We start from the raw sequence: 72,089 nt of genomic DNA on the forward strand, positions 1-72,089 counted from the left end.
TTCAAGGTTAGAGTCTGAAAGAAAGCACATAGTTAGTCACAGTAGAAGCTCAGTCAATCGCCATGTCTAGGAGAGAGAAAGGGTTAAACACAAAGACAGGGCCAGGCTATGTGGATCATCGGTAGAGAGTGAGCATTAAGTTGTTGCCAGCAGAAGCTTGGACAATGCCCCTCTCCAGAAAGGTGTCACAGGTAGACACAGAGTCAGGCCAGGTGTAGCTTCTAGGAAGAGAAAAGAGAGAGAACATAAAGTTAAAAGCTGAAATAACAGCAAATAATGCTAAATTGGAGTGTAGTGTGAGAATGTAGCGAAGAGGGTGAAAGTGGTCATTATGTCCTCCAGCAGCCTAAGTCTATAGCAGCATAACTACAGAGATAGCTCAGGATAACCTAAGCCATTCTAACTATACACTTTATCAAAAAGGAATGTTTTAAGCCTAGCCTTAAAAGTAGACAGGGTTTCTGCCTCACGGACTAAAACTGGCAACTTATGGAACAATCAGATCTCTGATGTATGATGGAGCTAGATCATTAAGGGCTTTATATGTGAGGAGGAGAATTTTAAATTCTATTCTGGATTTAACAGGGAGCAAATGAAGAGAAGCTGAAGTAGGAGAAATATGATCTCTCTTTAATTTTCATCAGAACTCTTGCTGTAGCATTTTGAATCAGCTGAAGGCTTTTAACTGCATTTTGTGGACATCCTGATATAAGTAAAGCTGAGTATCATCAGCATAACAGTGAAAATTCATCCTATGCTGTCTGATAATTTTACCTATTGGAAGCATATATATATATATATAGTAAAGAGAATTGGCCCAAGTACTGAACCATGTGGTACTCCACAATTAACCCTGGAGTTTGAAGATGATTTATCATTTACGTGAACAAACTAGAATCTGTCAGACAAATAAGATTTAAACCAGCCCAGGTGTGACAGGGATGCAGGGAGACAGAGGGAGCAGGTGAAGCATACAGAGACAAATGAGGAAATGGAGGAGCAAGATGAAGAAACAAACTGAAAAACACACCCAGGGAACCAGAACACGGGGAGAACAGCAGATCTAAAAATTACAATAAAACCACACAGTCAATCAGAACAGAACCTAGGAAATATAACACCAGAAGCAGGAACTCAAAGACATCAAAAACATCTCATTTAAACATAAACAAATACAGAACCGAAAACACACTGACAGAACAAACGAATCTGTCAGACAAATAAGATTTAAACCAGCCTAGCGCTGTTTCCCCAGATCCCTACAGCATATTCCAGCCTTTCTAAGAGAATATTATGATTGACTGTATAAAATGCAGCACTGATATCTAACAGAACCAGTAAAGACACAAGTCCATTATCTGAGGCCATAAGAATATCATTAGTGACTTTCTGCAGAGCTGTTTCAGTGCCATGATGAGCTCAGAAGCCTGACTGAAACTTTTCAAACAGGTCATTGCTGTGTAAATGCTCACACATTTGATTACCAACTATTTTCTCAAGAATCTTAGATAAGAATGGAAGATTGGATATAGGTCTGTAATTTTTCAAGTCATCTCGATCAAGCGAAGGTTTCTTAAGTAAAGGTTTAATTACAGCTATCTTAAAAGCTTGTGGTACATATCCATTTACTAAGGATAGATTAATCATATCTAAAATGGGGCTGGTAATCAGAGGGAACACTTCCTTAAATAATTTAGTTGGGATTGGGTCTAACATACAAGTTGAAGGTTTATATGAAGCTAATATTTCTGATAACTCAGGAAACTCCACAGGATCAAAACAGTCCAAACACAGATTAAGTTCTGCAGTTATTTCCAATGTTGTCTCACTTGCTGAGGATGAAGTAATCATCTTCGGGAGTATGTCGAAGATTTTATTTTTAATAGAATCAATTTTATTTAAGAAGAATCCCATAAAGTCATGACTGCTGAGAGCTAAGGGAATGGATGGCTCAACAGAGATATGACTCTGTGTAAGTTTAGCAACTGTACTAAAGAGAAACCTTGGATTATTCTTGTTCTCTTCTATTAATGATGAGAAATAAGCTGTTCTGGCTTGGCGAAGTGTCTTTTTATACAACAGTGTTGACTCTCTTGCAGCGGGTCTCTCATTATTCACCCTTGGAGATACAGAGTCTTCCCCATCATCTCCAGCTTGTGTAGACATCTTCTCAGGTGTCTAACTTACTCCGATACATAAGACACAGGAGACGCATTTTCTGTTGTTGAAACGGTAGCCACACTGTCCCGTTCTGGTTCGAACACGCACTGACACTCGAACGCTGGGGAGGCTCCGCCTTTATTACCTTTTACAATAGTGTGTAACCTTCCATTCTACAAAGTAGTGCCAACTCAAAAGATTACAACAGTGGCATACATTGTACTCAACACCCCCACTCACTTCAGCCATGACACTAGTTTCCAAACATATATGAACAAAACTTTTGAATCTTGGCCCTTGTGGCAGATTTTGTGAACACATCTGCGACCATGTTGTCTGTAGGACAGTACACCAAAACAATTTTACCCTGTAAAACGTTTGACCTTATGAAGTGATACTTAATGTCCACATGCTTGATCCTCTGACGATTCACAGGATTCTTTGCAAGGCGTATAGTCCCTTGGTTGTCCTCAAACACTTTAGCTGTTTGTTCAAAACTGTGGTCCATGTCCTGTAGTAGTTGAGATAGATAGATAGAGCGCTTCTTGAATAGTAGCTGCCAATGCTAAATACTCAGTTTCACATGTTGACAATGAGACCGTTTGCTGTTTTCTTGTTTTCCGTGAAATAATAGCACCGCTCTGACTTAGGCTGAAGCAGTAGCCAGTTGTTTTTCTGTCAATAACATCATTGGCCCAGTCTGCGTGGGAGTATCCTATGAGCTCTAATTTGGTGTCACACTTCTCATAACACAACTCATAGGCTTTGGTTCCTTGTAAATACCTGTACACATGCTTTAAAGCTGTCATATGTTTCTCCCTTGGATCTGACATGTGCTGTGACAGTTTACTCACAATCCAGCTGATATCGGGCCTAGTACAAGTCATTATATAGATGAGGCTGCCCAACATTTCTCTGTACTTTCTTTGATCAGTTTGTTCCCCTTCAGGCATTAGGTCACATTTGATTTCACTAGGGGTGGATGTGGATTTACACTCAGCCATACCAAACCTTTCCAGTATTCTCTTTATGTACCTGGACTGGTTCATTTTGATAGAACCTTCTTTTTGTGTGAAATCAATCCCAATAAAATGGGTGAGATTCCCAAGGTCTTTCATTTTAAACTTACTTTTCAGTTTCTCCTTGACCTCTCTTAGACACATTTCATTGCTTGCAGCCAAAACTATATCATCGACCCATACTAATAAAATAACCTTTTATTTATCAGACAACTTTGTATAGATACAATCATCAACCTGGCTCTGTACAAACTCATTCATAATCAGAAATTCATGCAACATCATATTCCAATTCCGCCCGGATTGTTTGAGCCCATAAATAGATTTATTCAACTTGCACACGAGTTGCACACCGTTCTTTGGTTTAACCTGGAAACCTTCGGGTTGGTCCAAGTATATTTCACAGTCAATGGGCGCATGTAAGTATGCAGCCTTAACGTCCATCTAGTTTAGTGTAAGGTCATGCTGTGCTGCTAGTTGCATCAGCATACGTAATGATGTTAAGTTTGCAGTCGGAGAGAATGTCTCTGAATAGTCAAGTCCCTCTACCTGACTGTATCCCTTTGCTACATACCTGGCTTTATATGTCTCGTTCCCTTTATTATCTTCTTTGAGAGCATATACCCACCTTCCCCCCACTGTCTGCCTACCTTCTGGTAATGGTACAAGTGAGAAGGTGTTGTTTTCTTTAAATGAAACCATTTCATCTCTCATCGCCTTTTTCCACCTATCAGATACTGGCGATGCCATAGCCTTGTTAAAGGTCTGTGGCAGTCCAGCTGTAGCTCTGTAGCAGTAATCAATGGTTAACTCACTACTCTGCACTACACATTCATAGTCCTCCAAGTATTTGGGTTTCGTTCTGACTCTACCAGTGGCACGAGTAGTCATTAGTTGGATTTGTGTCACTCTTCAGCTCTGAGTCTCTCTCTGTGTATGTCAGTTCTGTTTCTTTGGTTAGTGGCTGACTAGTTTGACTTGGTGTAGTTATCCACTCTATGTAGTGGTCTTCTGTTCGGTCCCCGTCAGTCTGAGTATGCTTCTCAGTCAAACCCCTTGTAATGAAGTGGGCCAATCTGTGTTTCTGAATAAACCATGTAAGCAGGTGAATGACGATCAAAACCAACAAAAATTCCCCTTTTGCATTTAGGATCAAGCTTCTTCTTGTTTTGCTCATACACCATACATTCAGAACCAAACTTATTCATTTTGGACAGATCTGGCTTCTTTCCAGTGAAAAGGAAATAGGGGGTTTCCCCTGTTCTCTTACAGTAACACCTATTTCTTATAACTGCAGCTGTCCTGGCTGCGTAAGGCCACAGATTCTTGGGTAAACCTGATTCAATCAGCATACATCGGACCATTTCAAAGAGTGTGCGCCAGTTCCTCTCCGCTGTCCCATTTTGATGGGGAGAGTATGGAGCCGACCTCTCATGCTTTATAGCATTGTCCCTCAACATTGACTGGTACTCCTCTGACACAAATTCTGTTCCATTGTCTGATCTCAGACGTTTTACTTTACCGTAAAGTGCGGTGTCTGCCAAGAACTGCTTAGTTGCCTCAACTGCTTTGATTTTGTTCCTAAGGAAGTACACAAAAATGGCACCTGAAAAATCATCTGTGAAAGTGATAGCATATTTATGCCCTTCAAGTGACTCTGGTGCAATAGGTCCACCCAGGTCTGTGTGTACTAGCTCTAATGGCTCCTTGGCCCTCACATCGCTCTGCCTGTTTCTTCTTTGAGAAAATTTACACTCTAGACAAATTTCACATTGGTTGGGTTTGCACATTTCATCTTTGATTTTCATCCCATTTACAACTGTTTCAAGTTTTACAATATCATCATAGTTGCAATGACCCATTATCTCATGCCATGTTTTTAGATCAAAAGATACATTGCAGGAATCCTCACTGCTTACATCTTTCTCTGTGACAATGTCCAAATAGTACAGTATGTCCTTTACCTTCATCTTACATGTTGTGCCATCAGGAAGAACCATTTTGTTGTTATTCTTCTCGAAGTTGAACCTTGCACCTTTCGAAACTGCTGCATCCACAGACAGGATGTTCTGTGGGTATTCTGGAATCAGGAGAGCATCCGTGAGCTTGACACTCACCACTTTCCAGTTGCAGTTGATCAGCTCTATTTGTGCGTCTCCTTTTCTCAGGACGCTGCCAGTAATCCGTGTCCCATATGCCAGTTGCATCACATGGTTCTTGGGCTGGAATGTCTCGTCAAATCTGATGAAGGCATCCTCGTTGGTCATGATGTGGGCAGAGGCACCGCTGTCCACCAGTAGACCTTGCTGCTGTGTGCCGTGGGGTTCCCATTCACTCACCCGGAGCACAAACACTTCTTCCTCATTTATGGGTCTATGCCTCTCTTTAACACGAAAACTTCTTTGTCCAGTGTCTGTAATGGTGGCCACCCTGCTTCCATTTTGTGTGCTAGTCACTCTCCGCTGAGTTTTCTTGTCTTTGTTTCTGCAGTCTTTTGCTTTATGTCCCATTTTCTCACAAATAAAGTATTCTCCATTGAAATACTTCTACTTTTCTTTAAACTTAGGCCTGGATACTCTGTAATTAGCGGTCATTATTTTTCGTCTGTTCGGGTCTTATTGCGGTAGCGCAAGGTGCATTCAAAACTTCTCAGCCTTGCCTTGAACTCACTGAAGGTCAACGTTTCCTTCGTCTGAGTAACATGTACAGAAAATGGGTTGTATTCTTCCGTGAGTCCTTTTAGTACCATCGCTGTCAGAAGTGCATCACTGAGGGTCTCTTTAGCTCTGTTTAACGCGGCCACTATCTTTTCAACACGGGCTAGATAGTCTGCTAATGCCTCCCCATCAGCCATTTGCACATTTGTTAGCTCTGTGTACAGTCCGACAATACGCGGCTTTTCTTCTGACTCGAAATGGCGCCTCAATATTTCTAGGCTTTTCTTGCCGTCATCAGGTGCTTCATAGAGGATTAGCATTAGCGTCTTGTCGTCCAAACAACCACACAATTCTGCGTAAGCCATATCATTTTTCCTACCGATTTCCTCAGCTTCTGGTGCATTAGCCTCCGCTGCTAACTCACGTCCCAGGATGACGTCTTTGAGGCCAATGGTTTTCAAGTACGCTAAAAACCTTGCTTCCCAGATGTGATAGTGTGCTTCGTCTCCAACAAACCTCGGCGGCAGTCCCCCTTCCATGTATCGTTGTACTTGGAACTTGTCTGGGCCCATAACCCGTTGACTCTCTTGCAGCGGGTCTCTCATTATTCACCCTTGGAGATACAGAGTCTTCCCCATCATCTCCAGCTTGTGTAGACATCTTCTCAGGTGTCTAACTTACCTTCTTTTTCAAGGGGGCTGCATTGTCTAATGCACCACACAATGATGAAGTAACAATATGAACAAGAGAATCAATTTGTGAAGGGGAAGAAACAAAATGATTGCCCTTCACTGTGTTTTTCTGTGATAATGAGGAAACTTGGTTAAATTAAACTCAAAGGTTATTAAAAAATGGTCAGACAGGACAGGGTTATGAGAAAATATTGTTATGTCTTTACACTCAATGCCATATGTCAGCACAAGGTCCAGAGAATGAAGACAAAGGTGGGTAGGTTTGTTAATGTTTTGAGCAAAGCCAATTGAGTCTAAGATAGCAATAAAGGCTATATTTAGGCTATCACTTTCAGCATCAACATGAATGTTAAAATCCCCCGCTATAATAACCTTATCTGTATTTAACACTAAATCAGATAAAAGGTTTGAAAACCAATCTACAAATTGAGAGTAAGGGCCTGGTGGATGGTACAAAACAACAAACAGAAGTGGTTTTAGTGCTTTGCAATTTGGATGAGGGAAACTAAGGATTAAATATTCAAGAGTTGTAGCTATTGATTGGTCTGGAACTAATCAATAAATCGATGGTTGCTACTCCTCTTCCTCGCCCAGTATTCCGAGGAATGTGAAAATTTATATAATTAGTAGGAGTTGACTCATTTATAGTAACATAATCCTCTTGCTGCAGCCAGGTTTCTGTGAGGCAAAATAAATCAATCTGATTGTGACAAATCAAATCACTAACTAGGAATGTCTTTGAAGAGCGAGATCTTATGTTCAGTAAGCCACATTTAATTGTTTCATTTTTCTTTTCAGTCTGGGTTGTGTTTATTTTTTATAAGATTTTCATGATTTCCTCCTTTTACATTATTTTTTAATCTATTAAATTTTGGCCGTGGGCGAGACACTGTCTTAATAGGGTAATGGGTGGGTAGCAGTACAGAAGCTGCAGAGAGGAGTGTTAAACTACGACCCTGCTTCCTGGTCTGAATCCTGGGTTGTCAGAGTTTTGGAGAACTAATAAATTCGGCCAGATTCCTAGAAAGAAGAGCTACTCCATCCAAAGTGGGATGGATGCCGTCTCTCCGGATCAGACCAGGTTTTCCCCAAAATGTTCACCAATTATCAATGTAGCCCACATCGTTTTCTGGACACCACCTAGACAGCCAGCGGTTGAATGACAGCATGTGGCTAAACATGTCGTCACTGGTCAGATCGGGGAGGGGACCAGAGAAAATTACGGAGTCCGACATTGTTTTGGCAAACTTACACACCGAAGCAACACTAACTTTGGTGACCTCCAATTGACGTAACCAGGTGTCATTACCGGCAGTGTGAATAACAATCTTACTGTATTTACCCTTATCCTTAGCCAGCAGTTTCAGGTAGGATTTGATGTCGTCCGTTCTGGCCCCTGGCAGACATTTGACTATGGTCGCTGTTGTCTCTAGTGCCACGTTTCTGACTATGGAGCTGCCAATTACCAGAGTTGGCTTCTCAGCGGGTGTGTCGCTGAGCGGGGAAAATCTGTTAGAAACGCAGGTGGTGACCTGTGGGCTGGGATCTGTACCGTCACCCAGCCGACCTGAGATCCCGGCTGTGCGGGCTCTGCTGAAGGACTGCAATGGGGAGCTACCCTCGGTGGCTCCGCGCTGGCTAAGGGGCTTCGGCTATCTGCTGGTTTTTTAACAGTGCGGTGCCGGGCCTCCAATTCCAACACCCTCGTCTCCAAAGCTACAAAAATGCTACATTTGTTACACGTACCATTATCACTAAAGGAGGCAGAGGAGTAACTGAACATCTGACAGAGAGCAGGGGAGAGGAGGAGACTCAGAAAGAGAAACAGCAGAATGAGTAGTCATGGTGGAGCTAAAGCTAACGCTAAGCTAGCGACCTCTTACCACTACTAGAAAAACCATGTAAGACATGGAGAGTCCCCAAACGTTAAATGCAGCAACAGAAAGTATGTGTTTTAACCTGCTTATGTATTAGAACAAGTAAGAGATTTCACAGTAGAGAGAAATCAGATCAAACGAGAGAGCCTTCACACAAACAATCCACCGAGTGCAACAGTGAAAAAAGGAAGTTACGAATACGCCTTACCACGCCTTCACAACAGATATATGTGAAACTCTGCAATGAATATCCCTTTTCCAACATATCCCTTTGAATTTTTAGAACCATCTGTATAAATATTTAAATAAAAGTAATTATATTGTCTGATATACATGCTAGTTTTAACCTCAACTTCACCAAATTTCCATTCTTTTCATTTCAAGAACTTTCATGTTTACTTTTGTTTTTGGAGATTACCACAGCCATAATTGGATTCTTATTAGAGAATTTCTTTTCATCTAACTCATACATTTTTGCCCATTACTTTCCTGTCCAACCAAAGCCGTTTCTTTTATATTTGCAGTACTCCCAACAGTTTTTTAATATGCTTGTTGCTGGGTTTTCTTGTCCACGACTTTTAAGTCTTATCTAGTAAGAAATTGATTGTCATTATGGTTGTTGCCAATTTGACCCACATGCAAAAAACACTCAGAAAGAAGTAGACATTTAAAGCGTTTATTTTGCCACAGGATCAGAGGGGGTGTGAACCGGGACAGGAACTTCTTTGCTGCATGGAGAGGCAAACAGGTAAGTGGTAGATCGTTTCAGTAAGAAAGATTTCTTATGCTTGGTTATCTTACAGTTTGCAGTAGTGGATGGTCCGTCGGGAGGAATAATGTTCCGTGTCTGGTAAGCCTTTAGTGAGCCTGAGTTACGTAGATTCTGCTGATCTTCCTTTCTGGAATCAGAACTTAGATCTGGTGCTTCTTTTTTAGGACGGAGTCCGGAGGTGCCACTCGTGGGAGGGTGGACAGGGTTCGCTCGGTGGAAGCTGGAGGTAAGGAGTTCAGTTGCTGCCAGCTGGAACTTGACTTGGGATCCAAACTTGAAGTCTTGGCGTGGAAGGCGTGGAAGGCGTGGTCGGGTAAGTTCTCCAAAGGAGCTTGAGCTTGGTCTAGAAACTGAACCTGGAAGTAAGTGAGGACAAAAATCGTTAGAATTTTAGTTCGTCATAAACATGAAGAAAACCAATAATTGGCCGATGGAATGTTACCACAAAGGCAAAACACTCAGGCGTCGAAGTGCTGGCAGCATGCCCCTTTTAAGCCTCCCAGCTGATGATGGTGATGAGAAACACCTGTCACCTCAACCTGCAGAGCTTAAGCGGCACCTAGGGGTGAAGCACCGTAAATAGCAGGCAAAAACAAAGTCTACAACTCCCAGACCCCGACAGTGATATTTTCAGAATCAGCTTTATTGCCAAGTTTGTACATACAAACAAGGAATTTGACTCCGGTACACTTTGCTCTTTGGTTTTGTTTTTGCATTACAGAATATACATATTTACAATGTACAATATACACATATATAATAAAAAGGTGCATTTGCAACATCTGTATGCTGTTGTTTTGTACTCTATTGAATGTTCAACAGATAAACAGCCTGGGGAAGAAACTGTCTCTGTGGCGGCTGGTTTTAGCGATCAGTGCTCTGTAGCAGCGGCCTGAAGGTAAAGCTCTGAACAGTTTATGTGCAGGGTGTGTGGGGTCTGCACAGATTTTAGCAGCTCTTTTCCTGACCCTAGACCTGTATAAGTCCTGGATGGAGGGAAGGTCAGCCCTGATTATTCTCTCTGCATTCCTGATTATTCGTTGCAGCCTGCACCTGTCCTGTTTTGTGGATGAGCCAAACCACACTGAGATGGATGAAGACAGGACAGATTGAATGATGGCAGTGTAGAAGATGACCAGCAGCTCCTGTGGAAGGTTGAACTTCTTGAGTTGCCTCAGGAAGTACAGTCTCTGCTGGGCCTTCTTTCGAACAGTGTCTATGTGTGAAGACCATCTCAGGACCTCAGAGATGGTGGTTCCTAAGAACCTGAAGTGGTCCACGGCCGATACAGTGTTGTTGAGGATGGTGAGGGGGGTGTATGGGGGTGGTGTTCTCCGAACGTCCACCACCATTTCCACAGTCTTGAGTGGGTTGAGTTCAAGGTAGTTCTGACTGCACCAGTGTACCAGCCGATTGATTTTGCTGCTGCTCCATATACCGTACATCCATAGTCTAATGCTGTCATAAGTGTTATGGTTTGCGAGATATAGGACCTCAGAATGCAGACGAGCAGGCAGCGTGATGGTAAGTGCAAAGGTTTAATAACAAAAAAACTCACTTACAGCAGGAGGCAGGAACAAAACAACAAACGGGTAGGCAAGACAGGCATGGCATGAGCAAAAAACAAGACATGATCTGTGAACAAGACATGATCACAGAAAAATGTTTCCGCGATGACTAACTGAACAGGTGTGTATATATGGAGTGAAAACCAGGTGGAGCAAGGAGACAGATTAACTCGGAGCAGGTGAACCGAATAAACTTAATTAACAGAACAAAACGTGGCTGGAGCAAAACAGAGACTCTTGAACACAAACTAGAAAAATAGGAAGCAAAAGCATAACCAGATCCGAAAACCAAACTTGACAAAACATGAACAAGATGACAAAACAAAAGCATGACCAGGAAAATGAACAGAAACATGATTCAAAACTTGAACTACAGGTCCTTCTCAAAATATTAGCATATTGTGATAAAGTTAATTATTTTCCATAATGTAATGATGAAAATTTAACATTCATATATTTTAGATTCATTGCACACTAACTGAAATATTTCAGGTCTTTTATTGTCTTAATACGGATGATTTTGGCATACAGCTCATGAAAACCCAAAATTCATATCTCACAAAATTAGCATATAATTAAAAGGGTCTCTAAACGAGCTATGAACCTAATCATCTGAATCAACGAGTTAACTCTAAACACCTGCAAAAGATTCCTGAGGCCTTTAAAACTCCCAGCCTGGTTCATCACTCAAGACCCCAATCATGGGTAAGACTGCCGACCTGACTGCTGTCCAGAAGGCCACTATTGACACCCTCAAGCAAGAGGGTAAGACACAGAAAGAAATTTCGGAACGAATAGGCTGTTCCCAGAGTGCTGTATCAAGGCACCTCAGTGGGAAGTCTGTGGGAAGGAAAAAGTGTGGCAGAAAACGCTGCACAACGAGAAGAGGTGACCAGACCCTGAGGAAGATTGTGGAGAAGGGCCGATTCTAGACCTTGGGGGACCTGCGCAAGCAGTGGACTGAGTCTGGAGTAGAAACATCCAGAGCCACCGTGCACAGGCGTGTGCAGGAAATGGGCTACAGGTGCCGCATTCCCCAGGCCAAGCCACTTTTGAACCAGAAACAGCGGCAGAAGCGCCTGACCTGGGCTACAGAGAAGCAGCACTGGACTGTTGCTCAGTGGTCCAAAGTACTTTTTTCGGATGAAAACAAATTCTGCATGTCATTCGGAAATCAAGGTCTGGAGGAAGACTGGGGAGAAGGAAATGCCAAAATGCCAGAAGTCCAGTGTCAAGTACCCACAGTCAGTGATGGTCTGGGGTGCCGTGCCAGCTGCTGGTGTTGGTCCACTGTGTTTTATCAAGGGCAGGGTCAATGCAGCTAGCTATCAGGAGATTTTGGAGCACTTCATGCTTCCATCTGCTGAAAAGCTTTATGGAGATGAAGATTTCATTTTTCAGCACGACCTGGCACCTGCTCACAGTGCCAAAACCACTGGTAAATGGTTTACTGACCATGGTATCACTGTGCTCAATTGGCCTGCCAACTCTCCTGACCTGAACCCCATAGAGAATCTGTGGGATATTGTGAAGAGAACGTTGAGAGACTCAAGACCCAACACCTGGATGAGCTAAAGGCCGCTATCGAAGCATCCTGGGCCTCCATAAGACCTCTGCAGTGCCACAGGCTGATTGCCTCCATGCCACGCCGCATTGAAGCAGTCATTTCTGCAAAAGGATTCCCGACCAAGTATTGAGTGCATAACTGTACATGATTATTTGAAGGTTGACGTTTTTTGTATTAAAAACACTTTTCTTTTATTGGTCGGATGAAATATGCTAATTTTGTGAGATAGGAATTTTGGGTTTTCATGAGCTGTATGCCAAAATCATCCGTATTAAGACAATAAAAGACCTGAAATATTTCAGTTAGTGTGCAATATATATCATTCAATATAACATTCATATATCTAAAATATATGAATGTTAAATTTTCATCATGACATTATGGAAATTAATTAACTTTATCAAAATATGCTAATATTTTGAGAAGGACCTGTATGAATAAGACCAACAAAACCCAGAAACCAAAAACCAAACAACCCCAAATCATAACAATAAGAGCCCTGTAAATATTCAATAGCGACTGCTTATCAGCCCGCTAATCACTCACAGCCATGGCTTTCATGAGGTTTATTACTATCTTGCATTTTGTTTCTAACTTCATATGCGTTTTCCATGTGTACGAACTCTCTAGCCATAATCCTAGATATGGCTCATCATATAATGTTATTTTTTCCTATATTAATCTTTCTTTTATTTGTGAAAATCATGTAGCAGGATTTACTCACTGATAATTTGAAGTCCCATTCATATGACCATTTTTCTATTTTATTAAGTGGTCTCTTTATGATTCCTACTACATGCGAGACATGACCCCATCATCTGCATGTAGTGCTGATTTAATGCATTCATCTAGATTTGTACTTCCTGTCATCCCGAAACCTCGCGTTATTTAGCGCAATCCAAACCTGAAGGTGGAGGCTTGGTGCTTCGCTGACATAAAATGTTTCTTTTATTCTGGAAGTAATGTTTGTTAAATGTACAAAACATATTTGCCTAACTTTAGAATAGCGGCAAGTATAATTATGTATGTATTGTAAATATGAATCTGAGAATATTATTTAATATTTAATATTAATATTTTAATATTTTAATATTTTATCAAATAATATTCCGGTCTGTTAAGGATTATCCTGTGAATACCAGCCCCATTAAGGCGATGGTATTAGGACAGAATAGAAAGGTGTGAGACGAGCTCTGGCATTATTGAACAGCATAAACTCTGCACACATATGGAATGAATTCACACAATTTCTTAAAATACAAGAATTTATTAACAAAAATAAGTCAACTCAAAGTCAAACATATTTCAATCAACAAACTCTTTACTATGCTAAAACAATCCAACTAAACTACCAAGCAGAATTAAAGAATAATGAAGACTAATGGGCTATGTACAATATAAACAAGTTGATTAAAGATGATTAGAAATTATGACCAAAAGAGTGATGCAACATTACCATGCAATGTTTATGCTTGAGAACCAAGGATTATCTTGAAGAATCTGGAAGTGAAGTTAAGTTAGTTTTGGAACTAACTTAGAAAATAATCAGCAACATTTAGACAACCCTTCACAATGCAAGATCAGATTAAATATTATTTGAATAAAATAATGTTTTAAATAATGATCTGCTGAATAAAACCAACCTCCTGGATGACTAATTCTCAACGGTGTCTAATTAACTGCCTTTATTTATTAAAATAACATTTGAAGAAATATTATTGAGTATTTTGGAAAACAGCCAAATCTTTCTGGAGAAATGGGGCTTAATGGTGTTTACTTAGTTATCAACTCTAGCAAATGATGTTCAGGGACTATTATTCACTAGCTTGAAAACTAACAACCTTTCTGTTGACTAGCCTTAATGCTAGCACACGTGTTCTTACCGGCTGGCCGTTGGGCTAACAAAGAAGCTAGCTAAAGTGCTAAGCTAGAAGATAGCTTAGCACCAGAATCAACACATACCTTTAAAATACCAGGGTTAAAATGCATAAGTGCGGACGGCGCGTTATGAGCAATGTTCTGGTTAAAACCACCCTTTAAATAAAGTTTATCTTAGCTTTAAAACATACAAAGAACCGGCGCGTGCCGTAGCTAGCCTACTAGCGCTAAAGATCGCCAGGTTCCACAAAACAAACTTCATAGAATGAAAACGTTCAGATTATTTCTTCCTAACTGTTAATCTGCCCAAACCCAACCTCTGACCATGGTGAGTAAACGTTGTCCAGGGGCGATGAAGTTCGAATAAACGTCCACAGTCAACAAGCGGTTGGTTTTCAGCTAACCTCTGCGTTCGCTCTGCAATAGCGTTAGCTCCGGAGGGCTGGGCGGCTGTGAATGATAGGGTTAGCTTCCCGCTAACTTCCTCAGTTCCTTCCGATCAGAAGGTGCGTTCGTTCTGTGAACAAAGGTTAGCTTCCTGCTAACCTCCAGCTGTGGATGAAGAACGAACGTTGTCCGCTGCGGTCTCTGCCGTCTTCGGGGCTTCTCTCGAACAGTTTTGCTTCTGTGGGGCCTCAAAGAGAAAATGTAAGCAACTCTTACACCTTAGTTTCCCCGTTCATGAATGAAAATACCGGATACACAGACAGTATTTCATTCTACTTAACTTTGCATATGATCGGTGATCGTATGGCTTCCTTGGATCCAGTTGAATTTATGTCTTTTTGCCAGCAAAAGACATTCGCGCGCTGGGACTCTCCTGAACCGTCCTCCTCGGAGGCCGTGTGGAAAGAAAGATTTGTGGAAAGGTGGGGGCTTTTATTTGGGTAATGGTGCCACAGGAAGTCCGCAGTTACCCCCTTTCCTGGCTGTGCTGGAAGACGTTTAATGCACTTTATTTTGAAAAGTTCCAGGAAAGTATGTACCGGAGTTTTAGTGTTGAAACCCATGGCTGTGGTCCCAACATATGAATTTAACAACTCACCCATCTTTGGACAGGATTGCAATAGTCAGAAATGTCAAGTTTAATGAAAGGTTCAGAGTGAGATTATGTCTGCTGGTGTTGAAGGAACTGTAAATTATTCTGGCAGCGGCCCCTCTAACTCACTCTGTTCTCCCAACTGTTTTATTAAGAACAAATGTCCAATTTTACATCCCCCTTGCCACAAATAAGCACAAATAGAAATAATGATAAACTGGTTAATCTAATAAAGGACAGATTAAGCCAAATGCATAAATTAAAATTATGTATTTGACCCAAAATGCAGAAGCTTTTGAAATGAATGTAGCTTCATTGCGACAAAAATGTTTACTTTATAGAAATGTACTTATGTTTATTTTGCTGTCATCTAAAGTTCCCCTGAAATGTAAAAGATCGCTGCTTCTGATAGCTGTTATATGAATGTGTGACCTAAATGTAACTTAATTGAGACGGTTACCAACAGAAATCCAGTGTTTTAATGGTGAAAATGTTTTTTTTTCTACAACACAAAGGGAGGAAAGGCAGCTATGAGATTTTTAAGTTTGCTTTGAGGTTCAAACCCTTTCCTTCTCAGTGTCAGGATGGTTACATGTTGATAACCTCCAAATCCATTGAATGCTGTTTGTGGTGTTTCATGAGCAGCAAAGTCTCCAGCGTTGCGGTGGAACCCCACAGTGCCATCTTTTGCCTTCTCTGTGGATCCAGGTTTTATGTCCACATCAGCAACTTCTTGTTTTTGCTACAAGGGAGGTTGACATGAGTTGTGTCTTCTTGTCCATTGAGTCTCATAAAAGGGCACATCAGCTATAATCAAACCCTAGCAGTAAACTTAAAAGAGGGTATTTCTCTGGTAACACAATTTCCCTTACACCCTTGTCAAATGCCAGCAGAGTTTTTGTTCCAAATGTTATAGTTGAAACATTGAGGGAAAAATGGAGCGGGAGATCGACAGACAGATTGGTGCTGCATCAGCAGTGATGCAGGAGTTGTACCGGTCTGTCGTGGTGAAGAGAGAGCTGAGTCAAAAAGCGAAGCTCTTGATTTACCCGTCGATCTACGTTTCTACCCTCATCTATAGTCATGAGCTTTGGGTCATGACCGAAAGAACGAGATCACGGATAAAAGCGGTCGAAATGAGTTTTCTCTGCAGGGTGTCTGGGCTCTCCCTTAGAGATAGGGTGAGAAGCTCGGTCATCCGGGAGGGACTCAGAGTAGAGCCGCTGCTTCTCCACGTCGAGAGGAGCCAGTTGAGGTGGCTCGGGCATCTGGTTAGGATGCCGCCTGGACGGCTCCCTGGTGAGTTGTTCCGGGCACGTCCCACTGGGAGGAGGCCCAGAGGAAGACCCAGGACATGCTGGAGGGACTATGTTTCTCTGCTGGCCTGAGAACGCCTTGAAATACCCCTGGATGAGCTGGCCCAAGTGGCTGGGATAGGGAAGTCTGGGTCTCTCTGCTTAGGCTGCTGCCCCCGCGACCCGACCCCGGATAGCGGAAGACAATAGATGGATGGATGGGATGATTTTGGTTTTATTTTTTTTTTTCCCTTTTTGTAGTTTACCTCCTTGGACCAAACAGCTGGACTGAGACCCTCATTTTGAGGTGGTCTCGGTTCGCTTACAAACAGACTCTGGTGCAGTTTCCTTCTGGTGTAAAGAAGAACCGGCCTCAAACTGACCCAACTACAGGAAACATACGCCGTTTTGGACTTAATGAGCCACCATAGCAAATTTTGTGAATACTGAATGTTCTGAAGACATACCTGATCCACCGACTTTTGCTTAGAAACGCTTCTGCTGGCATGCTGTGGGTCAGGGCACGCAGAGCACATTGTCTCGTTCGGCTTGCAGCACACATTCGCCGATGCCATTTCAGTTTTTCTTTTTATTTAAATAGCGCCAATTCACAACAAATGTAATCTCAAGACACTTTACAAAGTCAATTCAATCGAATCATACATTTCAAGTTGGTTACATACATTCCAATGAATCCTATCAGACAATAGTAGTCAAATTCAGTTAATTCAGTTAATTTATATATTGAGGTGACTGTGGCTCAGTAGGAAGAGTAGTTGTCTTGCAATCAGAAGATTGTGGGTTTGATTCCAGCTTCCTCCTGCCATATGTCAATGTACCCCTGGGCAAGGCACTTAACCTCAAGTTTCAAGTTGCGTATTAGTGTATGAATGTGTGTGTTAGTGAGTGCGATTGGGTGAATGTGACTCTAGTGTAAAGTGGTTTGAGTGGTCTGTATGACTGGAAAAGCGCTATATAAGTTCAGTCCATTTACCATTTATTCAAATTGGTTAAAATGTTTTTCTATCTAAGGAAACCCAGCAGATTGCAACTGAGTCAGTGACTTGCAGCTGACTCGGATGGATGAGCATGTAGTGACAGAGAACAGTCTCTTGCATTGACTTTGCAGCAAACTGAGCATGCATGTAGGGACTGAGGAAAAAAAAACTCCCCTTTCACAGGAAAAAAACCTCCAGCAGAACCAGGCTAAGTGAAAGTGACCATCTGCCATGACCGACTGGGGGCTAGAGAGAACAGAGCAGAGACAAAAAATTCCAAATTAGAAATAGGACGCTGTGCATTGAATGAGCTGCTTTGACACTCACAGCTGTAATAACTGCACAAATACGCAGAACAGAAACACTGCAAGCATTACTTCTATAAGTCTTCCTCCATTTCCAGGTCTGTGGTCTTTCCCTTCCAAGTCAATTCTGTCCAATGGGAGCAATGATTGTCATGTGCGTGGCTTTGTTTACAGTAAAGTTCACTTGCAAAAAGTATAATGTGAAAGCGAACTGCCAAACAAAAAAAAAGTCTTTGTTTGGTCTGGGCCAAACAGATTAAAGGACTTTCCTGGTGTGAAAACACCTTTAGATAAAGTGTTAAACAGAGACCTGATTATCGGAAAATGAACAGTCCATGGATTAATGACAACATTTTTTTCAGATGAACATGCCATAAAGCTGACAGGCTGTAGAAAACAACTAAGTTGAAAGGTCACAGGTTGCCTTTTAACCTCTTAAGCCCACAGGGTTTTAGAAGCAATTTCCGCCTGAAATTGCATACCTGAAATAAATCATGTATAACTCTACAGTTATGAAGTCTAAATGCAAACTTTTGGTTCCTGTATAAAGGTTAGACATATTAAAACATTTCCCAGCGGAACCACTATTGCAACTTTTACTATGTTTAATTTATTTGTGATTAAAAAGAGACTAAATAATTGAAGGTATTCATCAACATCTTGACTATAACTGGAAAAGATTTGGACTGAATCAGTTAAAGCCTATTTGTCCCACAAAGTTTCAGTGGGCAGTGTGCTGGAATTTTGGCACAATTTTACCCAAATGTGCCAAAGCTGTGCTGAATGTGTTTTTCACCTCATAAAAGGGAATCGGATTGTTGTTTAACAGATTTTCCACACATTTGTCGTGCACAAGAGTAATTACAAGTATAAAATAACTAAAACATTGTTGTAATAGTAGACATGTAACATAAATCTGTTGGAAATACAACGAAACACCATAACTTACTCATGGAAATAGTCCCCTCCCTTCCGAAGCTAACCTTCATCATCGTCATCGCAGCCTAGTCTACGTAGTTCTCAGAAGTATATTCGATTTTCATGTCACTGGTCCGCTAAATGTTGTCCAGAATTTCCAAACAAGTAATTATCCTTTTCTGTGTGTTATGTGTGATGGATTATCTAAAAAATAACACACTACTGGAAGCTAATGAAGCAACACATAAGCTAGCAGCCAGCAGACTGTAATTTGCACACCATAACGCATCAAGCACGCATGAGCTACACATGCAAATTACATCACTGGAGAAGGTGCTAGAGACGAGTTTTGGCTTTTTAGAATGGTGAGAGTCTCTAGGTTGTGATGATATGAGACATGCGGGAGTGATGCAAAAAAGAAAGGTGTTTTTTGTACAGTTTTGTTTACAGAATCAGCCATGTCTGAGGGACCTTTAAATGTCATCGCGTGTGTTTATGTTGCTGTAAAACTAAAGGTTTTTATGCAAAATTTTGGGAATTGTTTTGTGAACATTAAAGCCTCTTCTTGAGAGGTATTTAAGAAAAAAAAAACTGACAGGGTTTGACCTAGTTTTATAGATGGCTAATAATGGATGCTGCTCTGCCCAGCCCATTGGGCTTAAGAGTTTAAAGACCTTATAGCCTTTAAATGAGATGATTAAAAAAATGAATACCTTCATACTTGATATCTAATATGTTCAAACAGAAATAACTGTAAAAGGTTTTGTTTGGTACAATAAATAGAATAGTGTCATGTTGGTTCTTACGGATCTGACCCACATGCAGAAAAGCAACTCAGGAGACAAAGATTTACGGTAATGTGTTTTATTTACAGTGAAGTGACTTGGGCAGGGAAACAGGAACCAGGAAACCAACTGTAAAAACAAACAGGTTGATGAGCAGGATAACTCAGGGTCTTGAACTAATACTATAAGATTTAGTCTTACTTGGTTAATGGAGTGATCCGCCAGAGGGAGGAAAGTGGAGAGACCAAGATGTTGTTTACCCGTGAGACTGATTAGGATGAAGGTAATGTGTGCCAGAATGATTAATGGGTCCAGGAATACAGAAGTCGGCGCAGTGGAAAAAGGAAGAGGGTGGACGAGGTTCTTGTAGGCTCGGCGAGGAGTGAGGAATCCAGGAGGCTGCCAACCAGCGAGGTCCGAGAGGTGCGGCTCTTGATTCATGAAGAAGAATGACTCTTCCACAGGAAAAGGTAAATCCTAGCTGTGTTCACCACAAGGCAAGGTCAGGTTCTGGTATTCCTGCAAGGTAACAAGATCAAGTTACTAGAAATTCCAGGCAAGGACAAGACAAGGTAATGTGGCTTGAGCTGTACCACTAATGGACAACACTCTGGCAACGAGTTGTTGACAGCCTCCTCCTTAAATGCTCCTCAGCAGGTGATCAAGGAAATGGTGAACACCTGTCGCCTCTCCTCCAGGTTCCACGCCATCTACGTCTAAGCAAAGTAACAGCACCAAAACACAAAAATCCAGATCCTGACAAATAGATTTTTTAAATGTTCATCTCATATCTATATTTTCAACATCTGATTTCAAAGTCTGCTACCCAACTATGGCAAGGCAAAGCAAGTTTATTTATATATCACATTTCAGTAGGAAGACAATTCACAGTGCTGTACATGAAAGAGATATAATAAGGACATTACATGACAGTGGCATGAAGGTAGTTAAATTATTAACAAACACAAATAATTAAAGAGAATATAAATTAAAATGATAAGACTATAATAACAAAATAATAATGATAAGATGATTGAAAAGAAAATGAAAGGAAAGTTGGACTGAAAACTTAACTAGTTATGTTTAGATAGCACAGTCAAAGGCCACTCTAAACAAATAAGTTAATCTTGATTTAAAGCAACATAGGGTTTCAGAGCTTTTACAGTTTTCAGGGAGTTTATTCCAGATTAGCAGTGCATAATAACTAAAAGCTGTTTGGTTCTGGTATAGGGTATGCAGAGTAGATTTGAGCCGGAAGAACTGAGAGGTCTGTGTGGTTGATACATTGACAACAAGTCTGTAATGTATTTTGGTGCTGAGCCATTCAGTGATTTATAGACTAACAGAAGGATAATTCTAAAGAAGGCTGACCTTGTTACTGCCTTTATGCACCTCTGATGGTTCAGGTCTGAGTCCATCACTACACCCAGATTTTGAGCCTGATTGGGGGTTCCTATCTGTATTAACTGAAGCTGTGCGCTAACTTTTAAACGCTCTTCCTTTGGTCCAAAAAAATTTTAACTTGAAGAAAATTTTGGCACATACATGCATTGATTTCTCAACAGCTAGAAACAGCTAGAAACCACCAGTAAGGCTCGAAACCTGGGTGTAGTGATGGACTCAGACCTGAACCTTCAGAGGCACATAAAGGTAGTAACTAGGTCGTCCTTCTATCACCTAAAGAACATCTCAAGGATTAAAGGACTAATGTCTCAGCTGGACCTTGAAAAACTAATTCATGCGTTCATCTTTAGTAGAATTGATTACTGCAACGGTGTCTTCACAGGTCTGCCTAAAAAGTCGATCAGACAGCTGCAGTTGATCCAGAACGCTGCTGCCCGCGTCCTCACTAGATCTAAGAAAGTGGAGCACATCACCCCGGTTCTAAAGTCCCTACACTGGCTCCCTGTAGCTCAGAGAATAGACTTTAAAATACTTCTGTTAGTCTATAAATCACTGAATGGCTTAGCACCAAAATACATTACAGACTTGTTGTCAGTGTATCAACCAGCCAGACCTCTCAGGTCTTCTGGCTCAAATCTACTCTGCATACCCAAAACCAGAACTAAACATGGAGAAGCAGCTTTTAGTTCTTATGCTTCACTAATCTGGAATAAACTGCCAGAAAACTGTAAAAGCACCAAAACCCTAAGTTGCTTTAAATCAAGATTAAAAACTTATTTGTTTAGAGTGGCCTTTGACTGTGCCATCTAGGCATGATTAGTTGCATTTTCAGTCCAATTTTCCTTTCATTTTCTTGTCCATCATTCTATTATCTTTATTTTATTTTACTTTTTTAAATTACCTCTGTTGTTTGATTTTATCATTTGATTTGTTTTTCTGTATCTGTATCAGTGTTAATTTGCTTTGTGATTGTATTGTAATTGTATGTACAGTGCTTTGAGTGTCTCCTTGCTGCAGAGCGCTATATAAATAAACTTACCTTACCTTACCTTAACAGAACAGACCTTCAGGCATGGAAAAAAGTAAAGAATTCTATGCATTTACCAAGCACTTGGATGGGTTCATTGTCCCCTGGTGATAACGTAATGTAAAGCTGTGTGTGGTCTGCATAGTTATGATAACCTATATTGTAGAGTTACCTACTGACACAAAAAAGTACCTGTCCTTCAAGTAGGATTTAAACTAATCAATTTGCTGTTCCAGAAAGGCCGACCCAGTTTTCCAGGCGCTCTAATAAAATGGAGTGATCAACAGTGCTGCATTAAGGTCCAATAATACTAGCACTGTGGTTCTTCCACAGTCTGCATTTATATGGATGTCAGTGAACACCTTGACAAGGGCAGTCTGTGTACTGTGGTGACCACGCAAACCTGACTGGAATACATCGAAGTGGTTGGTCATTGTTAGGAAGTTGTTTAACTGCTGAAACACAGCTTTTTCAACAATCTTACTGATGAAGGGGAGGTTTGAGATAGGCCTGTAGTTCTGCCTGTAGTTCTGCCGTTTTTCATTAGCCGCTTGATAATTGCGGTTTTTAGAGCCTGAGTAAAAACACCTGACAAAAGGGATGTGTTTATTATTGGAGTTAAATCAGACATTATGACAGGCAAAGCTTTCTTAAGGAGAGCTGTGGGTAAAACATCCAGACAGCACAGCAGGAAGAAGAGCTTAGTTGCTGTATGATTTCTTCGAAGTTTTTGTAGTTTATTTGGTGAAATTGTAAAATTTTGTCAAAATCTGTTATAGTTGGAGATAATTTTGGTACTGGAATTGATATGGATGTGCTGACTGCCCCTCTGATCTTTCAGGTTTTTTCAGTGAAGAAGTTAGCAAATTCATTGCAGGCCCTAGAAGAGTGGAGTTCAGATGCTACAGTTACAGGAGGGTTTCTTAACCTGTCAACCGTGGCAAATAAGGCACAAGCATATTTAATGTTTTTGCTCTGGATCTCAGAGAAGAAAGATTTTTCAGGAGTTATATCTGAAGAGTCTCTCTTTATAGATGTTATAGTGAACCTGGAGTCCAGTCTTTCATCACCTGCAATCAGCTTTTTGACACTCCCTTTTTTCACTTCTGACTGGTGGAGCACTTGTCAATGGTGACTTTTTCTTCCCAGAAACAACCTTCACTTTAATTGGAGCAACTGAATCAATAGCTTATCTACAGTGTTACAGGGCACAGTGGAGGTAGAAGAGTGCATCTGGTTAAAGGTTTCATCATCACCGTCCTTTAAGATACATTTTCTTATAATGTTTATTTGGCTAACTGAGTCATCAGAGATGCTATAAAAAATAACAGAAAAGTGGTCAGATAGGGCAACATCAGTTACAGACACCTTGGAAATATTTAGGCCCTTAGTGATGATCAAGTCCAAAATATGTCCCTGTTTGCTGTTTAATATATTGAGTCAAACCAAAATTTCTAAGAGGGTCACATACTTCTATTGGACTTCTGTCTTTGGGATTGTCAACATGACTGTTGAAGTCTCCCACAATAATTAAACCGTCATAATCAACACAAATCACAGATATTAGCTAATTAAAATCACTGAAAAAGTTTGTTTTGGACTTAGGAGGCCTGTAAAAAGCTCTTTACCTTGAGAGCCATATATTCAAAAGAGTCCAATTTGCCCAGAAATATCTTTTTATGAATCTTTAAAACAAGGTGGCCACCTTTTCTTTGTTGTCTGCTCTCACAAAGAAAATTGTAGTTCGGAGGCATCCACTCTTTCAAAATGGGTGCTTCATTAAATTAATGTAGCCATGTTTCTGTTAAAACATAACATCAAATTATGCTCAGTAATGTGGTCATTGATTAAAAATGATTTTCCTGACAGAGATCTAATGTTCAATAAAGCCAGTTTATATGACTTAGTGGCTGATATTAACTCTGTGTCTGATTGTACTTGACAGTTTATGGCTTTTAAGTTTGATTGTTTATTACTGTCTCTTATCCTTTTAGATTTGTTCTTTCTGTCACGTATAAGCACAGAGATTTTACAACTATCTCCCATCAGGGGCCCAAGTTTTTCCTTGAAATGATCATTTATGATAGTTACCTCTTGGGCCCAGACTGTATCACAGAGAAGTGATTTGAAGGTCCTGATTTGAAGGAGATAGATTAGGAGGTGGTGGAGCTCTGTGGCTTTTGTAAGATGTTGGTTTAGTAGCAGTACCTGGGCCATAGGGGGTGTTGAATGAAGAAGATATCAGAGTCATTTGGGTACCAATCTTAAAAACTTCTTTCATATTGTCAGTGAAATTTAGTAAAGCAAATCCCAGGTCCATTGTGGTGAAGAGAGAGCTGAGCCGAAAAGCAAAGCTCTCAATTTACTGGTCGGTCTACGTTCCTACCCTCACCTATGGCCATGAACTTTGGGTCATGACCGAAAGAACGAGATCACGGATACAAGCGGCTGAAATGAGCTTCCTCCGTAGGGTGGCCGGGCACTCCCTTAGAGATAGGGTGAGGAGCTTGGCCATCCGGGAGGAGCTCGGAGTAGAGCCGCTGCTCCTCCACATTGAGAGGAGCCAGTTGAGGTGGCTCGGGCATCTATACCGGATGCCTCCTGGACGCCTTCCTCGGGAGGTGTTCCAGGCAGGTCCCACCGGGAGGAGGCCCAGGGGACGGCCCAGGACACGCTGGAGGGACTATGTCTCTCGGCTGGCCTGGGAACGCCTTGGGCTCCCCCTGGAGGAGCTGGAGGAGGTGTCTGGAGAGAGGGACGTCTGGGCGTCTCTGCTGAGTCTGCTGCCCCCGCGACCCGGTCCTGGATAAGCGGAAGACAATGAACGAACGAACGAACAAATCCCAGGCTTAGTGGAGAGAGGGTAGGGTTCTGTGTGGTCTGCTGTGAGGGGTGTTTAACTGCTGGGTTGATCTGGGTTGGTGTTCTGCGGGAGGGGGGTTTCGCTTCCACTTCTGTGGAATTAGGCAGGGAGACCTTTTGTAATGAACTCTCTCTCTCAGCAACTGCTTGGTTATCTCTATTCAATTCAATTATGTTTATTTATATAGCGCCAATTCACAACACATGTCGTCTCAAGGCACTTCACAAAAATCAGGTACATGCATTCCAATTAATCCTAATCATTGAACAGTGCAGTCAGATTCAGTTATTTATGCAAATTGGATAAAACGTTTTTCTATCTAAGGAAACCCAGCAGATTGCATCGACTCAGAGACTTGTAGCAGTCACTCCTCCTGGATGAGCATGTAGAGACAGTGGACAGTCACTCGCGTTGACTTTGCAGCAATCCCTCATACTGAGCATGCATGTAGTGACAGTGGAGAGGAACAACTCCCTTTTAACAGGAAGAAACCTCCAGCAGAACCAGGCTCAGTGTGAGCGGCCATCTGCCACGACTGACTGGAGGTTTGAGAGAACAGAGCAGAGACACAAAAAGAACACAGAAGCACTGATCCAGAAAGGTGTCACAAGTAGACACAGAGTCAGGCCAGGTGTAGCTTCTAGCAAGAGAAAAGAGAGAGAACATAAAGTTAAAAGCTGAAATAACAGCAAATACTGCTAAATTGGAGAGTAGTGTGAGAGTAGTGTGAGAATCTAGCGGACTAAAACTGGGAGCTGATTCCACAGGAGAGGAGCCTGATAACTAAAGAATCTGCCTCCTGTTCTACTTCTAGAGACTCTAGGAACCACCAGTAAACCTGCAGTCTGAGAACGAACTGCTCTGACAGGAATATATGGAACAATCAGATCTCTCTATGATGGAGCTAGATCATTTAGGGCTTTATATGTGAGGAGGAGCATTTTAAATTATATTCTGGATTTAACAGGGAGCAAATGAAGCTAAAATAGGAGAAGTATGATCACTCTTTTTAATTTTCATCAGAACTCTTGCTGCAGCATTTTGAATCAGCTGAAGGCTTTTAACTGCATTTTGAGGACATCCTGATAGTAAAGAATTACAATAGTCCAGCCTTGAAGTAACAAATGTATGGACTAGTTTTTCAGCGTCACTCCTGGATAGGATATTTCTAATTTTGGCAATGTTCCAGAGGTGAAAGAAGGAAATCCTAGAAACCTGTTTAATATGGGATTTAAATGACATGTCCTGGTCAAATATGTCACCAAGGTTTTTTACTTTTTTATCGGAAATCAATTTAATGCCATCCAGGTTAAGTGATTGACTAAGCTGTTTCTTTTTTAAAGACTCCGGTCCAAAGACAACAACTTCTGTCTTGTCTGAATTTAGAAAAATATAGTTTATTAAAATAAAATTATCCTGAAAAGGAAAAGCCAAATTACAGCTTAACTCAAAACTCAAATCAATAACTAAACTAAGCAAACACAACTTAAAACACAAGAGATTAACTAAACAAATGATCTCAGGAGGGAGAGGGAAAGGGCTGCAGCAGGTGGACAGCATGACAGCATGTGTGGCAGTTCTCAACAAACAAACCGGGGCAGTAACTGTTGTCCCATGGATTACTGCAATAAAATAAATGTGTTGACATGAATGTAGGTCAAATTATAGCAGTTTCAAAAACACATAATTATAAGCATGCTTTATGAGTATATAATTTTAATATATTCAATACAATGATTTGTTCACAGCATGTTTAGTTATACACTATTGCTATATGATCACACAGCAAAAAGCACTGAAATAACAAAACTAAAAACAAGACACATAAACACTGAGAAAATGAGGAAAATTGTGTCAAAGTCCTACCTCAGCCCGTGATATGCCACTTTGGTTTTCCATTCTGCATTGGGAAGAAGACTCATATTTCACCGCATTAATTATGAGGTTGAGAAAGAAAAACATAACATGTTGCCTCCAGCTAAATTCAGCATTCTGTCACGTTCAATGCTGCTCGATTAAAGTGCGCTAATTAATAGATTAAACATAAGGTCAGACGAACATCACAGTGTAAGGATATTCTTCTTTAAAAAATGACAGACACTTTAGCTGTTGAACGCTGTGATTTTGTGCAGATCACTTACCACTCACTGTCTTTGTAGCCTGCTCTTTCCTAGTATGTCCACTCACGCCTTGCAGTGCAATCAGACACTGTCACTTTAGTCAGCACCAACCAAAAGGGAGATATCTTACATCGTTCCTCCTTGGGCAAAACGCTACTTTTAAAAATAAATAATTTCATTGCATTTTTTAAAGTTTTGATCAAATTTCTTTTTTTGATTGAAATAATTTTTTGTTTGATTGAATAATATTTTTTGGGTTGAAATAATTTTTTGTTTGAATAATGTTTTTTTGGGTGAAATAACTTTTTTGTTAAATTGAATAATAAAAAGGCAAATTTCCCATCAATGTTCCTCATAAACCATAACTTCTCTTACTGCCAAAGCTGCTTGGGGTCTCTTGAACAGCCAAGGGGACCATAAGACTAACCAGTGTTTTTCAGTACATATGGCTGTGTCAGATAGCTTAGGGCATTTTTCAGATCTATTTTTTCAAAAGGGGAAAATCAATAAATTGGGTTGGAGAGAGGCCGAAACAGAAACATGAGCTTGTGATATTTACTTTGCTGTTGGGCAAAACATGTCAAGAGATCATGTCAAAAGATGTTTGGGCACAAGATAAGTCAATAAATTATTAGCAATAATAAGAGGCTTGCTATTTTTTACACTATGTAACCTATTTAACACTCTACATGTGCTATTCTCAGCAACTCCATTTGAGTAGTCCCAAGAGATTTGCGTCTGTGTAAAATCATGTAATAATTATGCGCTGGGTTTACTAATTTTTTTAAATGTTCTACCAGTCATGAAATGTAGGATTAACTTTTTGTCTTTATGATTCCTATTGGATAATATGATGGACCTTGCCACTGATTCTGTAGCTCCCTGTTTAAAAGTAAAATATATTTGAGGCCTAAGAAGCACTAAACATAATTTCTTCAAAATGTCATCCTTTTTTAATCACTCTGTATTAATACAATTTCTCTGTGTTAATTACATTTTTCTTCTGTTTGTTTGCAGGTAACTCTAGTGTACTGCATCTGTGTTTAAGTATTTTCCAGTCCTTTCTACCCTCAGCTTGTGGATACTGACTTCCTCAACCTTTTTTAGGACGTTTCCTTAAGAGGGAGGTGCTACTCTCTGATTCCCCCTGTTGTTTGCTTAGGAGAGGAATTGCAGCAAAGTCTTATTTGATGCTGTTTGCTGGCTTCCTTGGAAAGCCTAGTTATGGCATGATTGAGTTAAATTGTGTTTTTTGGAAATAACCTCAGTTGATTTACATTTGAGTCTTTGAATGGAATATGAGCCTGAAGTGAATGATTTGAACCTTTAGACAGCTTAGAGATTCAGGACTGCACAAATAACATGAAATTGAACTAAACCGAGTTGAGTACATTAATAAATAAAAACATACGTTTACATTTGATTTAGATTTACATGCAATAATGTAAAAAAAGAAAAGGGAAGATGTAAATGACTGCAATGTGTCTTGCAACCAAATTGCTCATAACCCTATGATTATATCTGCTCTTTAGAAAATATTGTAAAATTGCCCTGACAACAGTTAGTCATTCTACTTTGACCGTGGTTTTCCTTTCATGCCTCTAAGATTGCACCCTGGCCAGACAGACCAGGTAATTGGTTTGTCTCTGGGTCTTGTGTCTGTGTGGGTATGGGGAATAAACCCCAGCTCTGCCCCAGGATGGTCAACAGCAGCTAGAGTGTTTGATGTTGTTTTGACCCTGCTTATCAGAGGTCACAGTGAGGAATTACAGAGTTAGCTGTCAAGCTGAGACCAATACTCTTCCCAGAGGTAAGCTACCTTCAGAGTTCCTGAACCAGTCCCACAAACCAACACACTTTCTCTGTTTTCTCTTTTCTTTTGCTTTTTGGCACAGCAGTCTTTCCCACTGCATTGTTCTGCTCTCATTGGGTTTACCGGCCTGTTGTTGCCCTCTGGGAGTGACAGCGGAGAAGAAAATTACAGAAGACAGAACTTTGCCAGTGAACAAGAATTACAGATGCTATTGACAGACAGGCCAATGCTGCTGGTAGATAATTTCATAGCTTATATAAAAACAAACATATCCATAAAAAGTGAAGAATTCCACTCAATGACAGCAATAGAATTGTTGGGTGAAAACAGATCATATTTTGCTTTTGGTCTAATCCAGCATAGCCCTGGATGTGCATGAATCTCTAGATAAAAAAAAAAAAAAAAAAAAAAAAAAACTTCTCTTCAAGATAAAAATAAGAACTCATTAACAGACAGATGTTCAGCTTTTAATGATGAAATTAGTTCATGTGAATTCTGAAAGACTGTATTTTAATCTTCATTATTAGTTCCTAACACAACCCTAAATATGCTAATGTTGTTGCCCAAAATTATGTAAAATTTAAGGTAAATAAAAATACTATGTATAAATCTACGTTTATGGTTTAACCTAGGGACTCTCAAGAAGAGAAAAAACTATCAATAATCATGCTTTATTAGGTATGGCCTCTATACAAATATTTCAATCCTGTAAGACTCACAAATGGAAAACACAAAGAAAGGCTATTAGAAGTTTATTTTTTATATACATTTCTTTGGCGCTCAGACTCCGGGGGAAGACCTGTATGCTGCAAAAGATGAGGGCTTGAATTAGTATTTTTAGGGTTAAATTAGAGATGTCTTCCCCCCGGAATCTGACTGGTGGTGAAATGGAGGCCTGAAGGATCGGTTGTTGTGAGTCCAGAAGGAGGAGATGGGGAGGAGGTGGGTCAAAGCTCAGCGGAAGAGTGAGAGAATCTTGCCGATGAGGATCTTTAAAGCGAAGCCTTGGAGATGATTGGCTGGAGAGACGGTGCGGACTTGACGCTGATTGAATGGGCGGAGACGCATGGAGGAGCCATTGGACCGGCTGAGGTAGGAGGGAGTCTTCCAGATTGAATTTTCGTCAAAACTTTATTTGTTATCTTATGTGATTTCTACTACATCTCTGCATTTTTGTCACATATCCATCAAAGTTAAAAACTATTTCTGTATCAGGTACATTTCAGAAAACCTACATTGCTATAGTCCAATGGCTCTATTTTAAGTCAGCATACTTGACCACATTTGTTGCTTAGTTAACACAGATACAACATTCCCAACAACCAGTTCTGGCACTGTTTAGAATGCTTTTTTTTTTTTGATGTTCGCCGGTGCGTTGGTGGTTCTCGGTGTACGGGGCTAGGTGCTCTGTTGTGTGCTGGCTCACTCTTGGTGGTTGCTTGGCGGGGCCTGGGCACCCTGGCTCTGTCGGGCCTCTGCTGAGGTGTGGTGTGCCCTTGGATCTAGGGGGGCCTGGGTCCATGGCTGGATCTGCTCCGGCACCCACAGGGGTTCAGGTGATTATAGATACACAGATATACAGATATACTCTATATTGATCTGCGGTTGCCACTAAATACATCTTGCATTAATTAGTATCAGAATCAGAATCAGAAAAGCTTTATTGCCAAGTACGTTTTTGGACATACAAGGAATTTGTTTTGGCATAGTACTCAAATTAAACAGTATATATATAGTTACAATATGTGCACAGTTTTAAGTGGGTGAGAGCAAATACTGCTCTATAATGTAGAGCAGTATAAGATGCGAGAGCGGTACAACAGTGCAGGTGTTCAGTGTGCAAGTATGCCAGTGCAAGTAAAGCAGACGTCCAAGCTGAGCATTAATGTAACGCATAGAGTTGCAGCAAAAAAGGGGGGTTTTGGGGGAAAGGGAGAGTGTCAGGGTGGTTTCCAGGCTTTGTTAACAAGGCTGGTGGCAGATGGGAAAAAACTGTTCTTGTGGCGTGAGGTTTTGGTCCAGATGGACCGCAGCCTCCTGCCAGAGGGGAGAGTCTCAAAGAGTCTGTGACCAGGGTGGGAGGGACCAGCCAGAATCTTCCCTGCCCGCTTCAGGGTCCTGGGGGTGTACAGTTCCTGGAGCAACAGTAGACTGCAGCCAATCACCTTCTCAGCAGACTGAATGACACGCTGCAGCCTGCCCTTATCCTTGGCTGTAGCAGCGACGTACCAGATGGTAATGGAGGAGGTGATGATTGACTCAATGATGGCTGTGTAGAAGTGCACCATCATAGTCTTTGGCAGGTTGAATTTCTTCAGCTGCCGCAGGAAGAACATCCTCTGCTGGGCTTTCTTGATGAGGGAGCTGATGTTTCGCTCCCACTTGAAGTCCCGGGAGATGATGGTTCCCAGGAAGCGGAAAGATTCCACAGTGTCAATTGTGGAGTCACAGAGGGTGATGGGGGCAGGTGGGGCTGGGTTCTGCCTGAAGTCCACAACCACCTCCACTGTCTTTAGAGCGTTGAACTCAAGGTTGTTCTGGCTGCACCAGTCCAACAAATGGTCCACCTCCCATCTGTACGCGGACTCATCACCATCAGAGATGAGTCCGATCAGAGTGGTGTCGTCCGCAAACTTCAGAAGCTTGACAGACTGGTGACTGGAGGTGCAGCTGTTGGTGTACAGGTAGAAGAGCAGAGGAGAGAGAACACAGCCTTGGGGGGAACCGGTGCTGATGGTCAGGGAGTCAGAGACATGCTTCCCCAGCCTCACGCGCTGCTTCCTGTCAGACAGGTGGGGTCGGGCACACTCTGCTGGGAGAGCTTCTCCTGGAGCAGAGCTGGGACAATGGTGTTGAAGGCAGAGCTGAAATCCGCTTCTACTTACTAGTAGCATGTAGTTCATCTGTAACGTTGTTGTCATATATGTGACATGCCATGGCAAAACCAGGAACAGGTCTACCCGTGGTCAATCACCCTGGAAGCTGGGCGGTAACAAAAGCTGTTAATTTAAATAACTTTGTATAGCTTGCTGCAACACCTCCCCTAACAATGTTTGTCAACAGAAGCACCAATGACTGTACTTGAACTCACAGAAAGATTATTTACAGCACACAATATTTGTGTGCATTTCACAAACATCTTTCAAATGTCTAAACAACTACAACACCAAATTTAACGGTAACACACACGCAAGAAAAACTAAGCAAAAAACTTAACTTAAAACTCTTTGACATTTACAAAATTGAGAAATGTCAACTGTTTAAGTTTTTTTTAAATTTCTGCATGTTATTTGTGTCTGCAAATTAGATCATGACTGCACCTTGGTCTGAAATTAACATGCTGCTTTTGTTTTTTAAATGAACGTTTCAAAAAAGTGTTTTATGGACCATTTTAAAATACAAAGAAATCCAACCAGGTTTCTGGGTTTTGGCAATTGATCACTCAATAGGTGGGACAATAAGACAGCAGTTTGGGGGTTGGTGATCAATGTGTGTGTCTGATAGGTGTTTTTGAACAGGGGAAATTCGGGGTAAATTCTGAACAGGGCAAACAAAAGAAATATTTTCCTCAGCTTTTAATATTTGACTGGTCAGGTTTACGTGAACTTGTCCGCTTTGCTGAAAATACATGATTTATTTTCCATATAATGAATCATGATATATATATATATTTTTTTTACAAAAGTCTGATGTCCTGCTATTGCCTTTCTACTGCTAATGAATCCATCAGTATCTTGAACATGAGCTCTGAAGAAGGTTTGTGGGTACAGGACTGTGTCCCAAGTAAAGAATTCTCCTTTCTTCTCCCATAGCATTTACAGTCAAAGTTTATTCTTCATTTAGCTGTCTGTCTTCTTCAAATTTTGTGATGGCAATAGCTTCTGATATCTTACTTTCTTGCTCCTCTGCCGCCAGTCCAAAGCTTTCTTCATCATCCTCGTCTTGGGTTTAACGTCAGCTGGAAACTAGGAATGTTCTCCTAAGTTATGCAGTTCCTATCATCAATTTCTTCCACTTCATCTTCTGATCCAGAATCTGAAGAGAGTCCGGCGTCGTCATTGGTCATGGTAAAGAAGTACTCCAGCCGCGGTTCAGGTCTTGGGTGATGCGTTCAACTTTGTCCATTTTGAAGAAACAGATTCTTTTTCAAATAGCAGCTGCTTTAAGTAGCCATGTGCTCACTAGAGGGTGACACGGGAGTGGATTTTCTCTCCTGTCCCATCCCACTCCCAAAGAAAAATGTCTTGTCCCATCCCAATCCCAGGCCGGCATAACGAAAAAAATCCTGTCCCGTCCCACTCCTGGTAAATTGACTCCCACTCCCATCCCGCTCCCATTCAGAACGACTCCCACTCCTGTGCCACTCCCATTTTTGTTTTCTTCATTTAGTCTTTTGACAATTTCTTTCTTTGAAGGACCAGTTAGGTCCCTGTTTTTAGCTGTAGTAAAGGCCAGTTAAAGTAAAAAGAATAATAATGAAGAAATAATAAAATATCAAACAAGGAAACAGACCATGCCTATCTTAGTTGAATAAACAAAATGTACATAGCTGTATTTTACTCATTTATTAAGTGATTTCCTTTGAACAATGACATTACTTTTATGTTTCAAGTTGCTGGAACGAAAGAAAAATGCACCTAGTAAGAGAGCTGTACTTGTTGAACAAAAGGACAAAAAGGCATTACCTTCATAATTTAGAAACTGTACCTCAATGGTTCACAGTCCTGGTCCTCAGGGACCCCTTCCCTGCAGGTTTTAGATGTGTGTCTGCTCCAGCTCACCTGATTCAAATTCTGACATGACCTCCTATACAGGCATCAAGAATGAAGGGTCAAACTGGACAAAATTAAAACAATAAAATCATCATTAAAAAAATAAATGTTGTGAATGTCCCATAAGTGAAGTAAATGTAACATGAAAGAAATGTAACATTAAATGTGCCATTAAATTAAAGGTACCATTTATTTATTTAATACATCATTAGAAACAATCAATGTACCATTATATCATGAAATGGACTATTATGCAATTAAATGTGCCACTGAATAATTAAGTATAATTTTAAAGATGACATGACGTAATTAGTGGTACACTTAATATTTAATGATGTATTAAATAAATTGTACATTTAATGGTACATTCAATTTTTTTCTATTTCACAACATATTTATTTAATATCTTCCCTTGATGAAGCATTTCTATATGGAGCCCGCGAGGGGTCAAGGGGGGATATTTTTCTTTTTTGTGTCCCCACGCAATAGTCTTTGCGTTATTTCGCAAACGTTTGTGGGATAGTTTCCAAACCAGATAACTGCAAAAATGAAACAAACACTACACCCGTTTTGAGATTTATTGAGTTTTATTTTGAAATCAGCCTTAAATAAAATGATCTTCAAATCAGACTAAAAGACAGTTTTTATCCACAAGCTGTCAAACAAACTACTGAACAATAATACTGCACAAAACCACATCTGTGACACTTTGTTTGCTTATTACTGCTGCATGATGTGTACTTTTTTTTGTACGCCATTAGAGTTTTTGTTTTTATCGTGATTTGAACGGTTCTTCTTATCCTAAGCATTTAATCGCATTGTTTACTGCGTGTTAACCTGCATATGACAAATAAACCATATCAATCACATATCAGTGTTTGTTTTATGAGCAGTTTGTCATCTGTGCTGTTGCTCCAAAATGCCGAACGCAAAGGTATTGCGTGGGGACGCAAAATAAATAAATTTCCCCATGTCCCCTCATGGGCTTCCGTACCTTACCTCTTAAATCTTTTGTGCACATGCAGCAATTTTGTTGGTCAGATGAGACTTGACACATGATGGTACTTTTGGTTTGATGAATGAAGAGATGCAGGGCTGATTTAATCCAGAATCTGCCTTACAAGTGTCCTTTAATCACTGGTTTACTTGATTATGACTAAACACGTTTTACAAGCAGCAGACTGCGTGTTAACACCGCTGCATTCAACTCTCCTGAAGTTCGGTAATATTTGCGACTTTCCTGTCAGCTCTATGAGTTTAATAGATAAGTCCTTATTTCTGACTTTACGTTACAAATCCAATTTGCTCCCTCCATTCTGAACGCAAGTGGAAAACATCGATCAGAAGCACTGTTGGCTTGTGGGTTGTGTAGTTCGTTTGACTCGCATTATAGTATAGGCTTCTTGGAAAGCCTTGGATTTTTTATCCTGTACCGTCCCAATCACGTGATCTTTACTGATGCTGTCTCCCGTCCCGCGGGATTCCCAAAAAAATGTCAGCCTCTAGTGCTCACATCAACTACACAGCTTATCGGCCGACACGCATAACAAAAGACTGAACGGGAGCCAAACAAAGACGCTATATAAATGAGCTGTGGGTTTTCCCTCCCCAATATGCAGATGCGGGCTGGCCGGGTTGTACGCTGAAAACAGGCCAAGTTTAAACACAAAATTTACAGTTTTAAAATGTCCGAAACTGTCATTTAGAGAATCATTTAGAGAATCTTAACTTCAGCTTTTTGCAATAAAATGAAAATCACTCTTTTCTCAGAAATGGATGGTTTTTCCTGTGTTGAGGTAAAATAATGCTGTCACTGATATCCTTGCGGCCTCAACCTCACTCAGTCCGGATGTCGTGAGAAAGAACAGATGAGGAGCAGGAAATTAAGATTAATTAAATTAAATTAAGTTTAATTTGGAAGCTAATAAGTCCAATGATTTCTAATGCAAAATGAATATACAAAATAACACAAGAAAGAAAATTACATGAGGCCCTTACGGAGAGAGATCGCAGATTTCAGCAAAGCATGGCTGTCTTTACCCCGATGTCTCTGTCATTACAAGTTCCAGTACATCTTTATACCGTTGACTTCAAATCTTACTTACTGTGCCTTCCCCTTTTTGCAGTCTGGTGATGTAAATCAGCCAAGCTCCCTTGTGGTATCTATACCATGCCCAAAAGTTGACATTTATTGCTTTATTGTCCCTACAGCCAGCTTTTACTGCTTGCAGCTGCCGAGAACCCCCAACCTCTGTTTCAACCCTGCTCCATCCTGACTCCTGCTGTGATCTCTCCTCAAGGCTCACTCATGTTAAATCTCAGTTTAATGTTCCCACATGCAAACTAAACTAATATCATGAAAGTACATGATTTTAATTTTCAACACCTGTTTTTCTCCATTTGCGCTCTGCTGACTTGTTCTTACTTTTCTCATGGCGTGTCACATATGTGTTTCTACAGTTGTACAAGCAGGCTTCTAGGGCTGTATCTGTTATCATTCTGGGCTGTTAGTCTGCTGCGCCTTTGTCTGCTGCATGTCTGTGCTGAAGCTGTTCTGATGAATGCTTTTACCTGCTCCTTCCCTGCCAGTTCCCTAATCATGCCACACCAGCTCCACCTGTGCACATGGCTTTATAAGCTGCTCTCTGGCAGGCAAACAGCACCAGATTGTGAAAAGCCACTGTGTGAGTACATGTCCAGCATTCCTTCCTTGCCTATTTGCCTGATCCTGATCTCGTTTTTGCCTCCTGGATTTCTCTGCCCTACCTTGCCCACGTTGGATATCTCCCTGGCTTCTAATCTTTGTATATCAACCTTGCTTCTGCCTCCTGACTGCCGCCCTCTGCCTAAACCCTGGATCCGTCTGCCATGACACCGTTTCTGTGCCCCGACCACCGATTCAAGCCTCACCCTCAGATTCTGTCGCCTGTACCGGCCTTTTCAGTTCTGACCCAGTTTCTGTCCCCTGAACACCACACCCGTTCTATTCACTGGGTTTGTAAACCTGAGGATTCCTTCCGGTGTGGCGTTACCCTGCTGTCACCAGACAATCACAGTGAGGAGCCAAAAATCATTATCCTCGTCCTTCCACGGATTCTGAGATGGATGGTGGCTTTATTTCTGAGTTTCTTATTATTCTCAGTTTTCTGCTCAGCCACTAACCCGTCTGTCTACCTTCAGAGGTTCCTGAGCCTGCTGCTGGTGGTTTCCTGCCAATTGGTGGCGGGTTTGGCGATGTGCTGCTTTGTTGGCTGTTGTGCCCAGGGAGTGCAGGGCAGCAGGCTGGAGGGTGGCATGGAGGAGTTGCAGTGTGTGGGGTGGGGGGTTGTGTACCGTTTTTGGATGTGTGGTCACGGCATTTGGATTGGCTAAGTTGTGATGGCGGAGCTGAGTTGGTCGGTGTTTCTCCCTGGGGTGTCGTTGCAGTGGAGTTGGTGTGCTGTGTTTGTGTGGTTGCGGGGGTATGCTGGGGGCTGTAAACCCTGGGTGCGTGCTGCCGGCCGAGGACTGCTTGCCGGGGAGTTAGTCCCATCTTGGTGTGGGGTCGGGGGGTCAGTTGTAAATATGGTGCTCTGTGGTGTTTGCTCTGTTGCGCTTTTGGATTGCGTGGGTGGAGGCCAGGGTGGCATTGTGCAAGACCCTTTCCTTGCTGTTGCTGCACGTTGTGTGATTGAGGGTGGGATGCGGTGGGGGTGTTTGGAGTGTGTGGCTGTGTGTGGAGCTTGCGCTGTATGGATGTGTCTAAAGTTTAAAAAACAGTCTAATCTGTGCAGTCAAAGCAGGCTTGTAACATCTCCTTTGACTCATCAGTCCAGTTCTTAACATTCCAAACCACATGTTTGGAAGCTTTTAATTTCTGCCTTTAGGTTGGAATGAGATGGATCAGACAGTGATCAGAAAGTTCCAAAGGTTTGCAATGTTAAAATCCCCCGAGACAGTGCTTAGAGTCTAGATGTTTTTTTTCAACGTCTCTTATCAGGGACACACCCTGGCATTCGAATTTGTCCGTTGTGGGGGGTTCTCCAGGAGTATGGAGTCGGGGCCCTTTATTAGGGGCCATCAGGTCTCTGTAGAAGCAGAGCAGGATTTTGGTCCACATTGCCAGCACTAAGTCAGACCTGTTCTTGGTGCGTGTTAAATGGACTGAACTTATATAGCGCTTTTCCAGTCATGCAGACCACTCAAAGCGCTTTACACTAGAGTCACATTCACCAAATCACACACATTAACGCTCTCACATTAATACACCAATGAGGTTAAGTGCCTTGCCCAGGGGCACATCGACATATGGCAGGAGGAAGCTGGAATTGAACCCACAACCTTCTGATTGCAAGATGACTACTCTTCCTACTGAGCCACAGTTGCCTCAATGTTGTCACCGGTCCTGTTCATAACTTTTATGGACAGGATTTCTAGGCACAGCCAAGGGCCGGAGGGCGTCTGGTTTGGGGTCCTGTGGATTTTGTCTCTTCTTTTTGCAGATGATGTGGTCCTTCTGGTCTTGTCTAGCCAAGACCTACAGCATGCACTGGGGCGGTTCACAGCCAAGTGTGAAGCGGCTAGGATGAGGATCAGCTCCTCCAAGTCAGAGGCCATGGCTCTCGACCGGAAGAGGGTGGTTTGCACTCATTAGGTTGGAGAGGACCCCCTGCCTCAAGTAGAGCAGTTCAAGTATATTGGGGTCTTTTACTGGGAGATTTTAACAGAGCTAACCTCTCCCTTGAACTCCCCAAATACAGACAGCATATTAAGTGTCCCACCAGAGACAAAAACACACTGGACCATTGTTACATAGCCTTAAAGGACTCATATCATGCTGTTACCAGGGCTGCTCTGGGTTTTTCGGATCATTATCTAATCCACCTCATCCCAACCTACAGACAGAGACTAAGAGCTTACAAACCCGCGGTTCACACTGTTAAGAAGATGACTGAGGAATCAAAGCAGATGCTACAGGCCTGCTTTGAATACACAGACTGGACTGTTTTTGAAACCCCAGCCACTGACTTAAACCAACTAATGGATGTGGTGACATCATACATCAGTTTCTGTCAGGACATGTGTGTGCAGACCAAGACCTTCCGCACCTTTGGGAATAACAAGCCATGGTTTACTCCACACTTCAGGAATATGCGCAGGGAAAAGGAGAAGCTCACAGCAGTGGAGATTGAGCGCGGTACAGGCAGGCCAGGAACAGACTAACAAAGGAGATCAAAGCAGCCAAGAGAATCTACAGTGAGAAGTTTAAGAACAGCCTTTCTACTGGTGACACTTCAGCTGTATGGACTGGTCTGAGAAACCTGACTGCCTACAAGAGCCCCTCCACCCATCCTGAACAGAGTCGTCTCCTGGCCAACCGTCTGAATGGCTTCTACTGCAGACATGACAAGAAGCCATTCACACCTCAAATCATCCCCTCCACTTTCCTTTCAGGAACAAATTTGACCCGTAAAACAACCAACCCCCTACCTTCAGATCCTCTGCCTACACTAAAGATCTTCGAGGAAGATGTAAATAGGCTCTTTCAGTGCATGAAAACAAAGAAAGCTGGAGGACCTGATAACGTCTCCCCATCATGCCTGAAAGCCTGTGCAAATCAACTCGCTCCGATCTTCACAAGAATCTTCAACAAATCACTGGAGAAATGTGAGGTCCCCTCCTGCCTCAAACGATCCACCATCATCCCGGTGCCCAAGAAACCCACCATCCTAGGATTAAATGACTACAGGCCTGTAGCCCTGACATCTGTGGTCATGAAATCCTTTGAGCGGCTGGTGTTGAAGCACCTGAAAGACATCACAGGCCCCCGGCTGGACCCCCTGCAATTTGCTTACCGAGCAAACAGGTCGGCAGATGATGCTGTTAAATTAGGTCTACACTTCATCCTGCAACACCTCGACCGTCCAGGGACATACGCCAGGATCCTGTTTGTAGACTTCAGCTCGGCCTTCAACACCATCATACCAGACATCCTCCACCAGAAGCTCATCCAGCTCAACGTCCCAGCCTCCACCTGTCAGTGGATCAACAGCTTCCTGACGGACTGACAGCAGCAGGTGAGACTAGGCAGCATCTTCTCCCGAACCAGATCAATAAGTACTGGTGCCCCCCAGGGGTGTGTTCTATCCCCACTCCTCTTCTCCCTGTACACAAATGACTGCACCTCATCGGACTCGTCTGTGAAACTCCTTAAGTTTGGAGATGACATCACTGTCATTGGACTGATCCAGGACGGTGATGAGTCTGCATACAGACAGGAGGTGGATCGGCTGGTACACTGGTGCAGTCAGAACTACCTTGAACGTAACCCACTCAAGACTGTGGAAATGGTGGTGGACTTTCGGAGAACACCACCCCCATACACCCCCCTCACCATCCTCAACAACAATGTATCGGCCGTGGACCACTTCAGGTTCTTAGGAACCACCATCTCTGAGGTCCTGAGATGGTCTTCACACATAGACACTGTTCGAAAGAAGGCCCAGCAGAGACTGTACTTCCTGAGGCAACTCAAGAAGTTCAACCTTCCACAGGAGCTGCTGGTCATCTTTTACACTGCCATCATTCAATCTGTCCTGTCTTCATCCATCTCTGTGGTTTGGCTCATCCACAAAACAGGACAGGTGCAGGCTGCAACGAATTATCAGGAATGCAGAGAGAATAATCAGGGCTGACCTTCCCTCCATCCAGGACTAATACAGGTCTAGGGTCAGGAAAAGAGCTGCTAAAATCTCTGCAGGCCCCACACACCCTGCACATAAACTGTTCAAAGCTTTACCTTCAGGCCGCCGCCACAGAGACAGTTTCTTCCCCCAGGCTGTTTCTCTGTTGAACATTCAATAGAGTACAAAACAACAGCATACAGATGTTGCACCTTTTTATTTTTATTATATATGTGTATATTGTACATTGTAAATATGTATATTCTGTAATGCAAAAACAAAACCAAAGAGCAAAATGTACCGGAGTCAAATTCCTTGTTTGAATGTACAAACTTGGTTATAAAGCTGATTCTGATTCAGATTGCTTCTTGCCCAATAAGTCCGCATTGTGGTCCGCTCTTGACAGCTGAAAGTCTGGTTTCAGAAGTGCACAGTCCATGGCGTTCTCGATCAGCCAGGTTTCAGTAAAGCAGAGGGCAGCAGATCTGCAGGGTTCCGAGTTTTTACAAGTGAGAAGAAGCATTTATAGTGTATTAAAGGGTCAAGAAGAAGATGGGAGACACCAGACCCAACAATGCAAATGACCTGAAAGTAAAGCAACCTTTGCTTTCATTACAAATCAACACAACCACAGGCTGATTATCTGCATGTAACTCTGGATTAATACAGCAACTCATGCAAAATGAGCCCCGACCAAGTAAGGTAAGGTAAGGTAAGGTAAGCTAAGTTTATTTATATAGCGCTTTTCAGCAAGGAGACACTCAAAGCGCTCTACATACAATTACAATACAATCACAAAGCAAATAAACACAGATACAGACAGAAAAACAAATCAAATGATAAAATCAAACAACAGAGGTGATTTAAAAAAGTAAAATAAAATAAAATAAAGAGAATAGAATAGAATGATGGACAAGAAAATGAAAGGAAAATTGGACTGAAAATGCAACTAATAATGCCTAAATGGCACAGTCAAAGGCCACTGTAAACAGATAAGTTTTTAATTTTGATTTAAAGCAATTTAGGGTTTCGGTGCTTTTACAGTTTTCTGGCAGTTTATTCCAGATTAGTGGAGCATAAGGACTAAAAGCTGCTTCTCCATGTTTAGTTCTGGTTTTGGGTATGCAGAGTAGATTTGAGCCAGAAGACCTGAGAGGTCTGGCTGGTTGATACACTGACAACAAGTCTGTAATGTATTTTGGTGCTAAGCCATTCAGTGATTTATAGACTGATATAAGTATTTTAAAGCCTATTCTCTGAGCTACAGGGAGCCAGTGTAGGGACTTTAGAACCGGGGTGATGTGCTCCACTTTCTTAGATCTAGTGAGGACGCGGGCAGCAGCATTCTGGATCAACTGCAGCTGTCTGATCGACTTTTTAGGCAGACCTGTGAAGACACCATTGCAGTAATCAATTCTACTGAAGATGAACGCATGAATTAGTTTTTCAAGGTCCTGCTGAGACATTAGTCCTTTAATCCTGGAGATGTTCTTTAGGTGATAGAAGGCCGACCTAGTTACTACCTTTATGTGCTTCTGAAGGTTCAGGTATGAATCCATCACTACACCCAGGTTTGGAGCCTGACTGGTGGTTTCTAGCTGTATTAACTGAAGCAGTGTGCTAACTTTTAAACGCTCTTCCTTTGGTCCAAAGATTATTACTTCAGTTTTGTTTTGATTCAGCTGAAGAAAATTTAGGCCCATCCATGCATTGATTTCTTCTAAGCATTTACCCAGCACTTGAATTGGTTCATGGTCACCTGGTGACATCGTAACGTATAGCTGTGTGTCATCTGCATGGTTATGATAACTTACGTTGTTTATTAAATTCTGAGTTAGGGGGAGCATGTAGATATTGAATAGGAGGGGCCCTAAGATGGACCCTTGGGGAACGCCACATGTGATTTTGTGCTCTCTGATGTAAAGTTACCTACTGACACAAAAAAGTCCCTGTCCTTCAAGTAGGATTTAAACCAGTTGAGTGCTGTACCAGAAAGGCCGACCCAGTTTTCCAGGCACTCTAATAAAATGGAGTGATCAACAGTGTCGAATGCTGGACTAAGGTCCAATAATACCAGCACGGTGGTCCTTCCACAGTCTGCATTTATACGAATGTCATTGAACACCTTGACAAGAGCAGTCTCTGTACTGTGGTGAGCACGGTAGCTTGACTAGAAGTCATTGAAGCGGTTGGTCGTTGTTAGGAAATTGTTTAACTGCTGAAACACAGCTTTTTCAATAATCTTACTGATGAAGGGGAGGTTTGGTATAGGACTGTAGTTCTGTAGTAGCAGCTTGTCCAAGTTGCTCTTTTTCAATAGAGGTTTGATAATTGCTGTTTCTAGGGCCTGGGGAAAGCACCTGACAAAAGGGACGTGTTTATTATTTGTGTTAAATCAGAATCAGAATCAGAAAAGCTTTATTGCCAAGTACATTTTTGGACATACAAGGAATTTGTTTTGGCGTAGTCAGTGCAATACAATACAAATTAAACAGTATAAACATATCTACAATATAATATAAATATATGTGCACAGTTTTAAGTGAGTGAGAGTAAATGTAGAGCAGTATAAGATGCAAGAGCAATACAACAGTGCAGGTGATCATTGTGCAAGTAAAGCAGGAGTCCATGCTGAGCGTTAATGTAACGCATAGAGTTACAGGTTACAGGTGTCCTGTCAGCAAAAAAAGGGGGGAGGGGGGGTGTGGGGGAAAGGGAGAGTGTCAGGGTGGTTTCTGGGCTTTGGTAACAAGGCTGGTGGCAGATGGGAAAAAACTGTTCTTGTGGCGTGAGGTTTTGGTCCGGATGGACCGCAGCCTCCTGCCAGAGGGGAGAGTTTCAAAGAGTTTGTGACCGGGGTGGGAGGGATCAGCCAGAATCTTCCCTGCCCGCTTCAGGGTCCTGGAGGTGTACAGTTCCTGGAGCGACAGTAGACTGCAGCCAATCACCTTCTCAGCAGACCGAATGACACGCTGCAGCCTGCCCTTATCCTTGGCCGTAGCAGCGGCGTACCAGATGGTGATGGAGGAGGTGAGGATGGACTCAATGATGGCTGTGTAGAAGTGCACCATCATAGTCTTTGGCAGGTTGAATTTCTTCAGCTGCCGCAGGAAGAACATCCTCTGCTGGGCTTTCTTGATGAGGGAGCTGATGTTTGGCTCCCACTTGAGATCCTGGGAGATGATGGTTCCCAGGAAGCGGAAAGATTCCACAGTGTCAATTGTGGAGTCACAGAGGGTGATGGGGGCAGGTGGGGCTGGGTTCTGCCTGAAGTCCACAACCATCTCCACTGTCTTTAGAGCGTTGAGCTCAAGGTTGTTCTGGCTGCACCAGTCCAACAGATGGTCCACCTCCCATCTGTACGCGGACTCGTCACCATCAGAGATGAGTCCGATCAGGGTGTCGTCCGCAAACTTCAGAAGCTTGACAGACTGGTGACTGGAGGGGTAGCTGTTGGTGTACAGGGAGAAGAGCAGAGGAGAGAGAACACAGCCTTGGGGGGAACCGGTGCTGATGGTCAGGGAGTCAGAGACGTGCTTCCCCAGCCTCACGCGCTGCTTCCTGTCAGACAGGAAGTCAGTGATCCACCTGCAGGTGGAGTCAGGCACACTCAGCTGGGAGAGCTTCTCCTGTAGCAGAACTGGGACGATGGTGTTGAAGGCAGAGCTGAAATCCACAAACAGGATCCTGGCATAGGTTCCTGTGGAGTCCAGGTGCTGGAGGATGAAGTGAAGGGCTAGGTTGACTGCATCATCTACAGACCTGTTGGCTCTGTAGGCAAACTGCAGGGGGTCCAGGAGGGGGTCGGTGATGTCTTTTAGGTATGAGAGCACAAGGCGCTCAAAGGACTTCATCACCACAGAGGTCAGGGCGACAGGTCTGAAGTCATTAAGCCCTGTGGTCCTTGGCTTCTTGGGGACAGGGACGATGGTGGAGGACTTGAAGCAGGCTGGCACATGACATGTCTCTAGTGAGGTGTTAAAAATGTCTGTGAAGACTGGAGACAGCTGATCAGCGCAGTGCTTCAGGCTGGCTGGTGAGACAGAATCCGGACCAGCAGCTTTCCGGGGGTTCTGTCTCCTGAAGAGTTTGTTTACGTCCCTCTCCTGGATGGAAAGAGCCGTCCTCGGCGTGGGTAGGGGGCTGGTGGGGGGGAACTTCAGGGTGGGGGTTGGAGGTGCCAAGGCCCCTCTTGAGGTTGGGGAGGTGGGGGTGGTGGATTGTGGCTGCAGCTGTTGGGGGGCGTCGTGGGGGATGGTTGCAGGACTGTCCCTTTGTCTTTCAAAGCGGCAGTAGAACGCGTTCAGGTCGTTGGCGAGGCGTCGGTCGTTGATGGAGTGGGGGGCTTTCGGCTTGTAGTTGGTGATTTGCTTGAGCCCTTTCCAGACAGACGCAGAGTCGTTGGCTGAGAACTGGTTTTGGAGCTTCTCAGAGTACAGTCGTTTGGCCTCTTTCACTGCCTTGCCAAACTTGTACTTTGCCTCTCTGTATATGTCTTTGTCCCCACTCCTGAAGGCCTCTTCCTTATCTAGTCTTAACCTTCTGAGTTTAGCTGTGAACCAGGGTTTGTCGTTGTTGTAACTCACCCTGGTGCATGATGGTACACAGCTGTCCTCACATAAGCTGATGTAGGAAGTCACAGCCTCTGTGTACTCGTCCAGACTGTTGGTAGTAGTCCTGAACACATCCCAGTCTGTACAGCCTAAACACGCCTGGAGATTCTCCACAGCCTCACTGCTCCACTTCCTTGTCGTCCTCACAACAGGTTTGCAGAGCTTTAGTTTCTGCCTGTATGCAGGAATCAGGTGGACCATGATGTGGTCGGATTGGCCCTGTGCAGCACGTGGGACGGCGTGATAAGCGTCTCTGATGGTGGTGTAACAGTGATCCAGAATGTTGTCCTCTCTGGTCGGACATTTAATAAACTGTCTATATTTGGGGAGATCGTGGGTGAGATTACCTTTGTTAAAGTCACCAGCGACAATTACTAAGGAGTCCGGGTTGGTCCGCTCCACACTCAGTATCTGGTCGGCGAGCATGCGCTGTGCGACCTGCACGTTAGCTTGTGGCGGGATGTAAACACCGACCAGGATGAACAAAGCGAACTCACGGGGGGAATAGAAAGGCTTACAGTTTATGATGAAGGCTTCCAGGTCTGGAAAACAGTGCTGCTGAATCACTGTCACGTCGTTGCACCAACCACTGTTGAGGTAAAAACAGATTCCTCCACCTTTTGCTTTGCCGGAGAGTTCCGTGTCTCTGTCCGCTCTGTAGAGCCGGAATCCTGCCAGCTGCAGCGCAGAGTCCGGTATTAATCCACACAGCCATGTCTCCGTGAAGCACAAAACTGCCGATGAATAAAAGTCCGTTTTTCCCCAACAGCAGTTGTAGTTCCTCAATTTTGTTGGGAAGTGAGCGCACGTTAGAGAGAAATATTCCAGGTAACGGTGTTCGTAGTCCACGCTGGCGAAGTCGTACCAGCACCCCAGCCCATTTCCCTCTCTTCCGGCGTTTCACCGCGTGAACAAAGGTGAGCGCACCTTTGACCAGAATGTCCACAAATTCCAGAGCAGTAGGCAGAAAAGTTGGAAATAACTCCTCTGGTGTAGTAGCCCTGATGTTCATGAGTTCTTCTCTGGTGAGAGAGCTCCGGGTACCATCACAGAAGACCGTTTTAAAGCAAAAAACAAAACAAAACCATGCGCACCAACACGCCGAGGCGACAATCTGCGGCACCATCTTGGATCAGAGAGCTAAATCAGATGTTATTACAGGCAAAGCTTTCTTAAGGAAAGCTGTGGGTAAAAGATCGAGACAGCAGGAAGAAGAGCTTAGTTGCTGTACGATTTCTTCTAAGATTTTGCAGTTCATTTGGTGAAATTGGGAAATTTTGTCTAAATCAGTTCTAGTTGGAGACAACATTGGTACTGGAGTTGATGTGGATGTGCTGACTGCCTCTCTGATCTTTTGGGTTTTTTCAGTAAAGAATTTAGCAAATTCATTGCAGGCCCTGGTAGAGTGGAGTTCAGATGCTACAGTTACAGGATGGTTGGTTAACCTGTCGACCGTGGCAAATAATGCACGAGCATTGTTAATGTTTTTGCTGATGATCTCAGAAAAGAAGGATTCCCTTGCATTTTTTAATTGTAGGTTATATCTGTATAGTCTCTCTTTATAGATAATATAGTGAACCTGGGGTCCAGTCTTTCGCCACCTGCGTTCAGCTTTTCGACACTCCTTGTTTTCACTTCTGACTGGTGGAGCACTTCTCCATGGAGACATTTTCTTACCAGAAACAACAAGATTTTAGAATGAATGTTTTCTACTAAGCCATCTACAGTGTTACAGGGCAAAGTGGAGGTGGGAGAGTAAATCTGGTTAAAGGTTTTAGCAGCACCGTCTTTAAAGATGCGTTTTCTTATCATGTCTCTTTGGCAAACTGAGTCATTGTAGATGATGCTTTCAAAAATAACAGAAAAGTGGTCAGATAGGGCAACATCAGTTACAGACACCTTGGAAATGTTTAGACCCTTAGTGATGATGAAGTCCAAAATATGTCCCTGTTTGTGCGTTTGCCGTTTAACATGTTGAGTCAAACCAAAATTTCTAAGAGTGTCATGTAGATCTATTGTACTTCTGTCTTCAGGATTGTCCATGTGAATGTTGAAGTCTCCCACAATAATTAAACAGTCATAATAAACACAAATCACAGATAAAAGCTCATTAAAATCATTGATAAAGTTCGTTTTGGACCTAGGAGGCCTGTAAATATTCAAGAACATGGTTCGGACAGGGCTCTTTACCTGGAGAGCCAAATATTCAAAAGAGTCAAATTTGCCCAGAAATACTTTTTTACATTCTAAAAAATCTTTAAACAAAGTGGCCACCCCTCCACCTTTTCTTTGCTGTCTGCTCTCACAACGAAAATTGTAGTTCGGAGGCGTCGCCTCTATCAGAATGGGAGCTTCATTAAATTCATGTAACCATGTTTCTGTTAAAAACATAACATCAAGATCGTGGTCAGTAATGAAGTCATTGATTAAAAATGATTTTCCTGACAGAGATCTAATGTTCAGTAAAGCCAGTTTATATGACTTAGTTGCTGATATTAACTCTGTGTGTGGTTGTACCTGACAGTTTCTGGCTTTTGTTGATTGTTTATTACTGTCTCTTATCCTTTTGGCTTTGCTCTTTCTGTCACGTATAAGCACAGAGATTTTACAACTATCTCCTATTAGGAGTACTGAGTGAAAAGAAATTAACATACTTTTCAGAAGCCTGACATTTCTGTTTAAAATATACATGAAATTCCATTTTTTGTTTTCTTTTTGGATTTTGATTGCTGCCATTAACTCTTTACTTTTTCTAGAACATAGCAGTTCTGCTGGACCAGCGCTTTTCTGTTTATGTGTTGCTGTGTGTTGTCAAACCCCCAGTTGGTAGCAGCACTGTTTTGTCACTCATTTCAGAAAGAAAAACTCATATTATAGAGTGAAATATTTAAATCCTTTATTATGGGTGCCTTTGACGAAGGTATTAAGGCACACATACACATGTGGACAAAATTGTAATAAAAGGAAAAACCCACAAAGGTCACAGAAATAACTTGAATCTGACAAAGATAAAAATGAATAAAAAATCTATAAAAATGAACAAATGAAAATCAGACATTGGTTTTCAAACATGCTTCAACAGAATTATTTAAAAAAATAAACTCATGAAACAGACCTGGACAAAAATGATGGTACCCTTAACTTAATATTTTGTTGCACAAACTTTTGATGCAATCGCTAGAATCAAATGATTCCTTTAACTCTCAATGAGACTTCTGCACCTCTCCGCAGGTATTTTAGCCCACTCCTCATGAATAAAAAACTGCTCCAGTTGTCTCAGATTTTGAGGGTAACTTTTCCAGACGGCATGTTTCAGCTCCTTCTAAAAATGCTCAATAGGATTTAGGTCAGGGGTCATAGAAGGCCATTTCAGAATAGTCCAATGTTTTCCTCTTCCATTTTCCACCCAGCCATTCTTGGGTGTTTTTAGCTGTGTGTTTTGGGTCATTATCCTGTTGCAAGACCCATGACCTGTGACTGAGACCAAGTTTTCTGACTCTGGGGAGTGCATTTCTCTCTAGAATCCCTTGATAGTCTTGAGATTTCATTACACCCTGCACAGATTCAAGACACCCTGTGCCGGATGCAGCAAAGGAGCCCCAGTACATAACAGGGCTTCCTCCATGTTTCACAGTAGGGACAGTGTTCATTCCCTCATATGCTTCATTTTTCCATCTGCTGATGTGCCATGCCAAAAAGTTACATTTTTGTCTCATCTGTCCATAGGACATTCTCCCAGAAGCTTTGTGGCTTGTCAACATGTAGTTTGGCAAATTCCAGTCTGGCTTTTTTATGATTTGTTTTCAACCATGGTGTTCTCCTTGGTCGTCTCCCTTCCCTTAAGTCCACTTTGCCTAAAACAACGTCGGATGGTGCGATATGACACTGATGTTCCATGAGCTTGAAGTTCACCTTTCACCTCTTTGGATGTTTTTCTGGGCTCATTTGTTACCGTTCGTATTATCCGTCTCTTTGTTTTGTCATAAATTTTCCTCCTGTTGCCACATCCACGGAGGTTGTCTACAGTCCCATTGATCTTACATTTCTGAATAATATGTGCAACTGTAGTCACAGGAACATGAAGCTGCTTGGAGATGGTCTTATAACGTTTACCTTTAACATGCTTGTCTATAATTGTCTTTCTAATCTCCTGAGACAATGCTTTCTAAGGGGTCAATGGTAATGAGCCTTCAATGTTGGTTTTTGGCCTTGCTGCATATGTGCAAAGATTTCTCCAGATTCCCAGAATTTTCGATGACATTATGGACTGTAGATGATGAAATCCCTAAATTCCTTGCAATTGTATGTTGAGAAACATTGTTCTTAAACTGTTGGACTATTTGCTCATGCAGTTGTTCACACAATGGTGTCCCTTGCCTCATCCTTGCTTGTGAATGAGTAAGCCTTTTGGGGATTCTCCTTTTGAGGCTACTGTGGCTTAGTGGAAAGAGTAGTCATGTTGCAATCCAAAAGTTGTGGGTTTGATTCCAGGCTTCTCCTGCCACATGTCAAAGTGCCTTTGGGCAAGGCATTAAACCTTCCGTTGCCTACCGAGCTGCATATTAGTAAATAAATGTGTGTGCATTTTTGAGTGCGATTGGGTGAATGTGGCTCTAGTGTAAAGTGCTTTGAGTGGTTAACATGACTGGAAAGGGGCTATATAAGTTCAGTCCATATACCATTTTCTACCAAATCATGACATCCACTTGTTTGCCAATTAACCTGTTCACCTGTGAAATGTTCCAAACAGCTGTTTTTTGAGCATTCCTCAACTTTCCCACTTTTGTTGCCCCTGTCCCAGCTTTTTTGTCACATGTAAGCATCATATCAAAATTAGCGAATATTTCCAAAAAAATATTATTAAGTCTCAATTCCATTCAGTTTATTTATATATCGCCAAATCCACAATACATGTCATCTCAAGGCACTTTACAAATTCAATACAGATTTCAAGTCAGGTACATACATTCCAATTTATCCTAATTATAAAACATTGCAGTCAAATGCAGTGTATTATTCAAATTCAAATTGTTTTAAAAGTTTTTAAATCTATGGATTCCGTCGAGTCAGTGGCTTGCAGCATTCACTCTTCCTGAAGGAGTGTGTAGTGACAGTGGGCAGTCACTTGCATTGACTTTGCAGCAATCCCGCACAATCAGCATGCATGTAGCGACAGTACACTTACTCGTCGTCTTCCGCAGACTCAGCAGAGACACCCAGACATCCCTCTACCCAGACACTTCCTCCAGCTCCTCTGGAGGGAGCCCAAGGCATTCCCAGGCAAGCCGAGAGACATAGTCCCTCCAGCGTGTCCTGGGCCGTCCCCTTGGCCTCCTCCTGGTGGGACGTGCCTGGAACACCTGCCGAGGAAGGCGTCCAGGAGGCATCCGGTATAGATGCCCGAGCCACCTCAACTGGCTCCTCTCGATGTGGAGAAGCAGCGGCTCTACTCCGAGCCCCACCCAGATGGCCGAGCTCCTCACCCTATCTCTAAGGGAGTGCCCGGCCACCCTATGGAGGAAGCTCAATTCAGCCGCTTGTATCCGGGATCTCGTTCTTTCGGTAATGACCCAAAGTTCTACAAGTGGGTAGGAATGTAGACTGACCTTTCGGCTCAGCTCTCTTCACCACAATGGACCGGCACAATGCCCCCATTACTGCAGCAGCCGCACCGATCCGTCGGGATCCCGCGCCACTCTTCCCTCACTCATGAAGAAGACCCCGAGATACTTGAACTCCTCCACTTGAGGCAGGAACTCCCCTCCAACCTGAAGAGGACAAGCCACCTTTTCCAGTCGAGCACCATGGCCTCTGACTTGGAGGAGCTAATCTTCATCCCAGCCGCTTCACACTCGGCTGCGAACCGCCCCAGCGCATGCTGTAGGTCTTGGCTAGAGGGGGCCAGCAGGACCACCGGGAACAGGTCCCACGTAGTGCCGGCAATGCGGACCAAACTCCTGCTCTACTTGTACAGGGACCGGATGGCCCCTAATAAAGGGCCCCTGATTGCATACTCCTGGAGCACCCCCCACAGGGCATCACGAGGGACACAGTCGAATGCCTTCTCCATGTCTGCAAAACACATGTGGGCTGATTGGGCAAACTCCCATGAACCCTCAAGTACCCTGTAGAGGGTATAGAGCTGGTCCAGTGTTCCATGGCCGGGACGAAAACCACACTGCTCCTCCTGAAGCTGAGGTTCAACTATCGGCCTGACTCTCCTCTCCAATACCCTGGCGTAGGCCTTACCAAGGAGGCTGAGGAGTGTGATCCCCCTATAGTTGGAACACACCCTCTGGTCACCCTTCTTATGAACGGGGGACCACCACCCCAGTCTGCCAGTCCAGAGGCACTGTCCCCGACCGCGATACAATGTTGAAGAGGCATGTCAACCATGACAGCCAACAACATCCAGAGATTTGATGTACTCAGGGCGGATCTCATCCACCCCCGAAGCCCTGCCACCACTGAGCTTTTTAACCACCTTGGTGACTTCAGCTTGGGTGATGAAAGTGTCCAACCCCGAGTCCCCAGCCTCTGTTTCCACAAAGGAATGCGTGATGGCAGGATTGAGGAGATCCTCGAAGTACTCCTTCCACCGCCCGATAATGTCCTCAGTTGAGGTCAGCAGCCTCCCACCCCCACTGTAAAGAGTGTTGGCGAAGCACTACTTCCCCCTCCTGAGGTGCCGGACGGTTTGCCAGAATTGCTTTGAGGCCAACCGGTAGTCCTTCTCCATGGCCTCAACGAACTCCTCCCAGGCCCATGTTTTTGCCTCTGCCACGGCCGGGGCCGCTGCACACTTGGTCTCACGGTACCCGTCAGCCGCCTCAGGAGTCCCACAAGCCAACCACAGCCGATAGGAATCCTTCTTCAGCTTACTGCCGGTGTCCACCACCGGGTTCTGGGATTGCCGCCGCGACATGCACTGCACACCTTACGGCCGCAGCTACGGGCAACAGCATTGACAATAGATGTGGAGAACATGGTCCACTTGGACTCTATGTTTCCAACATCCCCCAAAATCTGGTCAAAGCTCTCCCAGAGGTGGGAGTTGAATACATCCCTGGCCCAGGACTTCGCCAGATGTTCCCAGCAGACCCTCACGATGCGCTTGGGCCTGCCAAGTCTGTCCAGCTTTCTCCTCCTCCAGCGGATCCAACTCACCACCAGGTGGTGATCAGTGGACAGCTCAGCCCCTCTCTTCACCCGAGTGTCCAAAACATGCGGCCGAAGGTCTGATGATACAACAACAAAGCTGATCATTGACCTCCTGCCTAGGGTGTCCTGGTGCCAAGTGCACTGATGGACACCCTTATTTTTGAACAAGGTGTTCATTATGGACAATCCGTGACTAGCACAATAACAAACAACCGCTCGGATTCCAATCGGGGAGGCCATTCCTCCCGATCACACCTCTCCAGGTGTCACTGTCGATTCCCACGTGGGTGTTGAAGCCCCCCAGTAGAATAATGGAGTCCCCGAGAGGGGCACTATCCGGCACCACCGACAGGGACGCCAAGAAGGCCGGGTACTCCGCACTACTGCCCGGCCCGTAGGCCCGAATCGACAGTCAGAAACCTGTCCCCAACCCGAGGGCGCAGGGATGCGACCCTCTCATCCACTGGGGTAAACCCCAATACGAGACGGCTGAGCTGGGAGGGCAACAAGCAAACCCACACCAGCCCGCCGCCTCTCCCTGTGTGCCACTCCAGAGTAGAAGAGAGTCCAGCCCCTCTCAAGGAGATGGGTTCCAGAGCCCACGCTGTGCGTGGAGGCGAGCCAGACTATTTCTAGTCAATATCTCTCGACCTCCCGCACAAGCTCAGGCCCCTTCCCCCCCAGCGAGGGGACATTCCACGTCCCTAGAGCCAGCCTAAGCATCCCAGGATTGGGCCGCTGAGGTCTCCACCTTCGTCTGCCACCCTCTTTGCACCGGTCCCTCATGGTTCCCCCTGCAGATGGTGGGCCCACTGGGGGATGGCCTCGCAAGTCTCATTCGGGCTTGGCCCGGGTGGGTCCTGCGAGGAGCAATGTGGCCACCAGGCGCTCTCCGGCGTGTCCCGACCCCAGGCCTGGCTCCAGGGTGGGACCCCGGCTCCGCCGTACCAGGCGACGTCACATGCCTCGACACTGGAAAGTAAAACTTAATTTTAACATGAGGAATCCTCAAGTAGAACAAGGTTCAGTGTGAGTGGCCAAATGCCACAACCGACTGGGGGCTAGAGAGAACAGAGCAGAGACATAAAAAGAACACAGAATCACTGATCCAGGAGTACTTTCTATGGGAGAGAACAGTAAATCATTAATTGTAGTAGCTCCATTTAGGAGAGAATGAAAGCTAAGCAGATGAACTCTGAGCCAAGTCTTAAGTATACAAAAAGCATGTGTGGATGACAGCAGCTTTATAATAAATTCAATATTAAAAGGAATGTGAGGAAAGAGAACATGGGACAATTAGATAGAATTAGGCTTGATAACTGATGATGCAGCATCTATCATGATGATTTACTATATATCTTTATTGATACACTGTTTAATGTGCAGTTTCAGTGTGTAAATTTAGTTTTTAGTGGCAAACTACTAAAACTTATTTCAGTTTTAGTGTATAAGGAGAACTTATACAAGACTTAAGCTTGTTGGTTTTCATTGTTCCCCGCTGGTTCCTCCTGTTTTCTTCCCTGTCGCTACCTGGGTCCATGTCCTTGTTTTGGCTCAAGAAATCTTTCAACTCACCATGCTGCTCCCGAGCGTTTGTCTGCACTTTGGTCAAAACAAACCACAACATACCATGACACTGCTGGAATTAAATAAAAATGCCTCAACAATAATTTATATTATTTGGAAAAAATGTATGCAAAAATTTTTTTAAATTATTAAGCACAATTTTAAAGGAGAATAAAATATATTTCATAATAATGAGCTGAAAATTTTTCATTCCGCAGTTCCCGTGCTCTGGGGGACCTTTGGATGTCTGTGGCTCCTCACACCCGCTTTTTAATATTTTTTTCGAGAAACCTCATTTGCACAAGCGCCTTAACACATACATCCACCGGTGTTTGGATTCAGGTGTTTACAGATACATAGATACACTCTATATTGAGCTGCTGTTGCCATTAAATACATCTTGTATTAATTAGTATCGTGAACTTTTCAGTAATGTTGTATAAATGTGTTTGTGCAGGTGGAGAAGCAGTCTTCTAGGGTGTTATCTTGTATCTCTTTATCCTTCTCTCTCTCTATTCTTTTCTTCTTCTCTACCTTTTACCTTTTTGCCCCACCTCTATCTCCTTCTTTGTTCTTTTTTTCCCTTTTGTTTTCGTTTCCGTGTCTATTGTAGTTTAAATAATCCCAAAGCAGTTTCTTTTTTTGTTAGTTTTTTTTTTTTTCAACTGTGTCCTGTCCGGCAGAGTAGTGCTCAGAATTGTTGTCTGAGTGCCAAAAAAAAGCCCAACAGATTTACTTTCACAAGTGGAGCATTACATATAATGCTTTAAAGCTCTGCTTGATATTTATAAAATAAACTTTATCAGAAACTGCTTTGGGATTATTTCAATTGTTAAGGACACGGAGAAAGAAATGAAAAGGAAGAAAATAAGAAGCATGAAAGAGAGAAAGGGGGGGCAAAAAAGAAAAGGGGAGAGAAGGAGAAAAGAATGGAGGAAATAAAGAGGGATGAAGAGAATACAAGATAACACGCCGCTTGCTTCTACACCTGCAGAAACATTCATATTAACAGCTTTTTTACCAAAAAGTGCATGGTACTTATCAATGCAAGATGGATTTAGTGGTAAATGCAGCTCAATATAGAACATTTCTGTATCTGTTAACACCTGAATCTAAACACCTGTGGGTCTGAGAACGCTTGTGTTCACAAGGTTTCTCCATAAAAATATGCAATAGTGAGTGTGAAGAGCCACAGACCTGCCCCCCTGGACCTGGGACAGATACGAAGGAGATCCGAGCCACAGACATCCAAAGGCCCTCCAGAGCACAGGAAACCTCTATACCCCCAGGTCCAGGTGCCGATACCCAATAGGGGCAACCAGCCCCTGGACCTAGGAGGTGGTCCCCTTCCGTCTGGGGGTAGAGACGGGCAAACCACCCCAGCACCTCAACCTGGGTTAGGCTAGCCTGTGCTGGTCTCGAACCTGAGCGACCCCGGCCCGGAACCCGACCCCCTACCCTGACCCCAGTACCCAACAACCCCCATCCTCATCCAGAGAGGGGGCCATGTACAAAAGAGGGGTCTACATGATCCAAACTAGCCTGCCAACCAGAGCCGCCACAGGATGAAATAGTCCCAACTCCCCAATAAATTCCGATCCTAACCCCATGAGCCCCCCACCCCCAATGAACCCCAACATGAATCTCCCCACAGGGCTACCACCAACCAGGACACAGAAATTGAACACATGCCCCCAAACCCAAACGCCACGAATCCTCTCCCCACAGCACAGGGGCACACCCCCACAGGTGAGCTCCATCGGTGAAAAACTGACGAAGCCACACCCACACAGCGCAAGCTCCACACACAGCCCCGCTCCAAGCACCCCCGCCACATCCTGCCCCCACCACACAGCGCACCACGCTGGTAAGGCAAGGGCTCCGCGCAACACTACCCAAGAACCCGCCCACAGGTGCAACAGGGCAGACACCACTGAGCACCCACAATGGAACTCCCGACCCCACATCAAGATGGGACAAACTCATCCACTGGTACAAAACAGCTTTAATCCACATTTTCAGGTGCTAATAATATATTGCTTTTACTGGTGCTGAAGTTAAACTAAGTAATCTAATTAAGAAAGCTGGGTCATTGGTGTAAGAGCAGCTAAAGTCCAAGTTACATATAATGTTTGGTTTTCACTGGTAAAATCTATGAAAAGTAATAAAATCACACATTTAGGTAAAGTAAGATAGGAGGGGAACAAAATCCTATTTCAGACTATTCTTAGCAGAATAGAGTCTGAAACAGTACAAAAAAGCTCAGCAGGGGTAAGTAACACACACATAAGTAAAGATTTAGCAAGGGTACGGTGGAATCTTGAGGGTGCGAATGTAAGTCTGAGTGTGTTTGCAAGAATTAGACTGTCAACACTGATAGAAGCGCCATTGTCCTTGAGAAAAGAGGTGGAAGTTTTATCAATCGGCCGCATATCCTATCAACACACAGCTGCTTTGAACAGCCGCCCACGTTTTGCGAATCACTCGATAAGCCAGGTAACCACCAACTCCAAAAAGCAGAAATCCTGTTATCAAAAGTCCAAATATGTACACATTTTCTAAGTCTGCGACCGACATTGTAGTCAGGCACACAATCTTCCACTGCTCCCAAGAATCCATTGTGTTTCCAGAGAAGAACGTCCCGCCTGGACAAGAGGGTCTCCTTTACCCTGTTTTCCCGTAGGAAAAAAAAAAAATTTGACCATTACATTTAGAGTCCAGCTGACCAAAATCCATAATTTACAAGTTTGGAGGATATGCAAAGCGAGGTTCTGAGAAAAATACAGACAAAAGCAGAAGGAGGGATCAGCAGGGAGGAAGGGAGAGAAAATGCGTGTGTCTTCCACCGAGAGCAAGAGAAACAACCCCGCCCCGACACAACCCCGCCACCCCACACGCTGCAGCCCCTCCACCCCACTCCAAAGCAGTTTCTAATAAAGATTTTTATACATATAAACCGGACCATTATAGCATTAGCCATAATACTTTACATGTGAAAGTAAATCTCTTGGTCTTCTTCCTGGCATTCAATTCTGACAACAATTCTGAGTGCTACTGTGCCAGACAGGACACGATATGCTTCACCTGATTCAGTCCAAATCTGCTTTAATAATAGTCAAGATGAATACAATGAGAGGCTTCTCCTGGAATTTCAAAAGGATTTTCATAGTGTTTTGCAATGGTGATTAAATAAAAAAATTTGCCATTGCTCAAAATATTTTATTTTTTTCTCTGTTTAATCACAAATTATTGGACAGACTTTTGTCTTACCTTTATACGGGTACCAAAACTTTGCATTTAGACGTTATACCTGTGGAGCTATACTTGATTTATTTCTGTTATGTAATGTCAAGCAGAAATTGTTTCTAAACCCTTTAGGAATTAACAGGTTAAGGCAAGATTTGTTGTGAATTGGTGCCTAGAAAAAATCCCCATCAAATCTATAGGCAGAAATATTTAGGTAATTCAATCCAATCATACAAGAAAGATTCAAAACCAATGACATATATTGTATTTTACTCCTAGTTCTAAAACAATAGAATCAAATTCAGTTAATTATTCCATTTGGTAAAAAAACATATTTCTATCTCAACCTGTTTACAATGGGATTCAAATGATAATCTTGGTCAAAGACAACACCAAGATTCTTTACTTGATCATTGGAGGCCAAGTTAATGCAACCCAGAAAAAGTGACTTACTAAGCAATTTGGTTTTCAGACGCTTGATCCAAAGACAACTTTTTTCAGAACAATCTTTCAGATTACAACCGTACCCTGGAGTCTATACTGATATAGACTCCAGGGTATAGACTGCACACACATTTTCCAAAACATCCCTTCACTGTGTCTACTTCCGGCATTAATTGGCTTACAAATTACAGTTCAAATATTTGCCACGGCAATGGTGGTAATAATCCAAAACTTATCATTGGAAGTGTTGAAGGGATCACAGGCATTAGTTCGGTGGCTCTCATTTTCTACAAGTTATTTCCAGTCTGTACTTGCACACATAGGTTATCAGCATAAACCCACTTACATTATTATCCAAATGCAGGGCATGAGGAGTTTATAAAATGCATTATTAGAAAAGCAGCAACAATTTTTATGCCTCACAGGGCATTCTGCCCCAAACATATGAAACTAGTAAGTATGTTACTTAATTTGTGAAGCTCTTTGCATTGCAGCCTAAGTCAAGATTTGACTAAAGCTGCCAGGGCCATTTCACTGTGGTGCCTGGCTGTATTCCCCCTTCGGAAAATACATGGCTTGCTCTGTGAACCAGATCAAAGCAAAGACGCTGGGATCAAAGGCCGGCATCATGCTGCTTTGGTCACATTTGTGTTATTTACATGAATACTAACGGCACTGATATCAAATATTACAAACTTTCAAAGATATATGTTTTGAATTAAATGTATTTTGATGTCACTTTTGAAGTACATCAGTGCATTTGGGGATCATTTAAAAAATCTCTCCACAATTTCACAACAATTTGGTAAGCCGTAAACAACGTGAGGACATTTCCATTGCAGAGTATACATCAATTTGCATATTTCCCCGCTTTTAAAATTATTCCACAACTTCAGTATCAACAGCAAAGCATCTATATTCATGTCTCTCAATAGTGAGCCATGAGTTTGGTCTCAATGCAACAGATTTAACTTTACAAGATCAAATACAACAGGATCAAATAATGAAACAGAGAAGGCAAACATTGATACCTTTTTTATATTGCTGTTTATCTGTCAACCACTGGTCTCTCTCTGGTAATCTTCCTCAACAGGCAAAGGAAAGGGGGATGAAGGGGGAGCAGAGGATGCGGTGTCAGGGTAAGGGAGCTAGAAGAGAATAAAGGTAGTTCAATGACCTGTGAGCAGATCTGCTGTTGAGCAGGGGTCTAAACAACCCACCACCACTCTTACTGTAGGTGAGAGGTAGTGGAGGAGTAACTTTATAAAAGACATTGCCTTTGCTGAGGAGCAGGCCATATCTGCACCTAAATACATACTGTTAGTGGTTCGTTTTTGCAACTGTTGTTCAACTCTTCTTCCATCCGCTTTACATAGAGTAAGACAACATAAGCATAACAAGGTTCCAACTCCCCGGAAACACCCTGCTTCTTCGAACCTCCAAGTTGTTCTTTATGTCTCTAGACAACATCTGACAGATTGAAGATAAACACATCAGGACTGGGGAGTATGTAAAGTTCACTGGTTTGGGTTAATCTACTGCATCTGGCTTGATTTTTCTTTTTTTTACCAAAGGTACACACTGAGCTACTGCAGAACAATACAGTTTTATTTGCCTAATACTTGGCCTTGCTTTTCCTTGTTTAGCACAGTCTCTGCTGCATGGACCCACCAGTAACATTGAGACCCAGTACAAATTTCACCTTGAAGGATTCACAGACCCTCAGCATAGGAGAAGAGCAACCTCGCTGATTAAGAAGCTAACCATTGCCCAACCATCTGTGATCCCACTCACCTCTCCATGGAGATTGGTTTGCAGTTTCTGCACTACATTAAAGATGGTGAAGGAGGCAGAGGTGGGGTCTGCCTTCAAATGAATATACACTACTGTAATAAAGAGTTGTGGGAATGTACGCTGAAAGTCAAAAGGTCGCAGTGACATACATTAGTTCAACGTGTGCTGTACAAATACAATCTCTCACAGTCACAGAAGAAGAGTATCGTATGTTAATGTACAGACAGACCCCGTTCCCTTGTGTTTTCTCTGTTACCTCTGATTGTTGGTCCAGTCAAAGTACAGCCCTTGTCCTCAAGGGTCCAAATCTGAGTCTCGTTCGGTGAGTCACCTTTCACTGAAGGCCATAACACAGCAGTCTCTGAAATCCTTTTTGTAGTGAAAGCTACCATGAAGTTCAAGTTTGTTCCAGAGTTTGGCTCAAACTTGATGAAGTAAAAAGTACAAACACAGTAGCTTTGCCTAAGAGTACACATGTACCTACATTCCCTACAGATCCTTCATCCCAGCAGCTGTCAGACTTTCTCATTGCTCCCAACAAATTCAGTGTGGGTCATTTGCACAGTTTTAAATTGTTTTTGTAAATAGTGTGTTTGTCTCATTCACAAATACAAATGCGTTTTTTGTACATTTTTTAAATCACCATACTTGGTTGTACATTTCATTAATCTGAGTATACCCTTTATTAATTGCACAGTATTTCTTTTTCTTACTGTAAAGTCTACTCTTATTTTGTGGCCTTTGTAATTTTGCAACATTTGTGAGTACCTGTATGCCTCCATTTGCCTTTAAATTTGCATGTCTTTCATGTCTCTGTTTCTTCCTTTCCATGTTCATTTTTTCGTAGTCTGTTCATATTTTCATAATGTTGCCATTTTAGGTAATTCTTGTGTTCTTGTACATTTTGAGTTTTCTGTTAGATTTGATCCAGTGTTTCCGTGGATGTCTGTTCAGTACCTGTGTTAATTTTTCTCTCTCAGCCCCTCCACCTTTATTGGTCTCACTCCTCAGCTGTATTTAAGCTCTCTGTTTTTCTTCACTCATTGCCAGTTTCTTCTGTTTACTCTGTTCCATCCCAGTGGTGGATCTAGAAATTTTTTTCTTCATTGATCAAAAAAATAAATGGTAAATGGACTGAACTTATATAGCACCTTTCCAGTCATACTGACCACTCAAAGCACTTTATACCCAGGCCACAGTCACCCAGACACACTCACATTCATACACCGATATGCCGATCAGTAGGTGGTACAGCTGGATAGGCTTAATTCCCTGGCTGAGTGCCTTCTCTCCTTCATCAGTTTCTTCTGCACTGTCTTCTTTCTCTCTTTCTGACTGAAATCTTCATTTTCCTCATCTTCACTCCTTTCATTACCTGTTGCACTTTCAGATGCCTCACTTATCTGTGGTCTTCCTGATCTCTCTATCATTCTCTATCATTCTTCTATCATTCTTCCTTCGTCAAATCTAGGTCTCTTCTTTCTTCGCATCCCTTTTTAGCCAAAGAAACTGGAAATGTCTCCACTTTTAAATTTCCTTTTCATTGTAATCTGTAATGTGCAAGCATCAAGATTTGGAAAAATTTGCCCGTTTATTACCACAAGAAGTCTATATGAAACCAGAAATGATCACAATCACACGTCACACAAGCAGTTATATTTAGAAATCTTATTCCCATGGCAGCCATTTGATTATTTACCCGATCTGACCGAATGGATGTAACGTGGTTTAATTGTGCCTCATTGCTGAGATATTGATCAAATAGAGCCGTCAGTGAAACTGCAGCCCTTAATGTGCTAATTGAAGGCTAAACTTACAAAGGAAATATGCTAATGCTCTTAAATCACACGCGTGTGAGTCACTGTCATCAAATGATTAATAAATGTGTTGCACCGTGAACATCGGTCACTTCAGCAGACATTTCATTTATTGCAAACTAAACTTGCCTCTAATGTTATGTGTTAAAACATCACCTGGAAAAACTGACTTTAACTGCAGAAACTTGGACAGCACAGTTGCACCACTCTGCTGGGCTGCAGACAAACTGCCTCGTTAATGTGCCTGAGACACTGATGGTGTTTGTTGCAAGACCGTAACTACGTTTTTCAGGGACAACAGATTATATGTACAATTATATATTTTTGAAATATAGTTTAATTTAATGTTTAATTTTAACGCTGTAGGAAGCTTTTGGACAAATAAGCGGTTAGTATTTTAAGGACGTATAGTACTGTGCAAAAGTTTTGGGCAGGTGTGAAAAAATGCTGTAAACAAAGAATTCTTTCAGAAATTTAAATGATAATTGTTTATTTTTATCAATTTACTAAATGTTAAGTAAGCGAACCCAAACATACAGCCTAAGTCAAGACTTATTGGAAGTGATGGTATGGCCCCCACAGAGCCCTGTTCTCAACATCATGGAGTGTGTCTGCGATTACATGAAGAGACTGAAGGATGTGAGAAAGCCTACATCCACAGAAGATATGTGGTTAGTTCTCCAAGATGTTTGGAACAACCTACCAGCCAAAGAAACTGGCTCTACAGCACGGGGGCAGTTGCCCCACCTTTCCCCTCTGTAGATCCGCCCACGCTCCATGTCCTGGTTCTTCTGTGTTTTTCTTTGTAAGTCTGCTGTTTAATTGTTATTAAAAATTTCAATCCGCCATGTTGTTATCTACAGGGGTTGGACAATGAAACTGAAACACCTGGTTTTAGACCACAATAATTTATTAGTATGGTGTAGGGCCTCCTTTTGCGGCCAATACAGCGTCAATTCGTCTTGGGAATGACATATACAATCCTGCACAGTGGTCAGAGGGATTTTAAGCCATTCTTCTTGCAGGAATGGCCAGGTCACTACGTGATACTGGTGGAGGAAAATGTTTCCTGACTCGCTCCTCCAAAACACCCCAAAGTGGCTCAATAATATTTAGATCTGGTGACTGTTCAACTTCACTTTCATGTTCATCAAACCAATCTTTCACCAGTCTTGCTGTGTGTATTGGTGCATTGGTGCATCCTGATACATGGCACCGCCTTCAGGATACAATGTTTGAACCATTGGATGCACATGGTCCTAAAGAATGGTTCGGTAGTCCTTGGCAGTGACGAGCCCATCTAGCACAAGTATTGGGCCAAGGGAATGCCATGATATGGCATCCCAAACCATCACTGATCCACCCCCATGCTTCACTCTGGGCATGCAACAGTCTGGGTGGTACGCTTCTTTGGGGCTTCTCCACACCGTAACTCTCCCAGATGTGGGGAAAACAGTAAAGGTGGACTCATCAGAGAACAATACATGTTTCACATTGTCCACAGCCCAAGATTTGCGCTCCTTGCACCATTGAAACCGACATTTGGCATTGGCATGAGTGACCAAAGGTTTGGCTATAGCAGCCCGGTTGTGTATATTAACCCTGTGGAGCTCCCGACGGACAATTCTGGTGGAAACAGGAGAGTTAAGGTGCACATTTAATTCTGCCGTGATTTGAACAGCCGTGGTTTTATGTTTTTTGGATACAATCCGGGTTAGCACCCGAACATCCCTTTCAGACAGCTTCCTCTTGCGTCAACAGTTAATCCTGTTGGATGTGGTTCGTCCTTCTTGGTGGTATGCTAACATTACCAACCTGGATACCGTGGCTCTTGATACATCACAAAGACTTGCTGTCTTGGTCACAGATGCGCCAGCAAGACGTGCACCAACAATTTGTCCTCTTTTGAACTCTGGTATGTATTTTGAGCAAAACTGTGCTCTTACCCTGCTAATTGAACCTTCACACTCTGCTCTTACTGGTGCAATGTGCAATCAATGAAGACTGGCTACCAGGCTGGTCCAATTTAGCCATGAAACCTCCCACACTAAAATGACATGTGTTTCAGTTTCATTGTCCAACACCTGTAGCTCCTGTATGCACTTTGGTCCTAAAAACAACCTACACCACACGACCGAAATAATTTACTGTTTTTTAGTACCGCGACTTTGTTATTTTGTTCTTATATTCAGCGCTGTCTTTAATTGGTACGTCTTACAATTCTGGTAAATGTCAAGAAAACAAAACAATTAGACTTATTTGATCTTATCTAATGTGTACCATGCCACTAATGGCGTTTGCATTCTTAATTATGCTTTGGCTTCCTCTGACATCTGCCCATTATGCCCATGAGCAGCTAATTGCATTCAATACCTCTGAGAACAGGAGCCTATTTTGTTATAAATATTTATGGCTCACTTTTGTCTGGCTTGTACATATCAGTTGGGATCTGGGGAACCTGTTGAGGACCAGTTAAATGCCTCTGAAGTACATGTCCTACCTCAGAGCATCACTTTCAGTGACCATTTCTGTCTGATATGAAGGTCTCTAACATATGTGACATGAATGGGTGAGAATAATGTGGAAAGGCAGAGCTACCTGATGTGTTTTGTCACATCTTCCGGTTGCCTGAGCAGGTATTTGCTTTGAAGGGTTTGCTTCAGGGCTGGAGAGTGTTGATATGCCTCTACTGTGGCTGTGCTCCTCATGCCAGCTACTCCTTATGACATCTAAAACATTCCAGACCAGTGCTACTCTTGACATGAAATGCGCAGGTCACTGAGCCCTATGAGAACAAACTGTCAGTCAGCAGCTAGAACCTTGAAGCACTGACCTGCTTGCTGAACTGAGCTGAACAACCTGTGATTCCTGTGCTGCAGTGGCTGTATGAGTATGACTTAAGATCTGTATAGCTTTTATACCTTTCACTGCATTTAGAAATGCTGTCCTATCACTCTTGCAAATTTCTCAGGGAAGAATTAAGTGGCACGACACAGTATGTGATTATACAGGAAACCTACACTGATATACAACTATTGACTTGCAGTACACATCTGATGTATTTTTGACCTAATCTCAGGAGCAGGCCTGCACCTCAAACACCACCAATCATGCATCCATACATGGCCACCTGTCACCTGTACACCCCACTCATGTTTATTCCCTCTTCTTTCCCTCTGCCTATTCTTTCTTAGAGAGGTAATGCAAATCTGTTGCTTTTCTTAAACAAGCCTTCTACTTGGTTTTAAACTCCTTTTTCTTTAACATGCTTTTGAAATGTTTAACAATCATACACACACCTCACTGACAACATATTAAATACACAATACTGTTCATCCACTCACCTCATATTTTATTGAAAGAGGTTAATTCATACATGGTTTAGTATTTACATAATACAATTTTAAAGTATAAAAAGGTATTGGATATGCTTTTTATAGGGGCAGAACATATGCTGTGTTTTCTCCAGGAGTACTATAATACAACATAACTATTGTACTTTGACAGCTAGTAGGTTAGTTTGTGACTTTCAAGGACATTTCTGTACCCCTACACAGAGTATCTTTAGGATTTACTACAAAATGTATGCAATCTCAAAGTTAGCTTAAAACCAATTAACCTAACATGCCTGTTTTTTGGATTGTGGGAGTGTAACAATGCCATTAAAAATGGTCTTCTTTATCAAATGAAAGATAAAAAGTAAGCCCTGGCCTCACCACAGAAGTTTAGAGTGCAAGTTATGGAGCTTGGTCACTCTATTTCCTGGAATAGAGGGAATAGTGCCTTTGAGTGCCTTGCTGCTGAAAAGCGCTATATAAATAAACTTGACTTGACTTAGACAGGACACATGGCATTTCAGAAAACATTGAGAAGGATTGCCAGCTGCTTTGTTTGGACCTGCAGATTGACCATTGGGAGCACACGGAGTCTAAAGTAGACAACACTGTGGCATATGTCCTCAAAATAAGAGAGTGGCTGGAGGCAATGACAACACTGGCACAGGCAAACCTCAAGGCTGTCGGGATCTGGGAGTATCTGTCTGTTTTTTGCCTGTTATTTACTTTGCTTAGTCCATAGGTGGCATGAGAGCTCGTGGGTGCACAGGTGACAGGTGTGGCTGATCCTGCTGATTGCTGCTGGGAGCATTTAAGCAGGAGGCTGCCAGCACTTCGATGTCTGAGTGTTAGCCACCAGTGGTTACTTTCAAGCCCTGGCGATTTCTTGAAGGAAAGATGGCTTAATCTTCAGTTTTCTTCCTCTAAGTGGACTGGCACTGATGCTCCAGGTTTCGATGGTCAAACAGGAACTTTGTTGTCATATGTCTCTGAAGACAGTAGCTTCCAGAGGCTGAAGAGTTGAAGGTAACCCCTGAGGTATAAATGAGGTTTATTTAGGACTTCCAGGAGCCTAAACCTTAGAGCAATCAGTTGTTCACCGATCAAGTTCACTTCTGTTGTCTGGATAAAAAGGCTGTAGATGAAATCAGATTCTTAATTTCGAGGCACAGTCCTTCCAGGGCACACGGGTTGATCCTCTTTTCAATGCAGTCAATCAGCTGGGCTGTGTCTCTAGTCCTCTGCTTCATCTGTAGCGTCTTTCTCCGTCCGATCTTGTTCGCTGGTCTTCTGTGAGGAAACAACCGCAGTTCCCTTTTTTGGCATTGCTTTTATAATGCAGATGCTCTTACTGGTCAGCCTTTGTTAGGCTTCTCTGTTATTGCGCAACATGCTATTGCCCAATACGTTATTGCTCAATACTTAGTCATGGTCACTGTGACTTTCTGGCGCTGTTTTTCGGCCTTGAAGATACCAGTAACAGCCACGCAGCTGGCTGTAGTCTCGTCCTCCCTTCATTGCGTTGTTTGTTGGTCTTCCAAAAGGTTCGCTGTCAGCCCGCAGCTGGCTCTCGTCACTCCTAGTCATCCTACGGTTCTCTCCCGAATCTGCTCAGTCTTAAACTTTATACAGTATTACACATTCCATTCTCAGCTTTCTGCATTTACTTTTAAACACAATTGTAAAACCATCGCTTCATTCTTTTTATTTATGCATCACAACTGATCAATATTATATCTCTTTCATATATAGCTGATTGAGAATTTTAAACCTTAATGTTCTTTATTTCAATTATCAGTTCTCAATCATATTTTAATCATACGTCTTTTAACTTGATAATCAAAGATTACTTATTTCATTTAATACTTGTAGAAAATGGAAAATCATCATACATTATTTCCTTGGTTACACTTGTTGTTTATACTTCTGCAAAAGATAAGACAGTTAATATGTGACTCCACACAGGCCTCTCCAGTTTCTCAGTCCCAGAATATGAGAATATGCTTGTTTCACTCTCTACTGCTTCAACTGTGTATTTTAATAATTGTTGCATGGATTACACAAAAGGATATTTATTGTAATTTTGATGGATTTAACTGTGAGCAGTTAAATTATTTTATTAAGACCATTTCATATATTGTTTTGTTTTTATTATTATTGTTTAATTTATTATATATTATAAATTATTTCATTTATTTATTTTCTCTGTCTTTTTTCAAAGCACTTTGTGATTTCCATCTGTGAAATATGCTGTATGTCATGTTTTGGTTTAAAGGACCCAAGTGCAGAGTCTGACTAAGGTGAGAAAGAATTTTTAAATAATAAAACAAAGAAACTTTACATGGTGTGTATAAAGAATGTAAACCCACAAAAGCACACAGGGCAACGGAGGAACACGGAACATGAAGAGAATGGAAGGGTTCCAATGGAGAACAATGAGAAAAACAGAGCTTATATACTGAGGGAGGGTGGGAGAGAGAAATGACAGGCAAACCAGCAAAGCTAATCAGAAGCAATGAGTTGCAGCTGAGGCAGAGAGAAGGCAGAGCATCGAAAAGAGATAGACTAGTTAACCAGATAGAGCTGAACAGAAATCCAAAGAAAGCCAAGGGAAATATCTAACAGAGAAAATAACTCTAAGTACAAAGAACACAAGAATGAACTAGGACACTAAATATAAAGAATTAACTAATAAGAAAAAAAACCAACATAAATTAGTACAGAGAAATAAACTAAGAAATCAAGACATAAAGAACAAAATAAACAGCAAAGAAATAGTCAAAATACACAAACAAAAGAAAATCAAAACTCAAACATCTCTGGATCATGACACTATAAATAAAACCCACTTACTTAGTTATTACTGGTAGTTACCTGGCTCATAGTGCACAATGATTAGCAAAGCCTCCTAGTTTTCTGTCTTGCAACTGGAAACTGGTTAAGTTGGGTGCGAAATTATTCCAAGATTCAAGTTTTGACTTCTTGGTCAAAATGTACATACCACAATACAAAAAGCTTTACACAACATTCTAGTAACTTGTTTTTCATACACATTTAGAAGACAGAATTTTACTTTGTGATTGATTGAATAAATGGATATATTATCTTCCATTATTTATTTTGTTCCACAGTGAGTGCTTTCAGATTTGAATACAACTCACATGGTGGAACAGTTATTTAAGGCTAGCTTTAAGTGATAGTTCATTATTTATCTGAAACAGGTAACATTCAAAAAAGTTAACCTTTAAAGAAATATTATTATTCACACAAAATTATGGAAATTGAATTTTTTTTTTTTTACATTACTATATTGTTTCATGATCAGCAGTAGCAGCAGCATCATCAGCTCTCCCTGATGGGCCTTGACAAAATGGATATTGATTGATTCTTCCCAGAGTGGTTGTGATAATGTGACAAGCAGTGGTCATTTCCAACTGAAATATCACTTTTGCCCTCCAGTGAAGCCTTTATCACAAGAGTGTATGATGCTTATTGGAAGTGCTCTTCCGGCATTAGAGACCTGCCAGACCAATAAACCACTGGATCAAATGATACTCTGGAAACTGTCTTAATGACAGTGGTGGTTCCAGAAAATGACTTTGACATGTTTTAGTTGTTAACAAAAATCATTTTCTATTCTATTCTATTATATTTCTATTCCAGGGTCAGTACCTGACAATCTGTAGATCAAAGTACATTCCAAAGAATGTTCAACTTAATGAAAACTTCTTATGTAGCTCTAACAATGTATGGCTACATTATGATGTCTGTGATGTATTTTGCGATTTGCTCTGGGAGATTGCTGTGGTCAACTTTCAGATCGCTTAGCCATGGGATATTGTTGTTATTTGTTATTTACTTCCATATGCTACTTAGGGATGGGTACCAAATGCGGTACTTTTATAAATATGGACCAAATTCTGTCGGTACTACCGCGTACCTATTCATGTAAAATCAAATGGTACCATGTTTCGGTACCTAAATGCATCATTGTGACACTGAGGGAGTGGAAGAGTGGGCGATTTTTCTTGCCAGACATGAACACAGCATTGTACTCACAAGAGTGTAGTGACGTTAGTAGGCGCTGGTAGAGTCAGCAAAGCATGTCTGATAGAAAGCGCTCAAAAGTATGGCTCCACTTTTCAAAATGCGATGCAGATTACTCTCGCTTCAATATTTGTGAGTGCAAGGCCAGTGGCAGGAATACTTCTAATCTGAGCAAGCATCTGGTTAAGCACAAGATTTTTCTCAAGGTTGAAGTGTGCACAATTTTCGTCAACTTTAGAGATACGGCTACAACTCCTGCATTCGGCACCATTAGCACACCTGCATCCGTTAGCGACCGGTCATAAACACAAGGTACCCATCACTAATGCTACTTCGGTTAGTGATGGAACTCATGGCTCCTTGAAGGGAACCAAATCTTCAGGATCCGTTCACTTCAAATAGTGGTTCTTGTCATATTCTTAGATATTTGTTTGACCCACATGCATAACCACACTCGGGAGACAGAAAAACAGTTTAACAGGTTTATTTATCTGGTCTTGTTCTGAGGTTCACAAAGAGCATTGGTCGGGTCTCACTGACAGGCTCACCTAGCTTCTTGGTAAGCTCTGGAAGGAGAAGAGTGTAGGTTGGTAAACTTGGAATCAGATGGGGAAATATTTCAATAAGTTACCGTCGGCTTAATGTTGCCATGGGAGCTAGGAGCTGGGAGGAAACTTCTAGTCGGGGTCTTAATAGCAGGAGTCCGGGAGAGGTCCAGTAACAGAGCTGATGTGTTTCTTTGTCTCAGATTGACAATCCAACTGAAGCCACAGGGTTTACCGTATTTGAGGGCCAAGCCGCCAGGCAGATTATTGACTAACCAAAAGGTTGAACTGTAGATCTTGAAGGTTTCTTTAGGTTTCCGGTCCAGGGGGTAGCCTTTAATCCGTCCGCACCCCACAGGTAGAAGCACTGAAGCAAAGCAAGAATACAAGGAGGGTTAGTTCTTCTTAGCATAAGCGATATATATATATCAGGTAACTTGAGGCTCGAGGTTTACCACATTGGCACAACACTCAGGCAATGAAGGACTGGTGGCTGGCTCCCTAAATACTCCTCATCTGGCAGACACAATCAGCAGCAGATCTGAAACACCTGTCACTGAATCCACTCCTTAACTCCACGGCGACCTCAGGTGGTAAAAACGGAAAAGGAAAATCCACACTCCCAAGCCCCAACAGTTCTAAAGAGCTGTTGAAATGAAAAACTTTTTAAAATGCACATATTTTGATGAACAAGCCATTTTATCCCTAATATAGCGTTAAGTACATTAATTTTAGGAAATCCTGGCATTGTGGGTGGAATTTACAACAAAAGCTGAATCATCTCTATTAAGTGAGATTATTTTTATTTAACAGGTACGAAATAGAGCCAGTAGTTGTTGTCTTCCACTGCCTGGGTCGTGGGTGCAGACTCAGTAGAGACACCCAGACGTTCCTCTCCCCAGACACCTCCTCCAGCTCCTGGAGCACCCGCCACAGGGCACCATGAGGGACACAGTCCAGAGCTGGTCCAGTGTTCCACGGCTGGGATGAAAACCAAAATACTCCTCTTGAAGCTGAGGTTTGACTATCGGCCGGACTCTCTTCTCCAATACCCTGGCGTAGGCCTTACCAGGGAGGCTGAGGTGTATGATCCCCCTATAGTTGGAACACACCATTCGGTCACCCTTCTTATGAAGGGGGACCACCACCCCAGTCTGCCAGTCCAGAGGCAGTGTCCCCGCCTGCCACACAATGTTGAAGAGGCGTGTCAACCATGACAGCCCAACAACATCCAGAGACTTGAGGTACTCAGGGCGGAACTCATCCTCCCCCAAAGCCGCATCGACAATAAATGCGGCTTTGCACACGGACTCTATATCTCCAACATCCCCCGGAATCTGGTCAAAGCTCTCCGCTTGGGCCTGCCAAGTCAGGCTTTCTCCTCTTCCAGCGTATCCAACTCACCACCAGGTGGTGATCAGTGGACTGCTCAGCCCCTCTTTTCACCCGAGTCTAAAACATGCGGCCGAAGGTCTGACGACACAACAACAAAGTCGATCATCTACCTCCTGCAAAATAGAACCACAGTATGTATATATTTTCCATAAAATTAAATATAAAATACCAAAACATAAATATCAAAAACCCATGCAGTTCTTCCCTACAAGTGTTGTGTGGATGTGGAGGTCCTGGGCTGGTGTGTTTACAGGTGGTCTGGTTGGATGTACTGCCAATCTGAAACGCCTTTGGAGACAGCTTATGGTAGAGGGATGAACATTCAATTCACGGGCAACAGCTCTGGTCGACATCCCTGCAGTCAGCATGCCAATTGCACACACCTGCGAGGTGGGATGGATAAAAAAAATAAAGAAGCAAAATGTAACAAAATAGATGAAAAGAACACCACTTGAGTTGCTGTGGCAGAAAGAAAAATCACCAACTACACCATTAAATATAACAGTTAAGGCAACGCAGTAATGGTGACCAACACTTAACTGTAAAAATTAACCGAAAAAAGTGTGCAAATGTTTTTGTTGCACTACTTATTGTTTCGTCCTCGATTATCGAGCACACTGTGACGGTCCTCCTTCTCCCTCACGGGGCATGCAGCCTGTGTCGGTGTTGCAGCCAGGTGCCACACAGTGTCTCACATGTCCCAGCTGCCATAATGGGTGTCAAAAACAAACAGTGAGCAACGAGCATGCACTCTGTATGCTCATACCTACCCACGGTTTTCGTATTTAAATGCCTAAGTAATTTAATTTAAGATAAAATTAAACTGAAGTATAAGCAAGCAAAGTCGTAAAAAACAAAGAACATCTCTCACTAATTAAGACTCTAGTTCTAACGTTCAAGGTAAACAGCCGTTCAAAACAATCAATTCATTCGTAAACATCAAATCACTAACTTCAGTTGTGTTCAGTCTTGGCTCTGGGTGGGTCCACTCTCATGTTTTTACTCTGCCACTAAACGTATACGTGCAGAAGAGAATGTCCTGTTTATTCTCATGGCTTCTGCTTTTGTATGTCATAGGTACTCTTCAACTGTGAGTAACGGAATCTAAAACAAAAATCAATAAAATCACATTGTGTGATTTATAAGTAATTAATTTACATTTTATTGCATGACATAAGTGTCGGGGTCTTGGAGTTTCTGTCCGTTTTCTGTTTTTTTCTTGCCTGCTATTTACTTTGCTCAGTCCATAGGTGGCGTCGGAGCTCATGGGTGCAGAGGTAACAGGTGTTCCTGACTCCACGATCAGCCGGACCAAGACATAAGCAAACTCTGCTCACCCTCCAACCTGCTCTAACGCAAGTACCTCCACCTAGTGCCCCACACCACCGTATCACACATCTTGGACTGAGTTGGACAGGACTCCCCAAGAACCACATACCTTGGACAACCACCTTCTGAGTCCTCTCTAGTCCTTAGTTCCCAGACTCCACATCTCTCTTTCCCCCTGGCGGTTCAGTCATCTCCTTCAGGAAGCTACACATTCTACTGAGTGCAATATTCATAGCTTCCCCTGTGAAAATTAACCTTTTAAAATCTGTAAGATTCTCCTGAGTGTTTTCTGCATGTGGGTCAGATCCGTACCTAGAACCATGACAATAAGTATTTGATCACCTACCAACCTGGAGGAGTTCCAGCTTTCACAGGCAGGCTAGTTCTTCTTTAATAAGCCCTCCTGTTCTCCACTCATTACCTGTATTAACTTCACCTGTTTGAACTTGTTATCTGTATAGAAGACACCTGTCCATATATTCAATCAAACTCCAACCTCTCCACAATGGCCAAGACCAGAGAGCTGTGTTCGGATATCAGGGATAAAATAGTAGAACAGCCCAAGGCTGGGACAGGCTACAGGAAAATATCCAAGCAGCTTGGTGA

General features: G+C 42.5%; 1 protein-coding gene across 1 annotated transcript; it reads right to left on the reverse strand.

Annotated features, from left to right (window-relative positions):
- Positions 1 to 9,317: 9,317 nt before the first annotated feature.
- LOC124867109 (protodermal factor 1-like) lies at positions 9,318 to 37,061 on the reverse strand. The gene is made up of 3 exons (XM_047363374.1): positions 36,704 to 37,061; positions 30,184 to 30,287; positions 9,318 to 9,533 (listed from the first exon to the last, which is right to left on the reverse strand). The coding sequence occupies exons 1-3, from the start codon at positions 37,059 to 37,061 to the stop codon at positions 9,318 to 9,320; spliced, it is 678 nt and encodes a 225-aa protein (XP_047219330.1).
- Positions 37,062 to 72,089: the final 35,028 nt, after the last annotated feature.

Source organism: Girardinichthys multiradiatus, chromosome 4 (assembly GCF_021462225.1).
Source record: "Girardinichthys multiradiatus isolate DD_20200921_A chromosome 4, DD_fGirMul_XY1, whole genome shotgun sequence".
NCBI lineage: Eukaryota > Metazoa > Chordata > Actinopteri > Cyprinodontiformes > Goodeidae > Girardinichthys > Girardinichthys multiradiatus.

What these genes read in the sequence shown, in the direction of transcription:
- LOC124867109 (XM_047363374.1), bottom strand. Translation starts at nt 37,061, where the DNA reads ATGGGACTAACTCCCCGGCAAGCAGTCCTCGGCCGGCAGCACGCACCC. An exon ending in AGGCTCAGGAACCTCTGAAG is followed by an intron (nt 30,288 to 36,703) that starts GTAGACAGACGG and finishes GTGCCGGAGCAG; the next exon opens with ATCCAGCCATGGACCCAGGC. An exon ending in CCGCCAAGCAACCACCAAGA is followed by an intron (nt 9,534 to 30,183) that starts GTGAGCCAGCAC and finishes ACTTACTTCCAG; the next exon opens with GTTCAGTTTCTAGACCAAGC.